This window comes from Sardina pilchardus, chromosome 9, assembly GCF_963854185.1.
Source record: "Sardina pilchardus chromosome 9, fSarPil1.1, whole genome shotgun sequence".
NCBI lineage: Eukaryota > Metazoa > Chordata > Actinopteri > Clupeiformes > Clupeidae > Sardina > Sardina pilchardus.
In genome coordinates this window covers 7,209,946-7,277,946 of record NC_085002.1, presented here as the reverse complement: position 1 = coordinate 7,277,946, position 68,001 = coordinate 7,209,946, and the positions used below count along the sequence as shown (strand labels likewise).

Below are 68,001 nucleotides of genomic sequence, written 5' to 3'. Positions count from 1 at the left end.
GAATGCATGGTGAGTCTGTATGAGGAGTAAGGCTTAGTTGACTGTAAACACTTTTATCAAAAGTGGCACAGATTTGCAATGGCGGGTTCAGAAATCGAACCCGAGCTGACCGATGGTCATTACTGCTGCTCCACCACACTCAAGGAAGAGATATGCAGTATGCAGAATTAACAGTATAGTGCAAATGAACAGAGATACATATATTCTTCTCAGTGGCATTATATATTAAGTGAAATGGCTCTGCCTCTTCCCCATTATGAAATGAAAATGGCCTGTAGTCAGTGGCCAAAATGAACTCATTTTGTTTCCCCCTGGTGTTATATCACACCAAATATGATCTATTCTGAAGCACTAGGCTATCAGAGACAATCCCTTTCAAAATGTTTTATTAAAAATGTACTTCAATAATAATGGCATAGGGATGTCTTTGTTACATAAGTTCTGACTCTTAAATTCTGATGTGTCTTTTTTCTTAACTGTCTTTAAGAAATGGTGTGTGTGTGTGTGTGTGTGTGTGTGTGTGTGTGTGTCCGTGCACATTATGTAGTCCGGAATGCGAGTGTTTATGCTTGCATGGCATGTGTGTGTGTAAGAGAGACAGAGAGAGAGAGAAAGAGAGAGAGAGAGAGAGAATTAGGGAGAGAACACCTGGTCTTTGAGCAGGCCCAGGCATCTGGCACTCAGACCCCTGGGTCAGGCATGAAGTGGAGAGGAAGAAGAGGAGGAGGAGGAGGAGGAGGAGGAGTGGAGGGCAGTGCAGAGTACATCAGCTGTCCTCCATCAGATAGGAGAGACCCTCTGCTGATTACAAGGTTATTACCCCTCTTTCTCTCTCCCCTTCTCTCCATGTGTCTTCTACTTACACTTGTCTCTCCATCTCCCTCTCTATCTCCTCTAATCTCTCTCTCTATCACCCCCTCCTTTGCTCCCCTCAGTCACTCTATCCATCCCTCCTCTCGGATGGAGGACATATATTTTTTAGTTCTCCTTTCTTTGCCACACTATCTTCACCTTTCTATCCTGGCCTCTCACCCTCTTCCAAGTTCTTATTGTGCTGTTCTTCTTTTTCCAAAGACAAGTCATCTATAATCCCTTCTTTTCTTCTCGGTCCTCCCTCTTCAGACGTCTTTGCTGACCTCTACTGGAGTAAAAGGTCAAAGCATCTCCCTTGCTCTCCATTTGTTTTTCTTACCTGTTTTCCCCCTCAGCGGCCAAGATAATTTACTCTATTTCTTCTATTTCTAATTTCAATTTCATGTCTGTGTGTCGGACGCGTCCTCACAGTTCTGTTTTAAATAGCATCTTGTTCCTCTCCGGTTCTCATATCAAGAGTTATAATCTCCGGGAGGGCAGGCCATTTAGTCTATTTAGTGTCTGTAATTAAATTGAAGCCCCATCCAGACCATCTCTCTTTTCATTCTGGGTGTGTACGTGCTTTCTTTGGTATCCTCTTTTCATGAATTAATGATCAATAAATGAGTGACTGCAGTGAACTCCTCACTGGAAGTCGACACTGTATTTCCCTCCTCTCCTTGTCTCTCTCCATCCTTATCCCCTGCAAAGCTGCCCCCCACTGATTGGTCAGAAGGTCACTTCCTGCCTCCTAGCTTTGCCGCCGCACGCTAACGCCCCGCCGTCTCTGTGCCGGGAGAAACAGGAAACAGATGGAGGCCGTGTGCCACAGGAGGCCCCGCTCCATCGCTCTCGTCGCCGCGGCAACACATCTGAGATGCATTAGCACATACTTACGCTATAATGTCAGTGCCGTCATTAACCCTTATGCTCTGCTCGGGGCAAAATGACTTTCTCTAAACGTGGAATTGGTCTAGAGATGATTTGCCTAACATGAAACTTTATGATTGGCTGAGTTTCCATGATAAAACGTGAAATAAACACATTTGCATATCTATATTCCAGATATTGTGGTCATGACATTTTGACCTGAGACTTAATGGGGGAAATAAGCAGCAGGAACTAGTAAAATAATAATAACAATGAAACAGACCATCTGTTATAAATATGGTCCAACAAGGTGATTTGGTTTGGTGTTTCCATTGCCCTTATTATAATAGAAGGGAAAGGCATATGTAAGGCTGTGTGACAAGGCTGTATGACTTCCTTCTATTCCCTTCTGTTTCTGATTTAAAACAACACACATTAAAATAATGGCTTTAAACTAATATTGATGCCACATTATAGCTTACACTGAGGAAAATGCAGTCTCTCACATTGCCGATACACGCCTGGAACACCTAAACTATGCAATGTTGTAGAGAAATCAGTTTTAGAGGAATTGTTGTTAAATGGGGACTCCAGTACTTTGAAAATGAACAAATATTTGTGTTATTTTGTGTTAGGCCTACTTCTTAACATTTAGCATGAGCATAACACAGTCAGACCAAATTATTACAATCTTTCTGCCAGCAGCAAGAATTATGTACATGCATGTTCAAGAAGGATACATTGACTCCACTGCCTAAACTAAAGCAAGAGCCATTCTGTTAACCTACCAATGTCATCATAACCTTCAAACGAGGGGAACGATGAGTACAGGGCGACAAGGACATACAGCAAGTGACTGAACCTTTTACGAAAAAGCAGTATAAATTACGGACATTTCTCCATCGTCCTATGAGACCACATACACAAGAGAGAGTTAGCAAGAAGCCTGGGATGTTGACACAGGAAGACATAAAGTTTGCAAAGTTCATTCTGACTTGACAAAATTTAAGAATTTCCCAATTTCTATATTCCAAATATATGGATCTGCCCTACATTGAAAATCCATGACCAAATGCCTGTGGATGAATTGCAGATGAAAAAAATTGGATAGAAACCAGAACATATGGGTGGTCCCCTATAGTCAGAGAACTCATACCACTGACCTTTCTCACTTCAAGCTGTATCAAGGGGTTTTAGAAACCACAACCAATGCTCCTCACAACTTATTTTCTGGAGAATTTTAATCATTAGTATATAGGCGCATGATCACAGAGTTAAGGGGTTGCCCAGCAACATTGCTCAAAAACTCTCAAATCTCACATGGTGCAAAAAAACATATGTTCACATTCATTTTGATACATTCCTTATCAAGATAACTGTGAAATCAAAATGGCTCACAAAACAGTACATCCAACATTGTGGATAAGTGGATAGAAACCACACAAAGGATGGGTTGAGGAAGCCAGTGATTCTGGGGCTGTATTGTCTGGATCTCTGTGGGGGACAGGAGAACTGGGTGAGATGTGAGGGTGAACAGGCGACTGTAAAAATCTATATAAGTGAAACCGTCTGACTGATCTTAAAGCTCTTAAAGGTAACACACTACTCTCCCAGAAATGACCTTAAGTTGACTGCGTTCAACGAGTTCAACAAGTATTTCTTTGATTTTCTTTGATTTACTTCAAAATTGTTCAAGGATTACATCTTATCCGGGTGATCTGTGATCTGTTCAACAGCAGTATTCTGATCCCCATCCTTTTTCAGGTTTGGATGATCCAAAGCCTGCCTGCCTTGCTTACTACAGATAACAACAGATAAATGAGAGGTGCATGGTTTTATTAGACAGGCAGGATATTAGTAGAAATGGGAATTGTGAACATGCTGCTAACTGGGTGTGTCAAAATCAGTCTGTAATGTATGGACAAAAGGATCTGCTGTGCTGAGTAGGCCGAAATACTAAATGCAGATCTGATTTTACATACTGTAAGAGCCTGCGGAGAGACTACACTTATACTGGCTTGCGGTTGAGGTCCATGTCCTTATAGTCAAATACAAGTTCTATTAAGCCCCCTCCCCAAATAGAGCAAAATGTATTGTAGAGAATCTACAGTCTACAGTTTTCAGAGCTAAGATTTGTTTTGGTTCAGGAGGCCAACTGTACATGATTTGGGTGCGCTGCAGTACTACATTTTTCATTAGGCTTCCATGCTGAAAATTCCAACTGTTTTGTGCTATACAATAAGAAGAATTTACTGCTTGTGAGAAATGTCTCCTTTTACATTGGATTAGGTATAACCTATAGCTTTTGCCAGTCCACAGTAAATAACTGGGTTCCTTTTGGCACAATTCCTGAAAAGAGGATGAGTGGTTTCATATTCAGTATGTGTTTGTTGTGGTGAAAACCTCTTTATTACTTGCTTCAGGGTACTGATCATCCTCCAGGAAACCATCTTTGTCAGTACACCCCAAAACGTTCCTCTTTTTGTTATTAAACGTTCAGCGTTTGACATTATTTATAAAAATGTTTTAGAAACCACATAGGGTCTGTCTTTATTGCAAACCCATTTTGGGTGATGGTTGTTTATGCCAGCAGATATTGAGACACTGCAGGTTTTGTTACTTCAATTGAGTAAATGCTTTCCAAGGGATTCCAGGGACTCCCAGGTGACTTTCGGCCTAAAACCAGCCAGAGTCCATGTCCAGGATTTTAGATCATGTTCTGGAGCCTTCCACGTTCCATCCGAGGCACTGATGTATTGTCTTTCCACTGGCATGTTTGTATTCCCTTGTCAGAAATCCAGCATTTTCGCAGGGGCCCCAGAAAAAGCAGGTAGGGGGCCAAAAAGAAACATGAACTGCATGGAAAACCTGACATGGCTTCACAGTAGCACTCATTCATTGAGGTGAAAAGAAGGGGGTGGATGGGGGCACTGGCACTGCGTACTGCTACGGCTCATGAAGCACCGAGCTAATTTCTCACACAACAGGGGGAAGCAGGACAGCGATGGCTTTGACATTGAATGCAAATTCTCTCCAAGGGCCATGTCCTACCAGGCCTGACTGTGAAACCAGGTGTTGGCTTGGTAGCTGGATGGTGTTGGGAACACGGCATGGAGATGAAGCTTAGTATCTCCAGATCTTAGTCAAAACTGAGATATTCACAGACATGGCACAAGTTAACTGTTGATGATATCGATGTGAATCTTTCTTTTTGCTTCCACTACCCTTGTTTCTTGCCTCATTCAAGGTTACATAAATTTTGAGGAAACCGCTTCTGTAGCCTGAGGTTTACGAGTAACAGACAGCAATATCATGTTTCATGGGATTCACAAAGATCTATTCCCCACCCGTTCTCTTCCCTTTTAAGAGGTGTGCCATTTTTTCTCGGTTCACCTTTGTCCTTTTCACTTGCCAGATGAAGAGGTGAAAATTTCTCACCACCCCATTGCACTGTCTGCACCGCGGTGAGCAGTCACAGCCTCTGACACATTCTGCTTTTAAAGGCTTACGCCAGGAGTCTGTTAATCCGCAGGTCCTGGAGGGGAGAGAGGTAGCAGGCAACTGCCCCTCTCCCACATATCCAAATATCTTGGGCCAAGATTACCTGTGTGGTATCTTACAACGTGTGTACCCAGTGCCCCATTTTCTGTCGCTCTGTCTACCCCTCCCTTCATCTCCTGATTCTCCATTAAAAAAGAGACTGCTCCAAGCCTGTATAGGGCAAAGCATTAGCATTTGCCTTTTATTACAGTCATCAAGATTTAGAGCGATGGATATATCAGCTCCTAGCACGCAGAATTAGTTAACAATGCATTATCTACATTTTTATGACGGCCATAACTCTCCGGTCTGCTCAGGGCCGAGGGGGGAGAGACGGCGAAGGGAGGAAAGAGCAGCCAATCGGGGGCCAGGCCGGGGAGGCCACATGACTGCTCTGAAACAGTAAAACTAACCAGTCGAGCAAAAGGAAGAAAAACGGAGAAGCAATGGAAAGAGAGCAAGAAAAAAAGACAGGGACAGAAAGACATTGCGAGCAAGTCCGTTCTTAATATAATAAATGCACTAGTAGAGCCCATCACGCTTAATAGAAGTCTCAATCGACAGTGGTTCGATGGATGGCTAGTTTCTTATGGCCATTTGTGAGGGATGCATGTGGCTGGTTCTAACCCAAGTCTTCTAGAATGTTCTGACTGCATTCAACATTAGTTTTGTCGACTGTGGGCCTTCAGATGGATGAGCACGCAGTCAAATGAGTTTTAACTCATTAATCTTGGAAATGAAAGTCTCTGTGATGTGTTTTACCATGCAGATGGGAAAAAAAGTGAGATATTGAAGTACTTAAGCTCATAAACATCATAAAAACCAAATATGCACAGAGCCAACTCAAACATGTCTCTGTTCAATTTATCCCTTCACACCTTGCTCAAACTCAGTCTCATACATTTTATTTTCAAGTTTCCCTTCAAACCACTTCCCCCCCTACAATAACAATGAGGTGGAAAAACTATAACACGATCACAACTTATGTCCATGCAATAGCGCATGCCTACCCATCTCTCCAGGCCAGTCTTGACCTCTACAATCCCATGCAAAAGCCTTTGCTGCTCCAGCTGTATGCAGTGCAGTCACGTACCCTACAGATTTATGGCTACCCTTTGCATTCCATTAGTAATTGGCAGCTTCTTTTCAAGAAAGTTCCATAGATTCTTACACTAGGCTAAAAGAAAAAACTTGTGCTGCAATGGTCTTCTCGGAAGAATTAACTCCTTGAAAACCTTGCCTTAACTAGATAAATATTTGAAAGCACAGGCAGAAATTCAAAAGGCATGGGTCATTGCTCTAGACATTTGAGGTCATCTACACTGGTAGAAGAAGGAGGATGGTAAACGCATTGACTTACAAATCATTGCTTATTGTGTGACAATTAAAGGGTCACTGCACCCTAAAATAGGTTTTTTGAGCTGTTGATTGATTGAAAATACTCATAAGTGGTGAACTGTACTATTACCAGGGTTAATATTGACAAAAATCGTGTTTCTCGACAAAAGTAACATTTCGTCTGATTTTGTATTGGAGATATTGCTCTCTCGCGCATACTACCGTTTGAAAACATGCCATGGCATGTTGGTCCAAAATACTATTGGAATGCTGACGTTGTCCTGTACTTCTAGTCCGACACTACGTCACCGGGTCGTTACAAATTAGGACTGAAACGCCCCAACACCTGCTGCCCTGATTAGCCTACCTGTGATAAGCCATGTCTGCAGCACTCATTCCCAGATTGACACGAAATCACCATGGTTGATTGGTTGCAGCAGTGCTGCACTCTCTCTCCAAATTACAAAACGTCTCGCCCATTTTCAAAGCCGTTTTCAGAAATGTGAAGTGGGTGGAGTTATGGGGTGAAGTGACTCTTTAAAAGTGGTCATTTAAAAGGGGTAGATTTGTGGATAATCTTAAATATTTCATCTTTACCTTTATACACAACATTAACACTAATGCTGGGATTAAGTATGCATTAGTCAAAAGGTTAAAAACTATGACTATGCATTAGTCAAATAATAAATAAAATGTAGACGCACACATTGCTCGGAGATGTTGAATTGAACAATTTCTCAACACCAAAAGTGAGACACCTGGTGGTAGCCTCAGGAAACACCCATTTTCAACCACAACACAGTCCTTTTATTTTTTAAAAGTTGCAATTTTATTGCAAAATGTATTAAAACATTTTTAAAATGCATAAAAGGTTTAAAAATCCAGCAGACATCATTTGGTCCATCAACAAAAAACCCTAGAACAGAAAAAAGTAAAGGTTATGAAAGGACAAAAAATCCATGGTCTAAGTCTATGGTCAAAAAGTGACATTATTACTTACCACTGAAATGGAATGGGCAGTCCACAAGTATGCAACATTCATTAACTGGTCAAGCACAGCTACCCAGTTCACTCAGCCTTGATCTAGAAAATGGGAAAGGTTAAATTTAGCACAACCTGATGCATTTAGAAAGGGACTGAAGTTAGACACAAAAAAGGAGTCTGCTCTCTATAGTACTGACCACATAACCTTTCATGCACTAAAAACCACCATACCGCAGTCACACACTGGAGTCAATGTAAAAGGTGGATTCAGTCGCACTTAGTAATAAATCAACCACCACCACACACCATATAATAATAGCAGTCGAGGTTTGTCTCAACTAGCCAGTCAAGCATCAACCATCTTAAGAGGCAAAGACTAGACTGCTACCAGACATAGCGATAAAATAAATGAATAAAAACACACCATACATAAAAGAGTGTATTTAAAAGTTCTCTTCTTACCTACCAGTCTGGGTATATAAAATACCTTGACATTTGCTAGTCTTTCAAGAGCAACCACTTGTACTCAATAAGACTTGCTCAGCCCCTGCTTCGGGCTGGCTCCGTGCGAGGATCTTGCTACTTCCCTCCCTCAGCTGGTGTCTCCCAATAGCTAGCCTCTCAGCTGGCTCCTTCCATTGGCTAGCCCTTGAGCTGGTCTCCTTCCATTGGCTAGCATCTTTGCTCGGCATCTCTCATTGGCTAGTCTCGCTGTCCTGTGTGGCAGCTTGCCTCCGACTTGCAGTTTACTGGTCTGGTAGCTAGGGTCCTAGGAGTGGGCTGTCCTGTCGTTTTTCCTTTTCTCAAGCATGATGCTCCGTGGTTGAGAAGGAACTGGCATAACCAACTAAGTTCTAGCATGCAAAAGAGCGCTTATGTGCTCAAAACAGCAGAAATCAAGCAGGAATTTAAGGTGGTTTCAAATTAGATTCAGTTGAAAAGCCCTTCCCTCCCTTTTAAGGTACTTCACCATATGCATGAAGTGAGTCATGTACATGATCTACAACTACAGTGAGCATAAAGGTGGCAGGTCAAAAGCTGGAGGTTATGCCTTTTGGGCAGCGACTCAAACACAGCCTCATTACCAACCACTAAAAACAGCAAAAGAGGAAGAACGAGGAGTGATCACGTACACATTTAAATAAAAAAGGAAAAACTGAAGCCGTTTATTTAATCTTGATTCGCGGCGGGTTACATTTAAAACACACCCTTGGGGATGCAAAATAAGTTCTCTAAACAAAATTAAACCCTACCAATGACCTATTGGAATGCCTTACACTTCACAAGACAAATAAAAAAAAAAGCAAAACACTAGAAAGCTAATAACTAGCAGGACAGCTTTTTTTTTCTTTTACAAATAAGAGGTTAAGAGACAAAAACAAGATATAAACTGGTGTTTCCTTCCATATGCGATCCTCCCTCTCCCCCTCCCCCTCCCTCGCCCAACCCACATGATTTTCCTCCCCTATTGTACACATCTCTTCGTGCAGCGGACGCGTTAGCATCCACCACACCGCTTGGCTGAGCAGATCTAGGGTTGTAAACCTGCTTCCTTGCTCCTTTCATTGCTTTCCTCCTTTCCCTGTCACCTCTCTGGCTCTCCTCTCCTAAGCACTGTAGCCTGTTGGACAATACGGAACATACATATACACACAGTTACCACTTTTGCACCTAGGTCTACCTCTCATCATTTCAGAAAATAATAGAAGCATAGGGGATCAGAGGACGCAAGCCGCAGAAGCAAACCTTCAGTTCAGCTAAGCTACAAGAGAAGTCATTAGCAAGTGAGGACTGAACTTTGAAGCAGAAAAGCATTGCCGTATGCATAATGAGGAATCTTGGAAACTGCCCAATTCATAATTTCTTCTAGCAGATCTTAGCTTGGGTGGATAGTGAAAGTTTGCTGCTGGATCCCCCCCTCCCCCATCCCTATTCAATTACAAAGATCCACATCACAGCATCATAAAATGCAGGCATGGTCAGGGATGGTCCTACCACAATAAAACAAGTTATCCATCTCAATTTGGACCAATGTAAGCATTCTCACCGTAGAGTTACTGTGAACGTTTCAGAGGGTCATGGATGAACCAAGCACTCTAATCGAGGGTGAAAGAGAGGTGGTGTTGGTTTTTAAGGGAAGTACGGGTACTAATTGCCCACTGATAGGGGCGATGCTTACCACGGTTTAGTATCGTCGGCCTCCGGAGCCTCCTCCATAGCCACCGCCAGATCCTCCACCATACCCACCTACAAAATGGCCAGCGAGTTCTCTTAAATACTAGTGGATGGCTGGGATACATTTATGCTAATGCTACACTCAACACTTTGCTCCCTTAGACTTAACGTCAGACAGAACATATTGGATACAAAATATGAACGCAAGGGACAAGCGATGGGGATATGAAGACACTAAGCTGTCAGAGTCAAGTTCACTTAAAAAGCTCCAGCATTAAAGGACATGAGGAAACTACTCTATGTGACTTCCAAGAGGAGTTCTCTGGAGATTGAGATCTTGTATATTAGCTGGGTTTCCATTCCATAGATATGTGATTTTAAGTTGATGGCAGCAGTATATTTACATTTGTTGCATCAAGCACCAAGGGGGTTTACGTAGCCCTCAAGACCTTTCTTTTTGGTCCCACAAAACTCTTCCCTGATTAGGTGACTGTCCAGTTTTAATCACAGTGGAGGGAAACATGAATTCCATGAATGTGTATCGAATGTGTGAATAAACTGAATGGAAACCCAGCTAATGGGGTGTGGAGATGTATCCGTTGGGTATCAACATTGAGTAAGATGGTTAAGCACAAGACGACTTACCACCATATGGGCCACTGTTTCTGCCCCCGCCTCCTCCGTAGTTACCACCTTTCATTGGGCCATAGTTGGAAGATGACTGGTTGTAGTTACCAAAGTCGTTATAATTGCCACCACCTCCAAAGTTTCCTGTAGAGACAAACAGGATAAGTAAACACCCGTTTAGATATAGCAACAAAGTGCTTGGGAGGTATTGAGAAGTAGCAACATTTTGATAAGGAAATCTCTTAAGCTTTACTAACCACCACCACCGCCGAAGTTGCCATTGCCTCCACTGCCGCCGCCGCCGCCTCCATTGTAGCCATCATTATAGCCGCCACCACCACCATAGCCTCCACCCTGGTTGCCATAGCCACCACTTCCTCCGCTGCCTCCTCCATAACCTCGGTTACCGCCTCCATAGCCCCCAGGACCTCCACCGCCATAGCCACCTGAAAAGAAACATTATTCAGTTTAACTTGGCACGTATAAACTATGATGCGTCATAAAGTGATGACATGATTGCTAAAGATGGCAACCTCTGGAACTTACCACCATTTCCTCCATAGCCATTGTAACCATCTCCATAGCCCCCTCTTCCACCTCCATACCCCCCACCTGTAATCAAGGTTAGAGAGCAAACAGTCTCAGGAAAAACAGCAACTTTCTTGGTGTCTCATGTTCACAGGTGTAACAGTCTAACTTCACTCATCAACTGGTGTATTACATTGATAGATTTAGCATACACTTTTAAGCCACAGTGACTTTGATTTAAATTTTATTACACAAGATTATATTGTCCTCAGAGCAACTTAATTATAATTGTATTAATAACATCATCTTTTATTGTCCATATTATTCATGTGGGTTTTTTCCTATTTTATCATCCTGTTTATGTTGTGTGACGTCTAAGCTTCTTGGACCTTGAATTTTCCATTGGATATCCATCTATACTGTATATCTATCTACCTACCTGTGTATCTATTTATCTATCTACCTACCTACCTACCTACCTACCGGGCACAACGGTGGAAGCCAGGGATTGAACCCATGACTTTTCAAGCCAGTGCATACTAGCCCAGCTCCTAAACCACTACGCCACTAACCACTTTATAAATAATATGTGGAAGGCCTTTTATTTTCTGAAGCCGCATGTTTTACATTTCTGCTCATGTTCTACCAAGAAACACACCAATATGTCTGACAACTGCCATTACTATACGCTTCTGTCCTGTCAATGGCTAAATACACAATGCAACAGGTCCCTTTCCACAGGTGTATAAAATCAAGCACCTTGATTATCAATGCAGACTACATGGTGCTTGATTAATACACCTGTGGAAAGGGACCTAATGAAACCAATGAATACTGTAAATTCCATTTAAATAGCTTTACCTCCATATCCTCCTCCACCACCACCTCTTCCAAAGTTTCCACCACCACTACCTCCTCCTCCTCCTCCTCCTCCACGGCCACCTGGACAAGGAATGGGGACTTTAGTGCAGATGTAATGCAAAGTTCAGACTACATTACCGACTACAAATAAGTCTGGTTTCTATGGCTGACACGCAAGTAAAAAATAAGACAGGCCATCCAAGCCACACGTCCCAAAGCTGAATGAATGGAAATTATAAATAAATATCACAAACTACAAGTGGATGTTTACATTCAAAGATCACCCATATTTACCAACGAAAACAGTTTTACCTCTTGGGCTCATTCCAATCCTGTTCATCTCCTCTCGTGACAGGGCTTTCCTAACCTCGCAGTTGTGGCCATTCACTGTATGGTACTTCTGGACTGTAAAAAAAATTGCAGCAAAAAGTATTAGAAGTGCATTTGACTCAACTGCTCCAATCACATTAATAGCATTAAGCTTTGTATCTTTAGAAAACCAGTCATGTTTTTGAATGATCGTGCATCATTCCCTCAGTTTGCCTTGAGATGGGAGAAATACGGATTTCAATGTTGGACTTCCTGCTTTCACTGATTTAAAAATCATCATTTTACATCATTGAAAGCAGTAAGTCCTATTCATGGATTTCATTGAAATCCGTATTTCTCCCATCTCAGGGCAAACTGAGGGAATGATGCACGGCCATTCAAAAACATGACTGGTTTTCTAAAGATACAAAGCTTAATGCTAATCGGTGAAGTGTCCCTTTAACATGTGCAGCAACTAATGCATTTCAGACAAGGCAGGAGTGTTCCATCCTTCAGGCCAGTTTTCGGAAATTTACAAATGCACAAGAACAAACGGACCAAGGCCTCTTTACTTTAAGTTTGATGAAAAGCTTTAAAGGTTAGTCATCAAGGTGTATTGCCACATGTGGGCTCATCATACCTGTTGCTAAGTTTAGTAATCAGATCAATTTAAAGAGACCATCTGGAAGGCTGAGACGCATAAAGAACAAGAACCACGCTTGCAATTTATATATTTATATATAGCCTATATATGTATAAATATACAGGCTAAAGCTGTCGGGGAAGCTCTGCAGAGAAATATGCAAGCATAAAACGAGCGAAAATGAAAAACGAAACCGAAACTTAAGATGAAATCGCCAATCCTGCATAGTTTCTCTTTAAAAGGACAAATACTTGGAACCCAAGATATCCACTCACTGACAATCCTGTCGACAGAGTCGTGGTCCTCAAACGTGACAAAGGCAAACCCTCTCCTCTTGTCACTGTTCTTCTCAGTCATGATGTTGATGGCTTCAATCTCTCCAAACTGTATGAAGTAATCCTGTAGATGGTGCTCCTCTGTGTCTTCCTTGATACCTCCGACAAATATTTTTTTGACTGCTGTGTGTGCTCCTGGTTTGCATGAGTCCTGTAAATGCAAGAGAAAAACAAATGATAAAACAAACTTTCATGAAAAATTGACTGAACGAATCCCTTTTTGAAATATCTTGTGCATCAGCACTAGTTTCTGGTCATATTGAAACTGACTGGAAACAGTGAATACCTCTCTGGAAACAGCCCTCTTGGGCTCAACTGCTCTTCCATCCACTTTGTGTGGACGGGCAGCCATGGCGTCATCAACTTCTTTTGCATTGCTGTAGGTCACGAACCCAAATCCTCTTGACCTTTTTGTCTCGGAGTCCCTCATGACCTAATATATAGTCATTTACATTATATTAAGAACCGTAACAAAAAACAGACATAACAGCCACCCTGAATACCTCCCACATTCATCTCAATAAAATCTACTCACCACGCAATCCGTGAGGGTCCCCCATTGCTCGAAATGTGCACGAAGGCTCTCGTCTGTCGTCTCAAAACTCAGCCCTCCTATGAACAGCTTGCGGAGCTGCTCAGGTTCACGAGGAGTCTATGAATGAAAGAACGTAATGTTAGCACGACACTTTATGAGAACAGTAGACTTCGATAGATAGTAGATTCCCATGCACCGTCCAGCTAGCTAGAATACTGCATTACTGTAAAGCTCCGACCATCCTATGTAAAAAAAACTATTTTTTCTCTTTATCTTCACCAGCTACCTCCACTGCTAAATGTTTTAATTTGGTTTGCATTCACCGAAAGCAACAGTCGGCCATTTTCAAGACGCCATTTTCATGCTACGAGAGAATGCAAACGAATGTGGGCCGCAAATTTACCAGCCAACTGAATTCTGATAAATTGTCCATGCCAAAGTGTTCGAGAATAAAAGCGAAACTGAAGCTCACTCGACGGCAGACAGGCTGTTAACGTTAGTTGACGTTAACTCTACCTGGCCATAAATACTGCAAAGCCGACTTCCAGGTAGCAGCTAACACTGTTAGCGGATAGGCTAGTTATCATTTGCTGGTGTAAAATGGCGCATTCGACTTAAACACGCTATAATTAACATTAACCAAACGCTACCACAATTTAAGTGATGTACTCCACCAGCCCTCAACCCCAAACTGCGTGTGCTACTGTTGCATTATTAAGTTCTACAAAAAAGTCCACTATTCACAAGCAAATGAAACAATAGGACTCCAAGGTTGCTATCCAAGCTAACATCTACGGCTAACGTTAGCTAACCAGCAAAATACACGAAGTCGGGCTGTGGCTACACATACCTAACGCTACGCATGCATGTTTACAAACAGTGCTAAAGCATAATCACCATTCTGAAAACAATGGTGAAATATTTATTCAGACCTATTAATAGACAACTAAGTAAATACCTCTTTGGACATGGTGGTACGGCTCAGCACTGTCCTCAGCTGCCTACTACAGAGTCAACGTTTGCAGACCAACCCACTTTTTGGCTACGCCAAATGCGCAGTTTGACTGGAGCAGTTGGCTCAGTGAAGTGAGTGGTATTATAATGATTGGAGAGGTTCAAAACCCGCCAAAGTGTGCTGGAAGTTGATTGGATCAAACTATTGCAAATCAATTATAATGTTGTGTACACATTTCAGTACAAACAAATATAGGCCTAGTGGAACATCCTGTGTTGGTACCACATTTTTGCACAGATTAAAGCAAAAACAAGTGAGATTTTTTCATTAACTAGACTAGTTCCTTAATAAAAACCAGTTTGATTTCAACTGTCAACCAGTGAACTTGCTACTGCAACATGTCACGTTGTATTATATGCCTTTCACATAGATGGCACCAAAGAGCTGTACTTTGCAGGATTGTGTATTTTTCACAAATTCACCTTGTGATAGCCTTCAGTGCGTCAACCACTAGATTTGTTTGTTTGTTTGTTTGTTTGTTTGCTTGTTTGTTTGTTGGACGACAGATCTAGTAGAGATTTTAGACAGTAACATTAGTAAGGGGAATCAAATAAGTCAAATGCATGCTCTTTCACCAGTCCATAGTAGTTTTTCATAGTTCTCACGACAGATGGCGACAGGGAGCTTTGCGCCATGTGTTACATAGTAGAACGCAAGAAGAAGAACGTGTTAGGTTGTTCACGTCATCAAGGAAGTAAAGATGGACTCGTTCGCCCTGGTATGGTGTCCCTTTAAATGAGAATATTTTAATGATTAGTCAGTATAATGCATGGTATTTCAATGATAAAATATGTTGTATTAAGTGTGTGCCTCAGACGTAATACTTTCAACGTTTCTTATTCTGTCGAAACGGACTTTCTACGAGGCAGAAGCCTAAGCGGAGCTTACCAAAGGGGGCTGTTATTATTATTATTATTAATATCATCATTATTAGGCTTATTATTATTATTGTAAGGAATGATGGATGATAGATTGACATTTGACCTATCGCTCCTATAATTTGATGGATCATTGTTCTGAATTTAAATGTCCAGAGATTGTCATAAGAAAAAAAATTATGCAGCAACTAACAACTCCATGCTGATATTCTGTTATGCTTCCAGGAACCCACACTGTACACAGTAAAAGCAGTACTCATTCTTGATAATGATGGTGAACGACTGTATGCAAAGGTATGCTATTTTAAGATCCTCACAATATTAAATATACATGTGGTGTACATATTTGACTATTCCCTTCATGTACAACATTTACTACCACAAGTCAGGGACGGGCAGTAGGCCTATTTGAAATATGTAGGCTAGTTCATTTTGTAGTAGGCTAATGATTAGTTCATTATAATATTTTGTAATTTGTTATTAGGTTGATGACAATTGCTTTGTATTTTGTATCAAAAACTTAATTGACATGTAGTTTAGTTTAAACATAGGCTACTTGCAAATATTTGTGGTAAAACCAAAAGTGCAAAACAATGAATGTAGCCTCTGGGCAAGCCAGCACCAGTCAGAGTTGTGATCAGAATATTGAAATTGAGGAAGATGATCCAGTGCAAGATGAGTAACGGTTGCTCACACATGCAATGTACTCCCTCTCATACCAACCTCAAGTTTCAACCTCAAGTTCCGTTAGAACTCTAATCATAAGTTTCTTGAGAACTTTAATCAATCTGTCAGTAGGCTATGCATGGAACTGGTAATTATGGTAACATTGCTCAAATAGTTGCCAAATGTATTTATCGCCTAAAGCAGGGATTCCCAAACTGGTACCACCGGTGGCATGCATGCAAGTTGCTTCTTTGGGGTACACAAGATGAAAAGGGCTATGGCGGAGAGGTGTTCAAAATGAACTTTTAAAATCTTTTGTAATTAATTAATGTATAAATAAATCATTTCGAATTAGGTCATAATGATGGAAACATAACATTAAAGGATATAATTTGTAAACTGTATAGTAGGCTATGTTATCATTTAAAAAAAAAAAGGGTGGTTTGTTAAATGCCTGGAATACGTCAGTAGAATGTGTTACTTTTTAATGTGTCAGATGGTGGGGGTACGGATGTAGAGGGTGGTATGTGGGGGGAAAAGTTTGGGAACCGCTGGCCTAAAGCAACACAATAAAAAAAACCCTCATCTTTATGCCCCTTGGAGCCAATATAACACTTATAATATAACAATTTAGCACTTACACAGTACCCACCCAGTTAGTTAAAAAACAACTGAAAGGGTCATGATCCTTCCTGATCAACATCGTTACACAGTGTAGTATCCGAGAACTCTGGATTCAGCTCAGTTGTGACTTTTTGAGTGCATCTCTGATACAGTATTTAGGCTATGAGATGGAACAGGCTGGTCAGCATAATTGATCGGTTGACTTATTTGTAGGTTTATGGCATGTCTCATAGGCAGAGAAAAGCTGTTGCTCAAACAGTGTCCACTTAATCAATAGAGTTTTATTTTAGTATTTACAAAAATACAGTATTTTATTTTGATACATGGTGTGGCTACTGTATTTTTTGGTTTGTTTTGATACACTTAAAATTACGGTATTTTATATTTTATTTTAAAATACGTTTAGATGTATTTTTGTCCATCCCTGACCCTGACAAGAGTGGGTTTTCAAGAGATCATGTAGGCCCTACTTTATCTCGTTTCTGTAGTATTATGATGACACATACCCTACAGTAAAGGAGCAGAAAGCATTTGAAAAGAACATCTTCAACAAGACTCACCGTACAGACAGTAAGTTACTGTTTAATCATTTATCTTTCAGACACTTCAGAATCTGACTATCTCTGTAGTCTCAGACCATTAACCATTTACACTCACTAGTATGCTCTATCACGTACAATGCTGCATCTGTCTCCCCAGGTGAGATTGCACTTTTAGAAGGACTGACCGTGGTCTACAAGAGTAATATAGACTTATACTTCTATGTCATTGGAAGCTCACATGAAAATGAGGTAAAAACAACCATTAACAAATCAACTGACACCCATTTGATTATTTGCTGTAATATACTTGATTTTTAAAAATATAACTTAAAAATAAATATAATATAACTTGATTTTTCCTGTTTCATCAGCTGATGCTGATGTCTGTCCTGAACTGCCTGTTTGATTCTCTCAGTCAAATGTTGAGGTAAGTCATTCTATGTATGTTCCAATCTCCAACATGTACTTCTGTATGCTAATCCCTCATTGAGGTTAATACTTCATAAAAATGTTCCCTATTATTTAACCCAACAGGAAGAATGTGGAAAGAAGAGCTTTGCTAGAGAACATGGAAGGATTGTTCCTAGCTGTCGATGAAATTGTAGATGGAGGGTAGGACCTGTTCTTTTTTTATCAACCAAGGCTTCACCTCACAGATTTAAAAAAAAAATAAAAAAAACATTTGACGTGTTAAACAATGCAATGACTTTCATTGTCACATCTAACTGAAAACATAAGAGTAAAAGTTATAAAAAGTTATAAAACTACTTCAAGGGTAATTATGGTGTTACAGCAGCTATTCATAATATAAACATATATCACACATAGAAATACAAGTAAAAAATAAATACAATTGGATATTAAAGTCTCAAGTGCAAGTGGTTGCAAACTGTGCATGGTCTCTCAGAATGTGGATTTTAATATAGTTGTGTAGGGCAGGGGGTTAGATGACTAATCAAAATGGAAGAACTATTAACTGTTGTTACATTTATGTTCATGTGTACTGTTCATGTACGCAAACTGTGCATTTATTGCTGAACTAAAAACAACAACAAAATGGTTCTGAATACGAGGGTCCACTGTATAGATGCTACTACACGTTTGTACAGTGTTGAAAATATTAAGTTATTTCCTTGAGTAAATGTTAAAGGGTTAGCATAGGAGATACAAAACATAGTTTTGAAATGATGACACTATTTCATTGTACATCTTGTCATAAATATCTTATCCATCAACAATCCAAGTTTGTCAGGTTTTCATTTTATATAATTATTTTAGTCTGCCTGGTCGTCCTTCGTCTGCCTGTCTCCTCTTTCATAGTTGTATGCTTTCTTATGGTATTGTATTGTATTCCCTGACCCTGGTTTTTCTTTTCTTGATGCTTAGAGTCATCCTAGAGAGTGACCCACAGCAGGTTGTCTATCGTGTAGCATTAAGGGTAAGCAGCGCTATCTCTCCAATGATATTTTGTTGTTGTCATATGTCTGTATCCAGAGGCGGACATTCCTAGTTCCAAAGAGTAGAAGTCATGCCATATATTCTTTCTACCACTGCACTTAACACAGGTGATATCTCTAATTATCTGATCTACCTGGCCTGGCAGCTAATTAGGATGAGCTGGTTTCCAAAATGGTTGGACCAAATACTTGGCAGGACTATTACTCTTTGGAACCAGGAATGTCTGCCTCTGTCTGTATTCTCAGGAAAATTTTGACTACAGAGCTTTCACATTCGCTTTCTTTGCAGGGTGACGATGTTCCTTTGACAGAACAGACTGTGACTCAGGTAAGAGGACCTCAGCTGCTATTATCTGTGGTTTATCTGTTACACAGACACATGTGATTCACACCAGATTTTGTTTGAGCAGTCTAATTTGGAATAATTTGGATGTAGTCGATTATGTCACTCATCAATAATTCTCCTAACTCTATAACTTTATGAATATACTGTAGTTATGTCCAGTCAGCATCGACGCATTCCCTTCAATGTGTGGAAATCTAATTTCTTTTCACCATCTTCTTTGTTTTTAAAGGTGCTTCAGTCGGCAAAGGAACAAATCAAATGGTCACTACTGCGGTAGTGTAGGAACCATAATCACTGAATACACACACACACACACACACACACACACACACACACACACACACACACACACACACACACACACACACACACACACACACACACACACACAGTGACATTCCTGTATTCATGCCTCTGTATATCTCAGAGATCATTGCACTGAATTATCCATTAGAGGACATCAGTCATCCTCTATATACTTGGTTATGTTTGTGAACTGTTTCCAGTAAGAAGGTATTCCTAAGTAGCTCCTTCTGTTGTAAGCAATACTCCATAATTACTATTTTGTCATATTTGACAACAACCCTGATACATAGTTCTCTGTTCTTCCCATTTCTCAGTGTATAGAGATATGTGTTTTCTGCCCTGCTATTGCCAGTGGGTAACTGTGAAAAGTGGAACTGAAGTGTAACCCTTCAGTATGTCTGTGTGTTATGAACTCCAAGAACCGTATACAAATCATTGTGCATTGTGTGTCACTTGGCCTTGTTTATACCTTGATGAAAAATAAACTGTTAATAAATGTGAAAGAATTCTCAATAATTTCTCATGTTTGTGGAGGTTGGTCTGCCAGTAGATGATGGAACCAACAGTGCCATCTACTGGTTGTAAGAGGGAGATTTTCATCAGACCTCCTTTAGTCTCAAAGCTATAAGAGGGTATGATCTGCAAGTGTGGGATATTGTCTAACGCATAAACAACACTTTACTCGTGTAATACACACCTCCATTTATTTTATGGAATTATACATTATGGAATATACACTTTGCTGTGCCACAATTTTGCAATATATTGTAATATATTTCTAACAAAATAATACTCCATGAGAACATCTGAGTGTCTGCAATATTGTAGTGTGCATATAGTGCCCAATATTGCATATGTGTATATGGGAGTGAGGGTTAGGACAGGGCCCTGTTTTGCCAGAGGACCCCCATAGAACATCATGGACAGCATTGTTATCATTGGAGTGTCCAATGTTACATTCTGTCACAGGGTCCAAATATTTAGAAGTAATGCTGCATAGGCCTGCTCTATGTGTTTAGATATTTTTACAATGGCTGTACATATTATTACAAGTGACAAACACCAAATATTTACACAATCATGTCTCAGTAATAAATAGTAAAACAAGTAGCCTAGTTAACATTGATTATTTTGGTATTCTACTAAAAGAGGATTATTGAGATAAATTACTTTTTTAAAAAGTTTGCCATAGCCAAGGAAACTTAGTTTGACTTTCAGTTATGTTACGTCCTGGATAGCAACCAACAAACAAAATAAATCACAGAATTAGGCAATTCAACTACCAAGTAACAACTTTCATTTTTCAATACGTCATCATTGCCACGTGCAGTCTCACCACACACCACTGCATCCCAAAATGTACACTGGCATTTAGCAATCATCTAGAAGCAGCCAGCGTAAGCACCGTCTCCAAGGTAACAACACAGTGACTGGGGCACACTCGTCCCATGCTTAACCGGATGATTGAGGGCGCACGTAAAACCTGAAATCTGAGACTGCCTGGGAAGGGACAAGTGTGTGCAGTTCCTCTAAGCATCTGCCTGTCCATCGCATGCCTGGTTTTGTAGCGTCTGGGACTGGGGGTGCAAGATAAGGCAATCGCATCTCTGTCTAAATTTAGACAGCAAGGCTGCGTGTGTGTTTACCAGTCGGAATTTATCACTGAAGTGCCAGGTTTGGGGACGTGCTTCTTCACCTGCTCCTAGGGAAATGCTGGGTCCTGCTGACTCCTGCATTCATTTTAACTCCCTCTGATAAATAGTCCATTAAATGTAGCCTATATACAGAGCCTCAAACTCTCTATTGAAATTATGGTTATGGTTATGATTTTTAGCAGACGCTTTTGTCCAAAGCGACATACAAATAACAATAGTTAAATTTAACAGTTAACGATTTAAAAAGTTGGTAAGACTACACCAAAGAGAACAGCAATAATAAACAACAATTTCAAGTCAATCAATAGGCTAGTGAAAATAAATAAATGCTATTATATATAAACCGTAACGCATAAGAAATGCTTAATAAACTGAGCGCATGTTGAACAGATATGCCTTGAAAGGCACTGGAGAGCACTGGGCAACTCATTTCACCAACAAGGATCCACTATGAAAAATAGTCTTGAATTTGACCTAGCATTTATGGCTGGTCGACACAACAGACCGCAGTGGGTCGTTGGGGATATACATCTTGATCACTAAATTAAGATAGCAGGGACCAGATCCAGTCAGTGCCCTATAGGCCAAAGTGAGAGATTTAAATTTAATCCTGGCCACTATGGGGAGCCAGTGGAGAATAACTAGGGTTACTTGTGTCCTCTGAAGTTTATTTGTGAGAATGATGTATATTTGTGTATTATTATAGGAATAATTCAGAGGGATTGAAGGGACTGAAAGCATTGAAGCAGTAGAGACCTGTTTGAATTTTACACTGAGCGCTAAACAAAAACAGGGAGGGTACATTTGTGTTTGTGTGTGTGTGTGTGTGTGTGTGTGTGTGTGTGTGTGTGTGTGTGTGTGTTCTATTCTGTTCTGTTCAGCCATTTGTGTCTTGACTCGGAAGCTGTGCAAACCTTTCTACCCTGATAAAGACTAAACATCCAGTTCCCTGCCTCTGAAAGACACACACAAACACAACCACACTGTGTTTGAGCTTGAAGAGACAAGCCCTTTGTGCGTAACTTATCAGGTTTGCGAAACGTGTTGCTGCATGCATTGTGCAGCCGTGTTTGTATTTATTCGTCGTCACCGGGCACTGCGCCAATCTCAGTATACCGTCGTCGGCAACAACTCAGAATTTTCAGTTTTATTCTTTATGGCCGTCGCGAGGGCCGTTTGTGGCTTAGCACGCGCTCGCACTGCCCTGCGAGTGGCTCCAGCGGGAAGCAGGCCAAGAACAACTCACGCTCCCCCCTCGCTTCCTCCCCATTACAGCATAATGACCATAACTCAGTTTCGCAGCTCGCCTCCAAAGCCTGTACCATGATAACAGTCAGTGTAACTGTATCCATGCACTAGCACTGCTTCTGCAGGTCCATGCTTTGCAAAAAAAAGAGAAAAAACTAAATATGGTTCCCTTATTTCTGGTATGCGTTGGTTAAAAAAAGAGTAAGGGAGGGTTCATCCAACAGGGTTATGTTGTAGAGGGGACACTGGGGCCGGGACACTGCAGAAGTCACATAGGCATGAGAGTAAGCTGCCATTCGGGTGAAAATGAACATCATTTCAGGCATTTTGGGCAGTTATCAATTAGCACAAATATAGCGACTCATGTGTCAAACTAATTGCCACAAAGAGCATGAAGTTCACAGAGAATGATACTTAGGGACTGGCTAACTCATTGCACAAGCCCGGAGAGTGACTTTGGGAAAACATAATTTGAGCCAATGACCTAAACAGCTGCACTGTGCCTCTTGCCATGCACCTTTTCCTGGCCCAACTGCAACAGTAAAACCAGGAAGTGTCGGGTGGTGCCAGCAGCCAAATATTAATCAGGACTAATGCTGGTTCTGCCACAGTGCCATTGACCTATTTCATGTAAATTCATTTTTAAACAGTTTTCAGTGTAGAGAAATGTAATTAGTGGATAGTAATTTAAAGGAGAATAAAGGATAATTGTGCTGATATTTTATAAGAACTTCCTTCTGTGTCTTCCTTTCCTTTCATTTCCCTCTCAATTCCATAATCCAGTGCTAGGTCCCCTCCAGCCCGCCACCCTCCTCTGATGAGCGTCTGCTATGTTGGCCCTCTGTGAACACTAAAGACGTCACAGTCAAGAATCATTTCTTTTGTGACTTCTCCTTGGTGAAAAGATTTACATAATGCTCTTTGTTCTAGCGATAGTTTTGAGATCCTCAAAATGCATCTAAAGAATTGACCTTGTTTGCAACTGATTAATTTTCCTGGTTGTGGTTTGTAGGCTATATGATAATGGTTATGGTTATTGTTCTGTTCATTTGGTTTAGTCTGTTCATAATCATTTTTGTCATTTTATTTAGGTGAAATGATGATTTTACTATAAACTGTTAATATAATGTTTATTGTCACCGCCATCATACAAATAATACGTCTGCTTGGAACCATGAACAATCATTTTCATTCACAGTGCAGTGATTAGATTTTGTGGTATGCACAGATATTGCCTCGGGCCTGGTTTTTGCTCAGGTGATGTCCATGTAACATTCACTCCTGCTCTTTGTATGATCCATATACCAACGTGAGTTGATGTGTGTGGTGTCCTCTGTCTTATCTCTTTTGTCATGTTCCAACTCGAGCGCTGGCATAGATCTTAAATCAGTGCGCACAAGAATGAAGCAAAAACTCTTCTCACCCTTAAAAGCAGTGGCATGACAGGCATGCATAGCTCTCATTTGCAGGCCTCATTTTTTCCTTTTTCCCTTACCCCTTTTCACCCCCACCCCCTCTTTCTCCTCCCCCTCCCCCAGTGGATTCCCTAGCAGCAATGCAGCGGACATTAACAGACCCCCCCCTCCAACCTGACAGATTTACGGCTGCCGCCATACCATTGGCCGCCAACCTGACAGCGGTGATTTAATGCTGGGCTCCCATTGGCGGAGCCCTGACAAGGGAATTTATGGACGTACTGTGATTCGCCGCTGGCTCTCTTTGAGGTGAATTACGACCCTGGCGCTGATAGGACACAGAAGCAGTGTGGGGTTGCGGTCGTAAAACCACTGTCCCGCGAGGGGAGGGGAGGGGGGGAGGGGAGGGCGTGGGGGTAAACCTAGGTCTTGACGTCAGCAAGGAAAGATTGGAGAGAGATTGCAAAGGGGAGAGAGGGAGCGGGACACAGAACAGAAGATCTAGAAATTAGAAGTGAAGCGATAAAGACGGGGTAATGCAGAGTAAATCAAAAATCATACATCACATAAAATAAATAATAACACATCAAAAATGGAAGGAAGCTTGGGGACTGTATAGGAAAAAGCTGGTATAGGAATCTGTGTCATTCAGGAGATGGGAAGAAAAGAGAGAGTGAAAGGAAAGAGGGAATGTGAAAAAGATGTAGAGAGACTGAAAGGGAGAATGAGATAGATAGAGGATGATGCAGAGGATAGATGAGCAGAGGGACGAGGAGCCGCCCTGGGAGGACTGGACGCGCACACGTGATTTAGTGCTGCAGTATTCTCCAGGCCAGCAGAAGTCCTCCTGTGTGAAGCTTTTGTGAAGACGCTTCGCCTCTCGTTTGGAAACGCATGCATCATAGTCGCCTCATTCAGCTTTCAAAAGAGCCACGACGAGCCATTGTGTCCAGTGCAAATACCCTGCAGTTTCACAGAAGATGGACGAAAACATAACGTCTGCACTGCACACAGCCAAAACCGTAACACTGCAATAGGGAACAAGATGGAGGCTGTTCACTGTGCCATTACCAAAAATATGTTGTAGCGTATTCATTAAATATGGATAATGGTGTTGAGGTTACGTACGAAATAAATAATATGGTCATGACGTCTTAAAACATAAAAGCCTTTTTGCTTGGCCACAATTGGGGGCAGAATTACTGAATGCCTTACACACCCTCGGCGTCATTACATCATTCGTATCATTGTGACCCATATGGGTTGAGTAAATTGCTTAGATTTGAAGAGACAGGCTAATATATCCTTATGTCAGAAGTCCATTTTAATGCAGGAAACTAAGTTCTCGGGCTGGCTTTTCTTCCATTTCCAACCTCTGAGTTATGTGTTGTACTATTGAATAAAAGGGTCTGCTTGTGAGTTTGTGTGTGCATCATACCAGTCTAGTGATTGGACTGATAAGCCTGTGCATGAACATAGACTTCCTTGCGTCCATTTTACAGCATGTGCATTTCTATGTGCATTTCTGTCCTATGCTCCTGAACAGTAACACAACACTTGCACTTTTGAGGTGAGTAAATAATAATCGCATGGAATCAAACAATGAAGAAAAATAGAGGGGCCTGAAACGCCTTCTTCTTGTTCCTGTAGCACTATTATGAAATAGAAATTCAAATGAGGTGTGTGGACAAAGGCCCGCGACGGCAGCACATGCTTTATGGCTGTGATGGTATATACCAGGTTTTATGACTTCATACAAAATTAAATTCCCTCCCCTCTGGTGTGGGTGGTGAGCTATGGTGCAAGTTACTCGGGAAGCCTGGGGAGCAGGAGGGCCTCCTCTTCACTCTCGCTTTTTTGAGCCGCTCCCTCCTTCCTCCCCCTTTTCTCTCTCTTTCACACACACACACACACACACACACACACACTCTCTCTCTCTCTCACACACTCTCTCTCTCTCTCTCTCTCTCTCTCTCTCTCTGAGTCATAATCAGATCTTTTGCTTTATTCTATCCCTCCTGATACTGGGCAACGTTCCAAGGTGCTTTCTTCTCACGTGGATATTTGGAATTTTTAACCTTTATTAGGCTTTCCCTGTAGCATGCTGAGTCATCCTTTCGAATAGGACATGAAAGACAAGGCTGCGCCCACAAAGTAATCCACAACGCATGGTTGCTTAATGCAAGTGATCACTTTCAAAAGTGCTAAATATAGTCCTTAGGAGTACACAAGATGAATATAGCATTCACAAGAATGTCAGCGAGAGGCGATGAGTCAGAGAGAGGAGGTGGAAGGAGGAGAGAATGAGAGAGACGAATGCATAGTGCATAGCGCCAATGCCCCTTTAATACCTTCAATGACCCATGAGAACGAGGCACGCAGCACTGCAGACTCACCTGTCAAATTCAATCTGGCCTCCTAATCCTTCATTTTCGAGATGAAATACTTGGCGGCTGCAGCACACTGCAGCTGGATATCGGCCTGTTCTCCTCTCTCGAACAATGTCATCTTGTGGTCACAAGCTGTGTGTGTCACCGATTCAAGACCAAAACGTCCATACCTGTGTCAAAACACTGTGGATAATCTGAAAGGCTGTTACAGCAGAATGCACACAGCACAGATAGGAATCCTATCACGGTATTCCTTTCCATTTAATCATTAGAACATCCAGTATGTCAGCACTCAAACAAATTTATCTCTCAAATTTCTGTTGACTGACATTTACTAACAAGGCTTCATTATTGCGTGGATCCACACATACACACACACTCACTCAGGCACAAACAGACAGACACACACACACACACACATCAAATAATCTCTGATGTCTGATTGCTTCCTCAGGTCAATTACACTGTCGTCACCCACTGTCAATCACAAGCCCATTTGTGCTTGTCTGTCGGTCTATTATGGCCTTAGCAGGACATACCTTGTTGATTGTAATATTTACAGTCCTTACCCTCTCTCCAGTTATCATTCAAATGATTTAGTATAGTACCTGTTGACCTATCTGTGCTTTTCGTTTAGCAAATAGTCATTACAATACTACAATTGCAAGTCATTATAATACTACAATGCATGTAATTTCTCTCTTAAAACACACACACACACACACACACACACACATCAATGCAATTTCTCTCTAAACACACACACACAAAGAACACATCAATGCAACACTTGAGATACAGTAAAGATACAGTTAATGTTCATTACTCCATTTTGTAGCACGGCTATCATCAGCCCCTCTCCCAAAATGGCTCCAACCACCCCTCACCCTCCCCCCTCCATCTCTCCAACCCCCCAACCCCCCTCCACTCTTCTTTAGACCCCTATTCTGATGCACCGGAGGCCATCCATAATTTATGAGCTGTGTTTGCAGCCATTATTACGATGGTACTTTTATCTTTACTGTATGCCTTTTAATTTATATCTTTTCATTACACTCCGCCACCAGCACTGAATAGCCCATACATCCCTTGTGAGGGGAGCGTTAGCAAGTTAATGGCAAATAGTAAACAACTAAATGTGGGGTTCATGGGCATTGCAAATCTTGTCAACTTGTAAGCGCATGCCATGATTGCTGATGTGTCTGTATGAAATCCATGACCTGGATTACCTTGGCGAATACAAACTGTTTGTGAAACGACACTGATTGAACTTTTGACTCAATTCAGAGAGAGTGAGTGTGTATGTGTGTTTCTTTGTGATATACAGTACCGGTGGCTATAATAAGTTCACCTGTTTATTTTACCATAGCAAGGCCCATTGAGATTGATTGTAAGAGATTGTAATGAAACAGCTGGTTTAGAAGTACACTTCTAACAGAAATGTAACATGCTGCTACTCTGTATTGGAGGTCAAAATGTCTTTAGCTTTATATGTAGCAATCACATTAATGTTAATACAAATAATGTGCACTACAGTTCCCATTCCGTTCTGGGAGTGTGCTTCCAAACCTCTGTGGAAGCATTCAAAGAGCAGTGTATGATAGGGGACGTGTGTGTGTGTGTGTGTGTGTGTGTGTGTGTGTGTGCACTGAGATCAGGAGATGCAGAGCTACAGTCAGACAGACCCCGAGCACATCTGCTTCATTAACTACCGTCATTAATTAACACGGACGGCCGAGCTGCCAGACGCCTGACGGATTGCTGCATTAACACATCCGCTGATAAATTTATTAATTAAACATTAAACAAGCTGGAGACCTCTGACCTCGTAGAGAGGGACAGCCTTGGAGATAAGGGGTGCTTTTAAGGGAATTATGGGTGATTTACAGTGGCGTGGGGGGATTTCGGTGGAATCTCGGATCAAGCGGGCATCGGGAGACAGGGGGACTTCATCCACAGATGAGCAGGAATGTGTTTAAAAACATGAAACATTAGCCTTTTTTTGTGGAAAATATCTTTTTTTATCTCCCTCTAGCCTCATTTCCGAACACAGGCCAAGGGCCATCAGAGTCACAAGTGCATCTCACAATAACCTCATGGTACCCTCAAATGTGTCTCACCTAGGGAAACCAGCCAGACATATGGACACCGCTACATATCCACATACTGAGCACTCCTACCCCCCTCTGTCCAGAACAACTCCTACTTCACTTAGGATGACTCTGTGTTAAGTGCTCGAGGCCTCGGGAGAGCAGTAAATCAGACATCAATGGCATATTCAGAGAGAGGGGGCAGAAACAGAGAGCGGGAAAGAGACAAAGAAAGACCAAGACATGGCATTAAGCCCTAGGGTGCAGAGTTTAAAACCACTGCTTGTGCTATATGAAGCCTAGCGATGAAGCCACTTATCTACAATCATCCAATAAGGAAATACAGTATTTGACATTTATCAAAGAATATATATAGTGTTTATGCTATAATATGGTAGACAATTGCCAGAATAACTTCACTTTTAGCGGACTATGTTCTAAACAGAGGCATACCGTATACATTATTTGCTTTAACTGTAGCCACGATTCCAGGACCCAGTGCTGGAGCCTATTCATCTGAGCAAGATTTACTCCCCTGCTCCTAAATGAAGCACTGAATTATAAATCATGATCAATTTCAGCTTCACCACAAAAATAATGTCCTTATCTGTACAACCTGATGGTATCAATCGAGATTGAGCGAAAGGTAGCAACTCGACAATCTATTTCTGTGTTGTGCTTAATTAAAATGAAACATTCCCCCACTGTCAACTTGCCCTAATTAAAGAAAGCATCCCTCAGAGAGGATCACCATAAACCCTAATTTGCTGCTGAAGGTGACAACAGTGACCGAGAACAATAGCGCCGAAGCTCCTGGGAGTCATCTGTGCCTTCTCCCCGCAGAGGCCACAGATGCTAGCTCTGCTGAATGGACACACCTGACTTGCTCTCGTCCTGTCCTCCCTTCCCTTCCTCCGTCCTAATCATTTTAAGTCTCCTGCCTCCCCCATCAGTACTCAGGCTTTCCCGATGAAGCTCAAATATGTGTGTGTGTGTGTGTGTTATTAGTCGTAATGGCTCGCGGAGGTCTATGGACTGGAGAGGACACTTAGGAGGCAAGGTCACTGCCTTTTTCCCCCTGGTTTGGAATGAGATTTTGGAGGTTTGGTTTGTGGACGGGAACAACGGTGTGAGAATGCCACTCTGGTGGAACGGAACGTTCAGTCAGAACGCCCATTTAACAAGGTCGACAGCGTCGGGCTGGCAGGGACTCGTGATGCCTCTAGCTTTCTCAGATGGCAGGCTGAAAAACATCAGAGCTGTGACAGGAACACTGTCTGCTGCCAATGGCAATCACAGTATCTGTAAAAATCTAAAGCTAAATCAAACCACTACTGTAAAGCAATTGTGACTACTTGCTCTAGAAACAGAACAAGGGATTTTGTTGAATTAAACTGGATTTGTTTAAATCCCAAACAGCACCCTCTTCTGGGGAAATGAAGGGGATGTTCCCATGATACGTCCTCCATTTTAGGGGCCTGTTCTATCTAGATCTTTTTTCCTGCCAAGAAACAAATTGAGAAATAAGAAATTGTATTGTATAAAAAAGGTAGAAATCTGCATGGTTTGTGTAGAATACGAGAGTGTCTGCAGAGTAATGACAAACAATAAATATTTACTTTTACAAAGTATTTTTTATTTCTGCATAATGGAAGCCCCTCTCCTCACTCCATACAATGAAAACTAATTGGATCACAAGGGTACATATTAGTTTGCCCATTTTTTCTTTACAATAATTATCATGATATCACATTATTTTTTATTAGAAAAGATGTCTTTGCAAATATTTTTTCACCTACACAAAATAAAAAACAAAACAATATAAGCTCTTAAAACTGATGACTGTAACTGCATGCAAGCCTATGAGAATAACAAAAAGACTAGTCTGTGTTTTCTACCATAGACGCGGTCTCTTGACTAATGTCGCTATCAATATAGTTCACTAAAATCAAATTTGGGGTGGGTTGGGGTGAGGGGGAAGGAGAGTTAATACAAGAGGGAAAAAATATATACTTTTTTTTTTCTCCGAGGTACAAAGACCCTTATGAATCATCCAAATGACTGGATAAGTTCTGCCCACCACGTGTGTCGAGTTGAAGAGAGGCTCTGTCTAAATTCTAAACTCTAATTCTGTTTAAAATAACAAAAACAAAAAAATCTGTATTTTTTTTATTTCTTTATCACTCCAGTGTATTTAAAGTCATATTAGAAATAAAAAAAAAAGGTCCTTGAAACACAAACAGAATCATGTTACTACAGTATGCAACTAAAAGAGGAGGAGCTTAAGTTCATTTTTTGTCAAATTCAAATAATCATAATTAAAATATATATATAAAAAGTGGATTAAATACAGATTTGGCAACCCTGCCTTCCCTTGTTGCACTTGTGGATTACATGACGGGGTTGTCAGATCAGCTATAAATCAGCATGCAGGACCCAGAGGTAACAGTTGGCCCATAGTCGGTCTGTGGGTTGCCCAACAGTTCCATTGTGCCCTTCAAAATGCCAAGGCGCGGTACAGCAGAGGCTGCTAAGCATTGACATGTTTCATCAAAAGTCTGTGACAGGGTATAGAGCAAACTCCTAGACACACAAACCCACCACAAGCACTGAGGGCAAGGACTACGATGGAATCTTGTCTTGGGGGTGAGCACGCGTTAAGGCCGACTTCCCCAAAGAGAAAACACAATTTCAATGCTAGCGTTACTCCAACACCATCACTACTTAATAGGCAAATATGAAAAAGTTATGACCTCAAGGATGCCAAGTTACATCATTTCCACATACAGGACCCCATAGGTCTTAGATGCTCAAAGTAAAAGCGACTAGGGCTGCCCATCACACTGCCTGTCAAAAATGAAAAAATCCTTGTTACTATCCTTCTTAAGTCCTTTTTTCCAACAAATATCCATGACAGATAATATTGATACATTTATGGATGATAATATTAATTACAAAAACAACAGCAGCATAGCTACTCTATGATCCATGTGGTAACTGAAGCAATCAGGTGCCAGAAGGGTAGGCGAGGTTTCGTTACAACGGCGGCTTTGGAAAAAACGTTTGTCTGTTTGTAAAAGGCAGTGACTATCTCAAATATGATTTTAAGTGAAACGATAATTACACCATTAAATTCAAAGTAAAAATAACATACATTAAAAACAAACAAAACAAAATATATTGAAAAACATTAGCACATCCTAAGGCCACAAGATTGAATATGTCTTGTTATAGGCTGAGCACATTGATCTGTATACATGGTTAAGTGGTGGGACTTAGGAAAAGACGTCTTGTGCTGTCTCAAATGTCTGTAAAAAGCACGACGGGGCTGCGGTCACCCCAAAAATGACAGCACAGGCTCACGTATGTGTTTCTCTGAAGTAGCGACAGGACTTCCAGATGTTGCTAATATTGTGCCATCGCCGACATACGCAGGCAAGCGTTTTTGTTTTTTTTTTGTTTCGCTTTTGTAAAGTTCTCTTGCCCGTGAGTTGGCATCCTGGGGCGTTTTTCAGGGAGGTGGGAAAGTGGCCGGCTTTGTGGGAGCCGCACGCGGCGCGTGTGCGCCGTTTCCGTTTCCGTCGCCAGCGCATCAGTGGTGCTGCAGACGAAAAAATGGCGGCAACTAACCGCAATCAGGACCGTCTCTACCACTACTCCCACTGGCCCCCCTTTTCACAAACATCACACAAAATATACAAGGGACGTGTGATCAGTCTTGGGTTCACACTATCAAGCTCCATCACTGGAACTACGGTCGTCAAAAACTATTTACGGAACTAGAAAGTTGTACCATTCGTGGATATCCTTTTGAACTACAATGGGCATGACGACATCAATGCCTTTTTTTTCTCCTAGATAGGTTCTCTGTGTAAATCCAGGTATATATGTATGCATCCCTCTTCTTTGCCACGGTGTAACAACAAATAGAGTCCCTCCTGAAATCCCTCTCAACTGCTCTAGTTCCCTTCCTTTAAAAAGTACCACCATAAATCATGACAGCAATTTCAAAATATTAAATGAAAGTAACATGACCTTTTAAAGGAACAAGAACCATGATTAAGTACAAAATAACCATACAACAGTTGAAGGAAGGAAACTAACCATACGTTTGAAATCCCCCCCTTCCCCAAAAACATCAACGACGACAACAACAAGGTAAAAGGAAAAAAAAAATCCCCTCTTTGTTAAATCCCCCCCTCTTGACTGAAAGCTGAATTATCAGTCTTGGCCACAGAGTGGTGCCACTGAGCTCAATGCTGGGTGGCAACGGGTGAGTGTTGCCAGGACAGCAGGGTCTCCAAGGAGCCGATGGCGGTGCGAGGGGGGGGAAGAGGGGGGAAGGGAATGTCAAACGGCGAGACGGCCCGGGGGCGGGTGCAGGGGGCTCCAGGCCGAGGTGGGGGAGGAGGCTCCTGCGGGTAGGGGCGGGGCTCGCAGCAGGGCTGCGTCTCTACCTTAGCAACGCCCCGCCCTGGCAGAGCCGCCTGTGCCTCAGCAAGCGGTCCGTCGCGAGAAGTTCTGCAGAAGAGAGGGGGCGGGAGGGGAGGAGGAAGGGAGGCAGAGAGATCGGGGAGGGGGGAGGGGGGAGGGGGAGGGGAGGGATAGAGAGAGCGAGAGAAACAGGGAGAGAGAGGAGAGGGAGGCAAAAGAAAATGCTTTCAGTAAGAGTATGTGATTAGACTCTCATAGCAAGAGTGGGTGCTTAGGGAGAGAGAGAGAACGAGAGAGAACGAGAGAGAACGAGAGAGAGAGAGAGAGAGAGAGAGAGAGAGAGAATGATGGGGCGAGATCTGAGATGTGTTGAGGTGGTGCCGGTGTCATGGAGTGCTGGTGTGTGTGGGAGAAAGAGAAAGAGCAGCTGGGAAAGATACAGTTTAACTCTGCACTGCCTCAACCAGCAGCAACATTCGTCCATTTCTAAAGCACAAAGAACACAGACATCTGTATGTGATTGTGAGTGTGTTCTGTTCTGCTCTGCTCTGCTCTGCTCTGCTTCTCTCTCCGAGTACAACCACACATCCACGTCTCTCCCATCATTTGTGCTGTTTTATTACAGCGAGGTCCACCTTTACTGGGTCATTTGGAGCAGGCCTCTGCCCTGCATGTCCCTCTCTGTTACAAACAGGCCTGCGAGCCCGTCCGTTCAATTACATTTTAACTGCCGGCCAGCAAAACCTCAAAAGGCAGCTGCAGATACAAGCAAACGTGTCAGAATATTGCTGTTACTGTGCAGGCAATTCTGTTTCTGAGGCACGTGGGCAGAAGAGGACTCCTGATGAGAGAGGAGGAGGATGCGGAGGAGTGCTTGCTGTGATGGCTGCTATGTAAGAGAAACAGCCGGCCTGGCTCAGAGAAACAGCAGCAGCAGAGGCGGTGGCGGCAGCAGCAGCAGCAGCAGCAGCGAGGCTGTTTGTCTGGCTCTGCACCAGATGACGTGGGCGGAGGAGATTCAGAAGGGCTTGGCACGATGTGCACTGGGAACAGGCAATGGGGTGGTGCGCTTCGCTCTCTCCCTCTCTTTATCTGTATATGTGTGTGTGTCTGTGTGTGTGTGTGTGTGTGTGTGTGTGTGTGTGTGTGTGTGTGTGTGTGTGTGTGTGTGTGTGTGTGTGTGTGTGTGTGTGTCACTGCCTTAAAGAGGCAGATGAAATGAGGTTTTCTGCATGCATGTGCATCTGCCTGGACTGTGGGCTATAATTTGAAGGCAGTTGCTTGGCTCTAACATGCAAGTAATGGCAGCGCTGTTCCTGATTCCTGCTGGCAACCGAAAACGCGCTCTCTCTCTCTCTTGTGCTCATTCCAAGCCCCTCGAGAGTACATTCAGGCAAGGAAGAGAGTGTGTGTGTATATATATATATATATATATAAAAAAACTCCTGTATTCTGAGCAAAAAAACAATCCCTGACAACTTTAGACAATTACTTGGTTTTCAGAATGGAAGCTCACAACATAGACGTGTTGGCATGTGTGTGTCTGATACATTTGAATAATCATTCACTATCTGTAGGTTGATGCCTCTTGTACAACCTGGTAGTGTGTGCATTTCTGTGCATGTGTATTTGGTGTCTATGTTAGCGTGCATGCTATGTGTGTGTGCACACCTGCTGGCAGCGTTCACACTGATATGGCTTCTCTCCGCTGTGCACACGCTTGTGCCGTTCCAGGTGGTAGCGCTGGATGAAACGCATGTCACACATGTCACAGGCAAATGGCTTCTCGCCTGAAGAGTGCAAGAAAACAGGTCAGTGCAGTTCCATGGCTCGAGCGCTCCGCCACGTCCCCCCTCGCCCAACACACACACACACACACACACACACACACACACACACACACACACACACACACACACACACGCACACAATAATTTATAGCCATGCATCAGCCTGTCAGCGACCATCAAAGTATACCATCTTATCAACTAATCACTGAAGTCCTCTGAACGGGTGTAAAATGTAAAAAGACCAATTTAGCTCCTATGACAAAGGTTAAAAACGGTTTCAAATCTAACATGGAGTACGGTGTGTACATATTAGGACATCCTCAGTTGTCAGAAATCAGATGAAAATGCATCAGGTCAAGTGAACCGAATTACAGTCATGTCTCAGACACCAGGTCTCGTCATGCTCATCCTCATCTGATGTCTGATTCTTGACCCTTATTTTTTAATCTGATGGTGCAATCCCATAAACATGAGAGACGTTCTCTAGACCTGACCTTTTCATCGGATGTCTGAGACATAATTGTGTAATTCAATAAACTAGACAGAGGTTTTTTCCTGTGATGTCTCACACCTGAATCTGATAGCTGAGGATGTCCTAATATGCGCACTATACTGGAAATACGATCAGATTACTTATACAACATTCTTGGTCAACGAGCTTGATTTTTCACTATGACTACGATTATATATATATAAAAAAATGCAAATGCAAAACATTTGCAAAATGCAAAAGGAGATTATGAACAATTCATTAAATGTTCTCAGTATTCCTCCTGTGTGCATTTTTGTGCCTTAAGCATTTCATTACTCTTTCATCTCATAAAAACAACTAATCACATTTCATATAAAATGAAAATAATTACAGTTCTAAGGTTAACTGGTCTACAAAAGCGGACATGATCGCGAATGGCCAACAACATTCTGTTCAGCAATCCGTTTGTCTAACTTGAATGGCCTAGACTAAGTCTGATAACTAAGGTATCAAATTGGGCATTAGAAATTCAACACCACAACATAAATATGTATTGTTGTATACTTTGATGTGTACTGCGGTAGGCTGCAAAGCTGACAACACATATCAAGATCAAACAAGACCAGATGCCAAGACAAACCAGTTAGTACGACAACTATTCAATAGAGCTGTTCAGATGTCATCCGATAATTTCATAACAAGTCAACCCTAAGGGCATCTAACACTAGGCCTAAACGAATTAATTTTTTTAAAGAACATACAAAATGTTGCGTAACACGTTTTTAAGACCAGCATAAAAATCAACAGACTGTAACCTTCAAACAACTTTCAACATGGTTGTTGTCTTACCCATCTATAGTTCTCATGTTGAAATGCTAACAGACCATTGACCTTTACTGAAACTCAAAAGGTGATTCATGATGATTCACTGAACAGCTCTATGATTCATGTAAAATTAGACAGCGGCAATACAGCGCCAATACTTCTTTATTCATTGACACCTTAATGGATATTAGGGCATAAACATGTTTTGTCTGAGAAAAACAAAATGGTGAAAAATAAAGTATTGAAATAAAAAAGTAGTAGTTCTCCAAAGGTGTCCCCTTTCTCTACCCACGTCAGTTTATCAGAACAAGACTTGTGTTCTTGCATGCATGCTCTAATCTTTGCATACGACAATGAGTCATCACAGAAGGGAACCCCTTGGAGAAGTAGTCGTTTTGAAAGATGACTAAAACAATTCACCTGAAGTCACACCCTGTCTGATGACATATCCCAAACTCGAGTTTGTTAGAGCTTTTTTATTTTTTACATATAGAGATTTTGTTTTGCTTTGATCTTTTTGGCTCCAAATTTCAATAAACATTGCATGGTGGATTTGAGAGACTCAACAACACCCACTGTATTTGGACTAAGATGTGGCACAGTCTAGACCTTCTTCATAAAGCCGACACATACCCGAGTGAGTGAGGCTGTGTCTCTCCAGGTGGTAACGTTGGAAAAACCGCATGTCACACATGGAACAAGCATACGGCTTCACCCCTAAACGCAGAGTACCAATTTTAGTGATTGTCTAAACAAGGGGCAAAGGTATTCTCCTAGTTTCTTCATAAGATAGCACACCCAATTAAAATAGTTGTTGCGTAGACTATTTTGCCTTCTGTTTACATGTACTTCTACGGTTTTGCAATGGGGTGAAATCAAATTGAATGTCAGGGGTTAGAAATAAGGGCCTAGCCAAATTAGAGGTTAGTACGTTTGAGAAATGTACAGACCATAATAAGGTTTCAGTTGTTGCGTGTTAAGAGGTTTTCCCTGTCATTACATAAGAGTGAGTATCTTTACAAATATTCAAAGCCCTTTCACAAGGATGTTGCCTAAGGCAATGGATCAATGCCAGTATAAAGTGCCCATAAACAACTACTGAAAAGATGTCTTGGCATCCCTCACTTGATACAGGTAAAGGGGAGATGAAAGCAAGGAGACTGCTGATAAATGAGAGAAAGACGAGTCAAGATCCAACGCATGTTGCGCAGACACCATGGTACTCCTTTCAGCTCAGTTAACTACACTGAGCCCAATCTCCAGCAGATCTGTGCACTACAATCCTCCAATAATCAAACAAGAAGGACCCAATGGCTATTATACTCAAAACATCTTTGGCGATAGATCCACTCCCTGCGGGCATGCATGCTTATTGACTGAGGTTTGATTTTTTTTTTTTTTTAATCACCGGCGCATGTGTGGCAGGAGTGGGTGGACACATACCCGTGTGTGTGAGGCTGTGTCGTTGCAGGTGGTAACGTTGGAAAAACCTCATGTCGCATATGGAGCAAGCATACGGCTTCACCCCTAAACGCACAGAGGACCAATATAAACATGCATCTCTCTCGGACTTTCCCTAACAAATATATGACGTACAGAAAAAAAAAAAATTCTGCAACTGCCTTATGAAACCAACTATACCTGAAAGGATGCTATGGTGTCTTCCAGTTATGATCACCTTGCACATGGTTTCGTAAGAGATCACAGACATTATGCATAATCCTCTAAAAACTTCTTGATTACCTACTCATTTTGTGTAGGTCTTTGCAAACCATGTCCATGTCCTTTGCAATGTTACTGGGAATTACTGGGAAGCCTAGACTCTCCAAATAAAGGAAGGAGTTCAGGTCTTTCACATTTTAACACATGGCGTCCAGCATCCAGGATATCACCAAAGCAAAAAATAAATAAATATGAAATAAATAAATAATGTGATGATTATGTTAATGATTTTGTTTTATTATAAGGTTTTGCTTCAAGAGTGGTCTCCAGTTGATTTTTGGACGGGCTGTAGATTTGGACGTGGTGTGCAAGGGCCAATGGGAGACATTTTGTGAACGAGTGCTCATACCCGTGTGGGTGAGGCTGTGTCTCTGGAGATGGTAACGTTGGAAAAACCTCATATCGCACATGGCACAAGCGTAGGGCTTCACCCCTAAACGCACAAAGCACCAGTGTAAGTAGATATAACATATTTTGCTTAATCCCTCATTCATTCAATCATTGCTATAATATATTTATATTTATTTTTTGTCAAAGACAAAGAAAAAAAGCTATCCCTAGCCAATCAACTGTTTGTTTCATTCAAATCAATAAATTTCTGATTTTAGTTGTTTTGTGCCACATTTAGTCCATATCGGGGTAGAAATCTTTGTTTGCTATTGTTGTTGAAGAATGTTATTTATCTTTGGTTTTTAAAGCTAACAGATCGATACAAGAAAAAAGAAGTGACTCCACACCTACCACAGAATTGTCTGAAAATCATATTGCTGTGCTTGTCCTAGGATGAACCGATTTGATAAAACTAAGTGGGCTACGATTTAACACACCATATCAATATGGAATTGCCCGAGTTCCCAATTAAGCAAATCTAGCAGTAGAAATCATGCTTAGCTAGCTAGCGATATATTTTACTACGAAGTTTAACCTAAAGAAATTTAGGATTTAGCTTAACTCTTAACTCAAACTCGAATTTGATGCAGTCCTGGATGTTTCCTCAGTACATTTTTTGAACTTGTGACTTGTGAAAATAAAAATGAAAAGCACAGAGGGTGGTGTCCTACCCGTATGGGTGAGGCTGTGTCTCTGCAGTTGATAACGTTGGAAATACCTCATGTCACACATGGTACAAGCGTAGGGCTTCACCCCTAAACGCACAGAGTACCAGGGTAAGCAGTGTAACATCTTGCCAAGCCTATCTTGTTAATCCTCAGTCCCTCAGCTATATATACCGTCATCTGCATAGTATGCCTTTAACTAATGCCTTAGACCTGACAACTGAATTTCCCCTTTCGGTGGCACCAATTTCCTGTCTAAAATTATACATATCTACAGTCTACAGAGCAGAGAACTAGATAACTATTTCACACACTGCACTACCCATTTTTTGTTGGTAAAAAATGCAACGAAACTCTAACCACATCAGTGGCAACATAATAATAATTGGAATAAATTTAAAGAACATAAATAATTTCTCTGTCGGATGGTGCCATGAAGGATCTCGCCCCAAGAACTAAGAGTTAGCATCAAGAACAGGGTGTTTGACTTCTGAGAATTGTTTGTAGGGATAGAACCAGGTTTAATTTTCTTTAGACAGGACAGCACTTTCCTAAAACGTTGCTGTGCTACAATCATTGTTAGGTGATTGTTTGAAATGATAGACAAACACATTTTTTTTTAAATTTATGATGATTGTAGCACAACAATGCTTATGAGGAACACAGCCAATAATAAATTAGAATTAACGTTTCACCAAATCATGATTGATAGAGCTCAATTTCTTAAGTTAAGGCCCAAACGCTAGATTTGGCCATGTTTTCTGTTGTTATACTAATATTATAATAAACAATGATCAAAGCTAAATAGTGAGAGTTGTCAGTCAGAATGGTACAGAGTAGAAAAGAAAACTCCTACCCGTGTGAGAGAGGCTGTGTTTCTGCAGCTGGTAACGTTGGAAAAACCGCTTGTCACACATGGAACAAGCGTATGGCTTCACCCCTAAACGCACAGAGCACCAATGTAAGCAAACATCTTCCTGATTCTCTTGGTCAAATTAAATCAGATCATTTAAAATTAAAATAGCTTTCATGTTTGCCATGTTAAGTAGGGATTGCTGGTTGGTTGGCAATTTAGATATGCATTGGTTTAAATCTAAATGTAAAAACAAACAAAAAAAAGGTTATTACACTTGGAAAGCGGAAATAATTCAGGCTACAGTGAAACTATACAATTAAATCTACTGACATTGGCTCCTCAGGGTCACTTAGCCTGTTCTGTCCTGACTGTGGATATTTATTGTCATTTCAGTGGCATTTCCTCTCTATCAAACTGGTGAAAACTAGAGAGCGTACATTTGTCATTTCCCTTATTAAGCATCTATTGACTATTGTGTTGATAACTGTACATACTTCAATGGCAATCACTTCTCTCTGGTAAAGAAGGCTGCCAAATAGCTGCCGAATTGTATGAAAAATTAGGAAGAGGTCATAGAAAAATGCACAGCAATCAACATCTGAATTTTTCCAGTGCTCGTTGCATTAGCCCGACAACTACAGTAACAGTTAACATCTCTAAGAGCGTTGTTTGAGGATTTTTTGTGGAATGTCCAAAAAACAACAAACAGTACAACAAATAAACAAAGAAAAAACAAAGAGCAACTGGGTTAGCAGTAGGTTGTGGCAAGTTGTCTAACAAAGCCTAATAAAAGGTCAATTGATAAAGCTAAGCATTTTTGATGTTTTAAAATCCTATGACTAAATTAGTGCAAGGCCAACGACCTAAGAAACAGAGAAGACCTCATAGCACAGGGAGAGAACTCATACCCGTATGGGTGAGGCTGTGTCTCTGGAGGTGATGGCGTTGGAAAAACCTCATGTCACACATGGTACAAGCGTAGGGCTTCACCCCTAAACGCACAGAGCACTAGTGTAAGAAAACATCTTACCATCTTCCCTAAGTATTCTGTAGCTTCAGCTCTAATGATTCTGCATCATGTCTCGCCAACTTCTCTAACCCTTCCATCTCAAAGCCTTGGTTATACAAGTGCTCTGCCACTAAATAGCTATTCATTTTCCTCTACCTGATTTCCCCCCTTTGTGCCACAGTTTAGGATTCAGTACTTGTAAGGCAATGTGACTGAACCTATAAAGGTGATCTGGTGATATGACCTTCCCAGCCGAGATTGTCTAAAGCTGTAGAGACGAAAAAGGTAATCTATCAAATATGAGTTCAAGACTAAAGACTAATAAGTGCTGCACTGTTCTGTCAAATTAGCAATCTTAAATAAAACATATATTGGCACATCATGTTTATATTTTATTTTTTGATAGACTACAACTTATTGTTTCCTTTTCACTTTTGATTATTTGGGATGTTGGGCTAAATGCAGTATTATTGAGTTATAAACCATTTTCACCAGTGTAAACACCATGACATATCAATCCACATATCCATTAACTTAAATGAGAGATTTTACATCAGTTTACCCATGAATTACATCTATGGAAGAGTTCTAAATATATCTATGTATCCTGTCTACTATCTGTCAACATGGTCATGCAAACTCGAGTTTGTTGCTTTCATCCTTGAAATTTGAAATATTTTCTTGCAAGAAGGTTTCAATGAGTGTGCTCATACCCGTATGGGTGAGACTGTGTCTCTGCAGATGGTAACGTTGGAAAAACCTCATATCACACATGGTACAAGCGTAGGGCTTCACCCCTAAACGCAAAAAAACACCAATATATTAGCCTTTGTTCTCGATTTTACCCTGATAGTTAAAGTTACATTCTGACTCCTACACAAGGGGCTAAAAATCTATGGTTTCTAACAATGACTAGTCTTTAAATGTATGATATATGGAAATCGTGAACTAGGCTGAAAACAAAACAAGATTATGTACAAAACAAAGAAACTGTTTAGGGACTATCCAGAAAATGGCAGTGTCTTAACTTTATAATGCAATGGAAGACAGGGTTTGGTGATATTTCCCTAAGTAAAGCTTTGTAAATATTGCAGGCCAGTTCTGAAAAGTGGCTCTGCATGAACACATTCCTCTCAATTCAATACTAAGATATGTGAAAAGCAAGAATTTGATAATCTGAACTACCTGACCAACATACAAACCAATTTCTTCACAGGCATGCTCAAATTACAATGGTCAATGACATTGAAAGTGAAGACAGGATTGTTTAGGGAGAAGGCGATAACAGTTTCAACAGCAGCGTCTGCTTAGCCAATCTTTCATTAGGGGGGTTAAAGTGAGAAGACACATACCAGTATGAGTGAGGCTGTGTCTCTGCAGATGGTAACGGTGAAAAAACCTCATGTCACACATGGTACAAGCGTACGGCTTCACCCCTAAACGCACAGAGTACCAATATGTCAGCTGTACACGTCTTCAACATCCCCTAAGATTAACAATTTTTGGAGCCCCAACACTTGTTAGTGCCACATAAAATAAGCATTTACCCCAATCATTTTACATGGAATGTCTTATAAAATGGCCTTGTCAAATTCCTTATATCGCTGGGTTAAAAACAGGCTGAAGTTCTAGGCAAGGACTAAAAGGCAAAATTGAATGGTGGACTGGCAAAAACTAGAAAGGCAGAAAGCTATTCTAAACATGTACTCCTAGACCTCAAATATTTGTTTACTGGTACAACTGTGTGCCCTGTTCAATTAAGTAAGTGTCTAAATCCTGTTTGAGCTGAAATCAAAACAAAAGTTCTCAGACATTCTTCAAAGAGCCTCAAATTGATTTGGTCTAGTAGACAAACACGTAATTATGTGAAGAAAAACAACAACGCAAGTACACATGGCTATCAACCGACTTAAACAATGACATAGCAATTTGTGCTATAAAACTTATCCTTTAGCCAGATGTGCATTCCCTCTCTCTAATGTGTGCTTTTTACATGTTCAATAATTACTACACTTTCTGATATCCTAAGACTAGGAGGGAAACTTCCACCAAAGTCCTCTTCCTCACACTGGTGACGCTCACCGTTTAGCGATTTTACAGAAACCTACTTGATTCTGTGCATGCACAAAACTATGGTGAAATCACTTTAAAAAAAAAAGAAAACAAAAAATAGTGCTACACTACAAAACGTATCAGTGAAAGACCAGTCTGTGTAACGAGGGTGAAAAAAAAGTTCAGCAACTTCTGCTGAATATTTCAATTGAGAGGGTTAAAATGAGTGTGCTCGTACCCGTATGGGTGAGGCTGTGTCTCTGGAGATGGTAACGTTGGAAAAACCTCATATCACACATGGTACAAGCGTAGGGCTTCACCCCTAAACGCAGAGCACCAAATTAATAAATGGTATTAGCTTTACTGATTTTGTCAGTGTTGTCAAAGCCACTCTGCCTTCTTGCAATACTTTGTTGTAAGTTATAAAATCCAAACTCGAGTTTGCTGCAGTCATACAATTATGCTATATGTTGACAGAAAGTTGAATGTACTAGCTAACTAGAAAACACATGAACGAGGGAAAAGTCAACCAAAATCAAGCATACTGTGGGATGACCTTGGTATAGAAAGTTGCAGACAACTGCTTAATTCTGTGCATGCACATAAATTCTATGAAAAATATGAAAACGTGGCAGTTAAACACTAAATTTAGTATTACAACACAAAATTGATCTGTGAAGATCAGACTATGCAACGGTGGCTGGACAAGTCCAGCAACCAATACAGGATGTTTTGAATGAGAAAGTTAAGATGAGTGTGCTCGTACCCGTATGGGTGAGGCTGTGTCTCTGCAGTTGATAACGTTGGAAAAATCGCCTATCACACATGGTACAAGCGTAGGGCTTCACCCCTAAACGCACAAAGCACCAAAATAATAAGATATTTAACTTTACGGATTCATCATGTTGTCAATGCTTATGTGCTTCAATACTTCAAGTTGCCGAATCCAAGATTAAACTTACAGCAGTTATGGAATTAGACTATATAATGACTCAACAAGTTGATTGAACCAACTAGGCAGCCTCAATAATGAGGGACATGTCAACTAAAGTCTTCTTCTGGATACACTAAGACAGACATTGTTTACAAAAATTAAGAGAGCCTGCTGGATTCTGTGCATGCACAGAAATTCTATGGGAGGAGAAAACGTGGGGGAAAAGAAATCAACATTAAAGAACGAAATTTAGTGATGAATATTTAAGAGCTCTGTGAACATAAAACTTAAACAAGAAAAACCCAGCAACTTGTGCAGGATGTTTCGAATGAGAAGATTAAGAGGAGTGTGCTCGTACCCGTGTGGGTGAGGCTGTGTCTCTGCAGTTGGAAACGTCCGAAAAACCGCCTATCACATATGGTACAAGCGTAGGGCTTCACCCCTAAACGCACAAAGCACCAAATTAATGAATGATATTAGTTTTACTGATATATTTATCAGTGTTGTCAATGCCACAGTGTGCCTCATAATATTCTGCTTTAGGCTACCAAGTCCAAACTCTGGATTGATACAATCATACTACAGGTATTTAATACAATAGATTTACAGATAATATATTGAACCAATCTGTGAAGATCAGGTTGTATAACAGTGGTAAGAAATGTCCAGCAACTTATGCAGAATGTTTCGAGAGGGAGAGTTAAGATGAGTGTAATCGTACCCGTGTGGGTGAGGCTGTGTCTCTGCAGTTGGTAACGTCTGAAAAATCGCCTATCACACATGGTACAAGCGTAGGGCTTCACCCCTAAACGCACAAAGCACCAAATTAATGAATGATATTAGCTTTACTGATTTGTCAGTCTCCTCAATGCCACAGTGTGCCTTTTTTTTTATTTATCATATTCTGTTTTTGAGTCACCAAATCCAAACTCGAGTTTGATGCAGTCATACTGCGGATTGACTCAACAAGCTACCAAAGCAACTTCATCAATGGCTGTAAACTGTAAATCAAAATCTTCTTTGGCGTAGATGACCTACTACAAAGTATTTCTGAATGCCTGCTTGATTCTGTGCATGCACAAAAGTGCTATGGGAAAAACACCGGAGACAACAAAAAAGAAAAAGAAAAAAATCAGTGCTTAACAATAACAAATGATCAAATATTAAACTGTACTGTGAGGGTCAGACAGTGTAACAGTGGCAAGGAAAGTCCAGCAACTTATGCAGGATGCTTCGAGTGAGAAAGTTAATATGAGTGCAATCGTACCCGTGTGGGTGAGGCTGTGTCTCTGGAGATGGTAACGTTGGAAAAACCTCATATCACACATGGTACAAGCGTAGGGCTTCACCCCTAAACGCACAAAGCACCAAAATAATGAATTATATTAACTTTACTAATGTCAGTTTTGTTAATGCCACAGTGTGCCTTGTTGTTTGTTACATTCTGTTTTGAGTTACCAAATCCAAACTCGAGTTTGCAGCAGTCATACTTTTACACTACATGTTGACTTGGCTAGCTACCTAAACATCTTTATTAATAAGGGAAATAATCAAAAGCGTCTCTGGTGTACAATGAGATGCCCTTGGTGTGCACAAAAAAAAGGCTACTTGATTCTGTGCAAGCACACAAATGCTATGAAAAGAACATTTTGTGGAGACAAATACCATGTCAGTATTCTAAAAACTATCTCATATTAAGCTGGTCTGTGAAATTCAGACAGTGTAACAGTGGCAAGAAAAGTCCAGCAACTTGTGCAAGATGTTTCGAGTGGGAGGGTTATGGGTGAGTGTAATCGTACCCGTGTGGGTGAGGCTGTGTCTCTGCAGTTGGTAACGTCCAAAAAACCGCCTATCACACATGGTACAAGCGTAGGGCTTCACCCCTAAACGCACAAAGCACCAAATTAATGAATTATACTAGCTTAACTGATTTGTCAGTGTAGTCAATGCCACAGTGTGTCTTCTGATAACATTTTCTCTTAAGTTGCCAAATCCAAATTTGATTGAGGGAGTCATACTAAGAGTTGACTTAACTAGTTAACTAAGCAACTTCATTATCAACTTCAACGTTAAGCAAAGTCTTCCTCGGCAAACAACAAGATGGTCTGGTACACAGAATTTAAGATACCCTGTCTTACTCTGAACATGCACAAAAATGCTATAGAAAAGACAGGAGACAAAAAATATGTGATATACACAATTTAGAGATGAAGGTAAACTGGTCTGTGAAGATCAGACTTTAACAGTGATGACCAACGTCTATGAACTTATACAGAATGTTACGAGTGGGAGGGTTAAGATGAGTGTAATCGTACCCGTGTGGGTGATGCTGTGTCTCTGCAGTTGGTAACGTCGGAAAAATCGCCTATCACACATGGTACAAGCGTAGGGCTTCACCCCTAAACGCACAGAGCACCAAATTAATAAATTAAATTAAATTTTCTGATATGTCAGTGTCGTTAATGCCACAGTGTGCGTACTTAAAATATTCTGTTTTGAACTACCAAAAGCCAAACTCGAGTTTGATGCAGTCATACTACGGGTTAACTCAAGCTATCTAAGCAATTTCATGAATGAAGTTTCAATCGAAATAATCTTCGACGTTTGGTCAGATGACCTTGTACCAAAAATTCAAGAAAGCCTCCTTAATTCTGTGCATGCACAAAAAATGCTATGAAAGACAGCTGGGACATAAAAAAAAAAAAATCAGTTTAAAAATAAATTTAGAAATGAAATATTAAACTGGTTTGTGAAGATCAGGCTGTGCAAGAGTGGTAAGCAGAGGTTCAGCATCTAGTTCAGGATGTCTCGAATGAGAAGGTTAAGATGAGTGTGCTCGTACCCGTGTGGGTGAGGCTGTGTCTCTGGAGATGGTAACGTTGGAAAAACCTCATATCGCACATGGTACAAGCGTAGGGCTTCACCCCTAAACGCACAAAGCACCAAAATAATGAATTATATTAACTTTACTAATGTCAGTTTTGTTAATGCCACAGTGTGCCTTGTTGTTTGTTACATTCTGTTTTGAGTTACCAAATCCAAACTCGAGTTTGCAGCAGTCATACTTTTACACTACATGTTGACTTGGCTAGCTACCTAAACATCTTTGTTAATAAGGGAAATAATCAAAAGCGTCTCTGGTGTACAATGAGATGCCTTGGTGTGCACAAAAGAAAGGCTACTTGATTCTGTGCAAGCACACAAATGCTATGAAAAGAACATTTTGTGGAGACAAATACCATGTCAGTATTCTAAAAACTATCTCATATTAAGCTGGTCTGTGAAATTCAGACAGTGTAACAGTGGCAAGAAAAGTCCAGCAACTTGTGCAAGATGTTTCGAGTGGGAGGGTTATGGGTGAGTGCAATCGTACCCGTGTGGGTGAGGCTGTGTCTCTGCAGTTGGTAACGTCCATAAAACCGCCTATCACACATGGTACAAGCGTAGGGCTTCACCCCTAAACGCACAAAGCACCAAATTAATGAATTATACTAGCTTAACTGATTAGTCAGTGTAGTCAATGCCACAGTGTGTCTTCTGAAAACATTTACTCTTAAGTTGCCAAATCCAAATTTGATTGAGGCAGTCATACTAAGAGTTGACTTAACTAGTTAACTAAGCAACTTGATAATCAACTTCAACGTTAAGCAAAGTCTTCCTCGGCAAACAACAAATTCTGTGTACCAGACCATCTTAAGATACCCTGTCTTACTCTGAACATGCACAAAAATGCTATAGAAAAAACAGGAGACAAAAAATATGTGTTATACACAATTTAGAGATGAAGGTAAACTGGTCTGTGAAGATCAGACTTTAACAGTGATGACCAACGTCTATGAACTTATACAGAATGTTACGAGTGGGAGGGTTAAGATGAGTGTAATCGTACCCGTGTGGGTGAGGCTGTGTCTCTGCAGTTGGTAACGTCGGAAAAATCGCCTATCACACATGGTACAAGCGTAGGGCTTCACCCCTAAACGCACAGAGCACCAAATTAATAAATTAAATTAAATTTGCTGATATGTCAGTGTCGCTAATGCCACAGTGTGCGTACTTATAATATTCCGTTTTGAACTACCAAAAGCCAAACTCGAGTTTGATGCAGTCATACTACGGGTTAACTCAAGCTATCTAAGCAATTTCATGAATGAAGTTTCAATCGAAATAATCTTCGACGTTTGGTCAGATGACCTTGTACCAAAAATTCAAGAAAGCCTACTTAATTCTGTGCATGCACAAAAAATGCTATGAAAGACAGCTGGGACATAAAAAAAAAAATCAGTTTAAAAATAAATTTAGAAATGAAATATTAAACTGGTTTGTGAAGATCAGGCTGTGCAAGAGTGGTAGCAGAGGTCCAGCATCTTGTGCAGGATGTCTCGAATGAGAAGGTTAAGATGAGTGTGCTCGTACCCGTGTGGGTGAGGCTGTGTCTCTGGAGATGGTAACGTTGGAAAAACCTCATTTCGCACATGGTACAAGCGTAGGGCTTCACCCCTAAACGCACAAAGCACCAAAATAATGAATGATATTAGCTTTACTGATTCGTCAGTGATGTCAAAGCCATAATGTGTGTTTTTTTTTTTTTACTTAAATAATCCATTTTGAATAACCAAATCCAAACTCGAGTTTGCTGCAGTCATACAATTTAAGCTAAGTGTTGACCGTCAAGGCAGTGTTGCCACTTCGTCACAATGCCCAATAAAAGAAAAAAACATGACAAAGAACCAGGTTATGGCTCTCTGTGGGGAAAACTCCCAAAAGAAACTTTGTGGGGAAAACTCCCCAAAAGAATTTGTGGGGAAAACTCCCAAAAAATTCAAATCAGGGAAAAATTACTGGCAACTGCTTGCCAAAATGGCTTCCTACAGATCTAGATGCAGCACCGCCTTATTTCACTGCAACTTCACACCATTTTTGGTGCAAATCGAGAAAAAAAGTCCGAAGTGGGCAACAGAGCTCTGGTGTGGCGTTTGAGTGGGCTGTTTGTTTGCAGCAATGCGTGGGGTAAGACTGACGGACTCGTACCCGTATGAGTGAGGCTGTGTCTCTGCAGGTGGTAACGTTGGAAAAACCGCCTGTCACACATGGAACAAGCGTAGGGCTTCACCCCTAAATGCACAGAGCATCAACACATTAGCTAGCAGCATGGGTCAGCAAAAAAGAAAAAAAAAACAAAAAAAACAAATACAGTATTTAAAAATGCACTGCGATTAAACACCCACATCTACGGAAAGGGTGCATTTTTGCAGTTTCCAATGGCGGCTTAAAGAATCACATGCCATGGGATGAGTTTTGTGAGTGAGGAAGCAGAAGCAAGAGACACTCGAAGTGAAGTTATACTCTGCAAGATGTTGGCTTGCGATGAGATTTTAGACCAGCCTGAATTCTGGTGGCAGCCAAAGAAAATTCCTATATTTCGCTGCAAGTTAAGGGGTTTGGTAATGGGCTATTTTAGTGCACATACAAGTGAGCAGCAAGTGCGAGTTGATGCCATGCTGGATATGTCTAACCTGGCAATTAGCTAACCACAAAGCTTCAGGATTAGAGGAGAAAGCACAGAAAAGCAGCAATTTGCCAGAACTGTCATTCCGCAGAAGCAAAAAAAAAAAAAAAGAATGGAAGTAGGAAGGAAGGACAAAATGTCACTTGACTACATTCAATCAGCGGGTGACTGAACGAACACAAAAAGTACAAAATGCGGGGGAGGAAGATATGGAAGGGCTTGATAGAAGCATAGCATCTGTGCAGCCGGTTGCATCAGTGCAAGGGGGTAAGGCAAGAGGGCTCCATACCCGTATGGATGAGGCTGTGTCTCTGAAGGTGGTAACGTTGGAAAAAACGCATGTCGCACATGGTGCAAGCATACGGTTTCACCCCTAAACGCACAGAGCAAAAAATATTAGCTACAGGGTCTTTTCCAACTGATCAGTTATTTCTGATAATTTTTTGCTTTAACTTTAACTGGCCATTTGCTATAAAGCAGTGATTGCTTCTATGGAGCTAAATGGCACAACTGTATAGCTTAATCACTACTGTACATCTACTACCAGTCTAGTCTAGACAGTCTAGGGACTATCTAGTCCCTTGCAAATGCTAAAATTCAAAGTTTTATTTCAGAACATATTAGGCTGAAAGACACCTGGCCTTTTCATCCAACAGGGATTTTCCCCTCTGTGTAGACACTCACTGTTTTTGGTCTTGTTGCAGCTAAGTCATTACAGCTGGGTACTATCTACTATCAAAACTGAAATAAGTGATCTATACTGATTCAAAATAAAATAAACAATAATAAAATAAAAACACATCATCCAAAAGTCCCCTTACTTAATATTTCACAATAATACTGCTGAATAATCAGAATAAGAGCACTTTTTCAAATATCAAGCACTGCTTTAATGCCATTCAGCATAAAGGACTGCTGATAAAGAAAACAGCCAACATTTTCTGTTGTCAGTGTTTGTGGCTAAACAGCTAGGGTCCAGTAAAACCCTTACTAAATAATGCTCTTCATAAGAGCCATTGTAAGGGAGGACACATACCCGTATGTTTGAGGTTGTGTCTCTCCAAGTGGTAACGTTGGAAAAACCGCATGTCACACATGGAACAAGCGTAGGGCTTCACCCCTAAACGCACAGAGTACCAGTTTTAGTGAGCGTCTACACAGAGAAGAAACAAGTATAGTATGCAGAGTAAAAGCCGAATGTCGGTTCACTTGCAGGCTGAGGTTAAATGCACTACAGCAGTATGTGTGGAGTCAGAGGTCAGTCAAAAGTTAATGTGAGTATGGTAATGGCGCAAATGGACCAAAGTTATATTCCGCAAGACTGCACAGAAGTGTTGTTAAAAACGTGTCGGGGAAAAAGTGTAAAAAAAAATAAAAGAAAAAAGTGGTTTAGCTAGTCTAAGAGTAGGATTACAGATGTGGCATATCTCTTAGTTATCATCAACTAAGAGATAAATTAGGTCTTCCTTTAACAAACTAAAAGAAAAGCTAAATTATGGGCCAATTGAAAGATTTAAGGTCCTTGAGGAAACAAATAATGTTAAAAAAGCAAGTCATCTTACAGAGTATAACTTTCTACAAAATGTATTATTTCGATTTTCATAAGCAATTTACAGCCATGTTTGTGATCTCCAAAAACTAGTTTACCATCATAAAAATGCCAAATTGCCTATTTGATTTGCTCTGAAGACTTTAGGTCATACTATTTCTGTCCAGCATATCCCATTTTTGTTTGAACAATAATATAAATGTATTTTGCATTTTTGTTTTTCACAAATTTTGTTTGTTTTTACATAGGCAAATTACTGCCAATATTAAACGTCAACATTATCTTGAAATTCAGAATTTCTACAATCATTACATTACTGAACTAAGCAGTGTTCAAAGAATCTGTGGCTAAGTGAAGCATCTTTGAATGTTGTGATCGTAAATAGCACAACTGGTGAGCGGAGGCGTACCCGTGTGAGTGAGACTGTGTCTCTCCAGGTGGTAACGCTGGATGAACCTCATGTCACATATGGCACAAGCAAACGGCTTCTCTCCTAAGACGAGAAGAACCCAATTTAGTTCAAATTCTTAAATAAGAGCAGAAGCAGCAGAAGCTAATTGTGTGAAAGTGTACGAGTGTTTTGTGTCTGTGTTTTTCTGAATGTGTGTGGTTTAAGAGTGTCATACATGGTCTGTACATATAACAACTATGTACAGACGTACCAGTGTGGATGAGAATGTGTCTCTTCAGGTGGTAGCCACTCCTGAAGGCTCCATAACAGTGGTCACAGATGAAGTTCTTCTGCACTTTGGACAGTGGACAATTCCCATTCTCATCCACAACCACCACCTGAATACACATGGACATAACAGAACCATGAGCCAAATACACAAGACAAAAATAATACTGATAACAAGCATTCAAACATCAATACAAAAAAGGTATTTTTACAGCCCCGGTTTTGTGGTAGCGTAGCTTGCATATTTTGTAATATTTACACAACAATAAAATTCAAGTAAGAATTAAATAATATTTAGTTTCCTGTGGCACACTCTGTAAATCACTCCACCTTCACTACAACAGCGAGTCTATGAAGTTATTGCAGCAAACAAAAGCATGCAAAATTGGGCATGCCCTTAGAAATAAGGGAAAAAAGCATTGTATTCCAATAGCCAACTTAAATTAATAGAGCCTTCTGTGTTCTTTCAATTAATGCCAGCATTGGCCCCTCAACAACTTTAGACGATTAAATAGTCATAGATTTACAGAGCCTTGGTTGTTTATATGAATATTTAAAGGCATAATGTAAAATATGGATATAGTGAATCCCTGGCCTCAGCAGGGTGCCAGTATTATAATCGGCTACTGTGCTAAGAATGCATTTACACGGCCTGTGGGACGACATTAGGTCAAATCATGGCACCTGAAATGCTGAATTTATTAAACTAAGATAATTAACACTGCTTTGTTTCTACTTACATTCTAGACACATAAATGTTGCTAAACTTAAATACCCATTCACTTAAATACTCATACTAATAACTACATTGTAATGTACTATTATATATATTTAGCTGCATGGCAAAGGGAAATCATATTATTGTGATGGGTGGGGGGGGGGGGGGGGAGCGTTTGTGTGTTTTCACAAAAGATAGAAAATATAGGCTATATCAAAGATGGGTTAAGTTCTAAAATGTGTCGTCTTTAAAAAAGAAGAAAAAAAGACACACAATTGCAGAGCATAAGAAAAACATTTGGTTAACTTAAAGACTTGGCTCCGCCAGCACTGCATGCGGGTGCTCCTCCTCGAACACACAATAACAGTTATTGTGCTTCCGTCCCTCCCCTCCCTTTCCTTTTCAAAGAGCCCCACCCCCTCCCCCCTCCCCCACTGCTCCCGAACTACCACCTCCCCCCACTCACAGGGACACACAGAGTCTGGAAAGAAGGCACGGTGGGGCACGCGCATGCATACACTCACACACACAAACACACACCTTAAAAAAAACACACCCAAACAGGCACTTAAATGTCCAAATACTCTCACTCACACACACCAACTACAGATTCTTACACTAGAGACGCACACACACAACCACAAAGAATGTTATTCTCTCTGCTGGTCAAATAGAGAAAAACACTGACCTTCCCTCCCCTCCCCTCCTGCTCCCTCACTTTACAGGGTGTTCCCGACTTCCTGTTCTTCTTTTTCAGCTGCATGTCCTCATTGGCTCTCATTTCCTTCTCATCCAACAGACGGGGAGCAGAGAACTCTCCCTCTTTCCGGAGGAGCTGTGAGGCATTCGAGAACACACACACACACACACACACACACTTATGGATTGTCTGCTGCCCACTAGCAGTTGTACACTTGAGACCTATTTTCTAGTTGAAGGTTCGGTCTCTCGATGTACAAAATAGTGAAGTTAGAATAGAACAAGAACATGACTGCAGCATAAATAAAGACCATTCTCTCTCACTGAGAACAAACAGCTTCTTTTCTAAAACTATGGCCCCCACCATCACATGAAAGTAAGTGTACAAAATATAGTCCTGCTTTACTTAGTGCATTTTGTTACTGAATGTTAATAAGAATTCACTTTAAAATCTAGTTAGGTTAGGATTCTGATTTCTAGTTAAGCGAGACATACTACCTTGATCTCCAAATCCCTAACAAATCATTTTAATGGAGACCACTATATTTCAAAAGCACTGAAATTAACATTTTTGAGATGCCTAGACAAAGACGGCAACTTCTGCTGTCTCTCCATGTGAGCAACCTCGTCAGACTTTAAACATTAAAGCCCAGAGTTTTCCTAACCAGTGGTGGACAGTTCATTCCAGATGGCAGAACCATGGGACCCTGAGGTCCACGGTCCTGAAGGTCCCTCTGTCCCGGACCGGGATGGCCAGGGGCAGGTCCCAATGGTGCCATCATCTTCTTGGGACCGGCCATGGAACTAGCCTGCATAAGAGCCATGCTGGAGAGAACTGCTTCACAGCCAAGCAACCCGGCCTAGGAGTCACACAGGGGGTAGAATTCAGCCAAGACAACCCTGACTATCAATTGAGCCATTGAGATGAGGATACTAGAGATTTACTCAATGAAATGTGCAGATTTTTAGGTGGTTGAAAGTAATTAACATTAAGAAGATAATAGGGATTTTTAGTAAAAAAAATATTGGTTCAAAATGCATTAAGTGTAGCAAATATTTCGCTAATGCACATAGCAAAAGTATGATGTATAATAATGAAAGTATTTTGGTGCGTCACTGTAATTCATTTACATAGTTTGTGGACAGTTGAGGACAGACCCATTTCATATGGTCACGGACTGAGCTGCTAGGCAGATGAGACATCGCAGTGGGAACCGGGTGCGAGAGGGTGGGGAAAGGGGTGGGGACAAGGTGGTTGAAGGAGCCGTCACTCAGGATGGACTGTTTGTCAAATGGCCACACCCACTTCAATCATCTGGTACCAAAATCCTGTAAAATCCTGAGTGTTAGTGATGGCAGAGACAAGTAAGGGATACCACTGGTGTTAACAGTACTGGTTGGATTTTCACTTTTTAGTTTACATCCAAAAATGATGGTATACTTCCCCCAAATTAAACCCAATTCTCACTGCATTTTTAAAAGGCAATTATATAATTTTGATCTCTTAATGATCAAAATTATTTACAGAAAATGGGCCCATGTCATACTCAGAAACAAGAACAGCCACTGGCAGAGTGTAGCAGCCTTATCTCAATGACCTCGGGTTATTATTTGATAAGCAAGAAAACATTTCATCTTCAACTACAAAGATAAATATTACGTTAACAATTCGTTAAAGTTACTAGGCCGTCATACCTGTAAAAATGATAAAATTGCTTTTTCACCATGAAGGAAATTAACATTGAATTCGCCGAATTTTCATTTCACGTAACGTTAGGCTAATGTTAGTCCATGGAAAAATCACCAAGGTCTAATTCATGCAAAAGGCCTTCTGTTCACATTACGATAACTACACCCAAAGGCTTTGCCTTTGTATTCGTTTTCATAAATCCATAAATTGCCTGAAATGTGAATGCATACATGCTACCTCTCGTAATTCAACATAACTTCGAAGTATTACACAGTAAATTCCTTGTTTTTCTTCGGATGTGTATAGACCGTAATTTTCCTATTGGGAAGGGCAGACAGCTAACATTAGCTAGCCCAAGTTGGCTAGCTATCATAGCTAACTTGCTGACAGGCCATTAGCCGACTAGCTCGTAGATAATTTCGCTTGATTAAAAAAATACCGATAACACACTAGTAAAAACACCAAGAATACAAAGAAAAACTAACGTTTGAGAAATTACCAACCTTAGACGTGCCTATGTATTTACACTTATATCCTAATCGATCCAGAGTTGTCTACCATTACTCCGTCATTGTGAAGGAAACCTGCATTCAATGAAGAGGAGTATCAGCTAGCGAGCGTTAGCATTTTCAACGTCAAAAGGCTAACGTTTCCACGTAGGGGAGCTTGTTAGCTAGATGTACAAGAAATGCTAACTAGCTAGCCACCCTTGCTCCCACGCATAAATCACACATCCATATCGGCTCCAAATTACAATCTATTTTAGTGTCAGATCATACAGCATTTTTTTAAATAACATAAACTAAGGAAGGTCACCACAAATCCACGATCAATGGTAAAAAATGACCGTGTAACCATTATCGCTGTGCAACTGAAATAACGTAGATCTCTCGATAAAGACGCTCGCTGCGTACACCCCCTCCCCTTGTCTACGAGTCGTGGGGGATCGGGTCTTTTCTAAAATGCAGTTCGCACCAATTTAATCAGAATGCGATTGCATCTTTCATGTTTCAAACATCATGCAATATAAGAAGTACAGAACATGACTCGATGGTCTTACCTTTGTTGTAAAACCGTTGTATTTTTTACGCCGTCGCCCGAGATCCAGCCTTTCTCAGTTTACAAACACAGGAAACGCCACCGGAAGTGCTCCCCGGGGAGGGCGCTGCCACGTGATTTGAGTAGAGCGAGCCATGTACGACTGCCATGTTGGTGAATGTGGAAATTCGACACCGTATAGGCTACTCCATTTTGGTTGGGACATAGACTTGTAAGTTATGATACTAATCAAGGAACATTATGCGTTTACTCTAATAATTGTGTGCGGATTACGAGTTTACAACATCAGAACAATGCATATATTGTATGCATATATTGCCACCACTGAAAGAGAAGTAGCTTAATGTTTTAAATTATTTTCAAATGGGATATTGGCATGCCAAATCGGAGGTAATGATGCAATTAAGTTAGGATTAATATTGTTCCAAATTAATGTTGCTGGTACCTTCACAAAAATTAAGGTAGCCATCCCATCAGGTAGCAACCTTCCAGCTCCTGCTTTTTAAAAGTGTGAGGCAAAACAAAACCAGTCGAAGTCTTAAGGCTAGGCCTATTCTAAAATTGGTCAAATCAGTTTTTAGAATAATTTCAATGTTTTTCTTTAATAAATGTAGTATTTTATTGAGATGTCGCTAGGTAAATGTCACAGGTAAGTGCCATTTCTGCAGAGTTGTTATAGAGCTCCTAGAGATAGGCCTAATTATGTCCACCCTGTAGGCTATCCATAGGCTAGGCCTAGGCCTACTGTAAATATCATTCATTGAGTCATTGAATAGTAAGATGTCATTTTTCTAAAACAAGATAATTGAGCTTGCTATAATAACTAATAGGTTAAAACATTTGATGTAGGCTAAACACCTGTTTTTCTTTTTAACTCGTAGGCTACAGTTCACACAAAAACTCTTTTAAATGGGGAAACACTGATATTTGGATGCACTTTTTATTTGCATGTTATAGGCCTACCCCCCCTATAGGGATATATGCCTAGACTAGATATGATTGATTCATTGGAAAAATATCTTGATGATCGATCAGTGTATTTTGCACATAGAGGTGTGTGCCCAAAATGTCCACCTTGTCATGTGAACGCACCCAGTCTGGAGGGCCTGATTTCCAACAGAGTGGACGATTTTGGAAATGTATCACCGATGGTCAGTTGGACATTTACATTTAGTTAACATTTTTACTTACAGCAAACTGTCACTGGGTCACTAGACTTCTTTGAGAAAAGAAATCGTTGTCCTGATGTTAGAGAGGATGATCTATTTTAAAGAGTCCAATTTCCCAACAGATTTGATATTCTTGGCCACATTCCAAATCAAGAGTCCTATCACCAACCTTATAAATGGTGAACAAAGGAAAGGACTCTGATGAAGACGTTTGTAACGCCAAAACGTTAGTCAATGTTTTGCACCTTAAAGAAGACATCTGCGTTGCACCGGGATTCTAGCCTAGAAATCTAGACGCCCGGCAGCAAATGTAATTTGGCTGGCGGGGCAGTCTAGGCATGAGCTGAGAAACTGAGAAAACGGACGGCTCAATCACAGTGTGTATACTATTCTATTCTATACCAAGTAGGCCTATATTGACCTAGTTTAGGTAGGTTATCAACACAAGGTTGAGAGATGCAAGGAAGCAGATCATTAATGCTAGCCTTCTGTCTATGGACATCAAAACTGTAGAGGAAGGATTGTGGTAGGTGAAATTTCACAAGGAATCTATGATGATTGATCAAATTTCTGGAAAAGCTGCAGCATTTCGACAAATTGCAAGGTTGCACATTCATGGGGATTGGTTGAATTTGCGTTGATGGTTGCAAGCGGAACATCGCAAATTTCTGGAGGGACTGGATAATGCCAAGGGTCAGCATGCATTTCAACTCAGCCTCCCCTTTTGGCCAAAGTGGAAATGGAATGTGACGTGGTGTCATCAGGGTGTAGGCCTCGATTCAATTTTCATTGGGACACAACTAGCAGGCCAATGTCCCCATCATTGAGCACGTCCGTGAACAGCATCCACTCTAATTACTAGGCCCATTATTTTAGCAACACTACGTCCCATTACATTAAGTTATCCGAGTATGGCCCTTTTAGAACCCCGTTATATCACCCAGTATTTGTGTTGCAGTCCCTTGAACTGACGTGTGGTCAGGAACTTGTCTACACATTGCACTTCGTCGTCTGGGCTGGTGACAAATGGTTTTGGCCCGGTCATGACCAATCGTGGCCACTGTGCTAACCTATTGAATGCATGTGTCCATGTCAGTAATGTCGCACCACTGTCTATTTTAAATTCCACAAGACTGCCATTTACAGGTAACTCCGCAAGCCACTTGTTTTCTGAATCAGACTAGTCAATGACGTCGGCAACAATCCGGGTGTGCCTTTTAAATAAGGGTCATTCCACCTCAATTCAACAGGTGCCTTCTGCTCAACCTTCTCAGATTTGCTTCAAAATTGTACCTAGTGTAACCATTTGAAATAACATACTAGCTTGACACAATACATCCAGAGAAAAAGGTACCACCCTTCTGATTTTTTGGCACATTTGTGCGCTCATTTAAATCTGCAGTGACAAAAATCAGAAGGGGGGTACCATGTTCAATTCTTTTTTTTTTTTTCTCTGGATGTATTAGGTATATCAAGCTAATATTCTGGCTAAGTTAGTTTAAATGGTTACTCATGTGGTAAAAGTTTGAAGCAAATCTGATGGTCAAGCAGAACGTCTCTCTAAAATCCGTGGAATTGAGGTGGAATGACCCATAAACTAGCTTGTGATTGGACCCAAGTCCAAGTTTCCAGCCTGAGCTGCAGGGCGAGATCCAAATGGGTGGCAGATCAGGCCTACCTTTCTCTGCCACTACCTATTGTTTGCACTCTTTTCCCCATGGAACTGGAACTGGCATCTCCCTTGTTTTACAGCATTCACTGCACAGTCCATGCACAAACTCACGCTGTGTGTTATTTCATCTGTTCACTTTGGTGAGCTAGTGAGCTATCTGACTGATTTTCTCAAGCGACAGTTCTGGCCCAGACTGAATCTTTTGGGAAATCACAGTGTCTAAAATGGCAATCACAATACTATCCCCAAAATATTCATCTTTATTTCTCTCGACATCGCAGTACTGCCAGCTAATACAAACGTCTGGGGAAGGCTTCAACAGACTCCCCAGGTTTCTGCACTCGCCTGTGCAATTCAAACTGCAAGATCCCAAATGATAGGCTAATGGTCCCGAATTTTAAGATGTTTCAGAATGGCACAGAGGTACAACGTCACATCACATTGTTGCAAATTTTATACGATGATGCATCATTCCACAAAATGGTTCGTCTTCCCTCAGAAAGTTATTCAATACACTTAACAATACACATCAATCAAAACAGCTTTTAGGTATAATACATGGGAAACATCGAAGTAACCAACTTAAACATCAAATTACTTTTAGAAAACTGACATACTGTGTGGAGTGTTTTGTACAGTGAACCTACCAGATCACAAACATGCTACTCTGATCTGCTGCAGGACTACATGCAGCAGATCTGCAGTACACCATATGACCAAGGGTGGCTCCCTTTTACATTTAAACAAGGCTGTTTTATTTTGGCAAAAATCATAACAATACAGTACATTTTAACTCTGTTACATCGGCTCGTGTCATTTTGTTTTGCAAAAATGTCACACATGCATCCATGCCTAAATTCTGCTTACTGCACATAGGCTAATATATTATGATATACTATTCAGTATTCATCATTGAATGCTTAGTTGAAATGATATTTTCCCCTATCACCCCATTTTTAAAGCAGGCATACCTGCGGGCATGTAATTGAGCTATGGGTGTTGAACTGGCACTGGCATGTTTGAACTGGCACTGCACTAGTTCACAAACTCTTGTCTAAACTGAGCACATTTCTGGAATCGACCACCCTTTTGGCAAAAACATAAACAGTTTTCACACAATCTGCAGAGAGACTCTTTTTTGTAGTTCAAATACATTGAACTACAAAAGATGTTAAAGTGAAGGTGTTCACTTCCTCATAATGTAATTTGCCGTAGGCTACATCTATCTTTTTGCCGTCCAGCATGGCGTCGTGTCACATAGCCTAATTGGTCTAATTTCAGGTGTGCACCTGAAAGTTCCAAGTGTGCACCTGAACTAAGACCAATTAGGCTAAAACTTTTCAGGTACCCACCTAAAACTTACAGGTGCACACTTGAAAGATAAGTTTCCTCAGGTGACAGGTCCCTTTAGGGGCTCCGTACTAAACACTGTGTTTTCCCATTTTTGGATTTTCTGAGTGTAATGATTGCTCATAGTGTTTACATATTGACTTTTTGACTAGCGATGATCTGTTTTGAGACGATTGTTCAGTGTGGCAGAGGTTGTCAGATGTTTTGATTTACATGCCTTGATTATTACGCCAGATGAGAGTGTAGTTCCATGTCAAATCATGCCTAGAAAAATGGCAAGTTTCATTTTCAGTTGGTCTTATTGCACTTTCTAACTTGAGAAGAGACACGTTTTAAATGGGAAAATTACCGGAAATCTTAGTCACTTTTAAACATGATGCTAGCAGGCGAGATGCTGGTCTAATCCGTTTCAATGATCTATGCTAGGCTGAAGCTAAAAGTTGTATCGTCAGAATGGCTGGATGAACGGGAAAAAGGTAAATATCAATTGTTTTCCTTGAGGGGAGGTGGAAAATGAGCTCATTTCCAAAAATGGCGGAATATCCCTTTAATTCTGAGCATCAGTCCGGATCATTCTTACAAAAGAATAACGCAAAGAATGTAGAATCTAGTTTTTGCCAATTGTGCATTAAAACCTTAATAAATGATTTATTAATCATGCATGCAAGGATGGGGTCCTCTCCATGCAGCAGCTCTAACTTGAACGTTAGTCTACATTGAAGCATAATCTGGAACAACTCATGAGCATGCAGAAGAGACAGAGAGATAGAGGGTGGTTCCAGCTATAGCTTGTCATTGTTGGCATCTCCTATTTAATATAAGAAACGTCAAGACAAAGGAAATGATAAAGGCAACAAAGACCAGGGGAGGCTAGAGGAGGTGGCACATTTATCAGGTTCCCAGTGCCTCACCATTTATAAGGAAGAGGAATGCCGGGCCTGACCAGCCAGACCCACATCAAGATGTGTCTGGGAACTCATCGTAAGCAGGGCTCAATCGGAGGGGTGGGATAAACGGTTGTCTTTCAAATTCGATCTCCGCAATAGGATAACGCTACACCAGGGGTGTCCAAACTACGGCCCGCGGGCCATCTGCGGCCCGCCACGCACTACGGCCCGCCGAGCATGTATTAGTTTATTATAGATATGGCCCGCCACCCTATCATTGGCTGTTCGCTATTTCTTTCCAGCAACAACGTTGCGGTTAACATTACTGCAAACTGCTTTACACTCTTCTTAGAGAACGTTTACAATGTCGTTATCAAAACAGCATGTTACATAGAGATGATACTCTTTGAAATCTTTTTTGTTATGTTACATAGGGATGGGCACAAATACATCAAAATGTATTTCCAAATAAAATACCAAATACCCGCCTAAAAAATGTATCAAAATAAACTGCAAAATACAGCAGCCAAAAAATGTATCAAAATAAAATACTGTATTTTTGTATTTTCAAAATACTATAAAATACTTCTTTCTAAAAGCCTTTTTCATTTATCCATTCACTTGTACACTATCTGGAAAACGGGCCGTAAATAAATAGCTTGCCATTAAGAGTCCACCGGCCCACATGCACTGGCCCACCGGCCATTTGCCCGGTTGTACAAATTGCCAGTCCGAGCCTGAATGCCACGGAACTGCCAGGTCCACACTAGCAGGGGTGTCCAAACTTTTTGGCTCAAGGGCCACATTGGGTCTTGGAATTTGACCAGTGGGCCATACCATCTTTTGTATTTCTTCATCTGAAGAGGAGGAGAAGAAGGATTGCCAGCGATTGCGGCCGGGCAAAAGTATAGTGTGGAGAAACCAGGTCCGCAGAGCAGCTCGCCAGCACCTGGGCTACCTTGTTGAGTTTATTATATGGTGTCAAAACCGCAAGGATGTTTTTCCCCCACTGTATTTTAGCAGCAGCTGCCGCCAAATTCGCCAAATTCTACCCTCCTGCTTGAATCAGACCGTCATTCGCACACATTTTTTCATACCTTGTCGAGTTTCTATGGCGTCAAAGCCACAAGGATGTTTTTGACATTAGGCTATGTTGGCAGCAATTGCTCAATTCTATCCTCCTGCTTAATAAAGTACACCACCTCACAACCATAACCACATAACCACAACCACATTAACAGCACTGTTAATAAATAAATAAATCTTTCTCTTTCTGTGTACTTCTTAGCATTTTATTGGGCTACTACTGTAGCTACCTATAGTGCTGCTGCGACACCATCGTATTGGGCTAATGTGGCTACCAGCACTGCGGCGAAACCCAAGCTAGAAGAAAACCAAAAACTCTCCTCTTAAACTCTTCAAATTAATTTTAAAAGTAGTCAATTTGATTGTTGACAACCTTTATTACACGCTACGACACCAAAAACGACCAAATTGTGTGATTTGATGTGCGTTTTAAACGGCCTCAAAAATGGTTACAGTTAACCCCAAAGTACCATGATTTCTAAACAAAGTTTGGGAGGAGTCCATAGGGTTGATTGACAGGCATCACTCCGGTCGTAGGCAGTGATGCCAGTAACGCGTCTGTATTTTGACCACTTTTTTCGGTAACGAGTAATCTAACGCGCTACTATTTCCAAACCAGTAGTCGGATTAAAGTTACTCATCCAAGTCTTCGTGCGTTACTATGTTTGTCATTTTCATGTTGCTCTCTTCTTGTCGTGTAGGATATATGCTCACGTTTTCAGCATGAGGACAACTCATGTGTAGGGATGGGAATTGATAAGATTTTTCCGATTCCGATTCCATTTTCGATTCTGCGAAACGATCCGGTTCTTTATCGATTCTCTTATCGATTCTCTCATTTGGAGAAAATAACAAAACGATCAATTGGCATCAACTTTAGTTCAGTTCAGAAGTGAAAAGAGAGGCTAGGGGTAGATAAGACATGTAGGCCTACTGCCAGCCTCTGAACCAGTCCGCCCCTTGTCACAGTCATCTTCTAAATGAAATGCATGAGAAGGCAACTTTCATTTAATGTTAACTGTTAAATAGCTAGGTTTTACAACAAGGCAAATGGCACTAACATGAACGGTGAAACAGAAGAAAAAACATTTTAAAAGTGTTTGTTTAAAAGTAGGTACTATGCTAAACCAAAAGTCTATGCTTAACTATAAGGTATATCCTCAAATTATGGCCAGATTATTTTATTTGCTTAGGCTGCACACAAGCAGAGGGCTTTATTTGGGGCACACTTGCACTCGAGACAGGCGAGGCCGTCTGCGTGTTTTATTGTGAGACATGTATGCCTACCGGTAGGCTATCAAAATCAAAAGATTTTCAATTTGGTTTGGGATATACAGTAATTAATTTTTGGACAGTTTGCTTATATTGCTAAATGTTAGGATTGATTACCACTGAAAGCTGGGGGGTATTTGATGGATCACGATTACCTTTCATGTAGTTGAAAAGAGTGTCGGTCTTTCCACCTGCTGTTTATTACGAGACAGAGCGCCGCTTCATTCATTCATTGAATGTAGGCTACGCTGTGCTGGAAACCTTATTCAGTAGCCAAGTAACCTAGCCTAAATTCAGTTATTGTTTTAGGGATGATTTAGCCTAGGCTAAATAATTAAATTCGTATAGTCTGGAATGCCTTCAATTGTATTTAAATGTCGTATAGCCTCCTGCTTCAGCCAGAACGGGGCGGCAAGCGAGTGTGTTGTGTTGGAAACCCATGGTGTACAACGACTTCTAATAATATCAAACCAACTAATCAACAATGTAAAATATTAAGAAGAGCTCTTATTTATTTGAGTTAAATATAATCTCGGGTCATAATTTGAGGATTTATGGTAAGCAACGTTTGCAATATTATTTTGGCCGCCGACACACGTTGCATAAAGACCGCAAGTTTATCTGCTTTGCGTTCACAGGCTTAGCCTATAGCCTACACATTCCAACAAATAGGATAGATAAAGGCACATGATAGAAACAATACAATATTTTCTTGTTCTGTTGCTTCTTGATCGTCCTTGCACATAGGCCTATACTGTAGCTTCGTGCCCTTCGTGCATTTATATGTCTTAAAAGTTAGAGTAATCTCTACTATTCAATCTAAAAAGTCACCAGGAAACACGTCTGGAAACCGGGCTTTTTAGATTGAAAAGTAGGCCTGTTTGCTGGTTTCTAACGTGTACAAAATATAAGCATGAGTCCCAAAGCTTTTTTGTTACTGCCAGCAGAGAATGTCGAGCTACGACGAATGTGTTTGAGCATACGGCAGCTGGTTACCTTGCTAACGTCGTTCATAATTTAAAACCATTAGCAGCTAACGTTATCCCGGAATGGTGAACAATGTGAAATCAGCCTCCCTCCCAGAAAGAAATGAGGTTTAAACACATCCGATGGCCTACGTTTTCATAAAGACTCCCGAGTCCAACAGCTAAGCTTTCATAACGTTCACAAAAAAACTAGAATCTAGATTCCCTGTAACTTTAACGCTATCGTTAGCTAACAAGCTAACGCAAGCCAACTTTTGTTGTTCACATGCAAACGCTTAAAGTTAGCGTTAAACCAAATTAAACTTTACTCATTTTAAACTCAGTTCTGAGTTTAGCTTTAATTCAAAAGGTAACAAAGCCCAAGTTGGACAGGATTTAGGCCCGTCTAAAGTGGGCTAAATTAGCTTGCGCAAGCTAGACGTAGCTGGTGTGTAAATATGAGCTATAGCTGCCGACCAGCAAATCTTCGGATAATATCAGCAAATAAAGCTAGATAAGTAGGTAACTTGTGTTATGGAAGTACTTTTCAGTGGATAGACTAGGTAACTGCATAAATAAAGCATATAGGTGCATACTTACAGTGAGCCTTCAGACGCCGCTGTTTCGTCTTCCACTTCATCAACGAGAAATTTGAAAACTGAAGAAGCCGTTAGGACTGGAAAGGGCGCGTTCGATGTGCGTATCCGCACGGAGTCCGCCGCAGACCCGCTGCACGAAGGCGCGCTGGCGGAGGCGGGTCGTATGGAAAGCCAAAGCTGCCAGAAAACGGGGATATTTCCCCACGTTAGCTCAAGTATATCCGTGAAATACGCCCGAATTCTCAGTCTTTACGCCGCTTTTATCGCCGCTCTAAGAGGCACCGCCGTTAAAAGCGCCGTAATGCGCCGAAAATGCGCCGTTTTTAACGCCGTAGTGATGTTTTAAAGACCCCCGCGTATTTTACGCGCGTCGTGCGCATCATAAACACCGCGCGTAAAATACGGGCGATTTTAATTATGATAATGATATCCATCCTTCTTTTCTGGCAGCCAATGATTTTGAAGTGTTTGCGCCCAATGGCTGATCAAGACAGGTAGACCAAAACAGTTCAGTACAGATCACCAATGTGGCAAAGATGGCTCTAACTTAACTGCATTTGGCTGATATTTTAGGGGGAGAGAGGACAAGCACCCATAAATGAACCTCATTGTTATTTTGAATCCCTATTTCATGCTTCGTTCATCTAAATACTTGGATTTTTATTTTATTTTTTTTAACGTTTTTAATTTCCCTTACGGTCTTATAACAGTTGGTCTATTGTGTACTTGTAGATCAGATAGTGTAGTGGTTAGAGACTATACCTAGTATGCAGTGTTGCCTTTTGTGAAATGCAGGTTCGAATCCAGCGAAAGTTAACGACTTTTCTTCTCTTTCCCACATCCACCACGTTGCTACGTTGGTGTGCATTTGTTTGGATAGAAAGCAACTGACTTTGTGTTAACAAACAGAAGTTCGGTTTTGCTGTTGCTGTCATCGTTTTGATGTAATTAATAAATCTTACACTGGCTATCAATGTATGTGTGTACTGGTTGTGTTGTGTGGCACTGGCGCTCTCTACAGCCCGGTAATTTCAAAGTAAAAAAGTATTTAGATGAACGAAGCATGAAATAGGGATTCAAAATAACAATGAGGTTCATTTATGGGTGCTTGTCCTCTCTCCCCCTAAAATATCAGCCAATGTGAAGCTGCAATGCAGTTAGCTAGCGCAATTTGTTTCTTCACCCATCTGCAATTACGCTTTGAAATTACCGGGCTGTAGAGAGCGCCAGTGCCACACAACACAACCAGTACACACATACATTGATAGCCAGTGTAAGATTTATTAATTACATCAAAACGATGACAGCAACAGCAAAACCGAACTTCTGTTTGTTAACACAAAGTCAGTTGCTTTCTATCCAAACAAATGCACACCAACGTAGCAACGTGGTGGATGTGGGAAAGAGAAGAAAAGTCGTTAACTTTCGCTGGATTCGAACCTGCATTTCACAAAAGGCAACACTGCATACTAGACGTAGTCTCTAACCACTACACTATCTGATCTACAAGTACACAATAGACCAACTGTTATAAGACCGTAAGGGAAATTAAAAACGTTAAAAAAAATAAAATAAAAATCCAAGTATTTAGATGAACGAAGCATGAAATAGGGATTCAAAATAACAATGAGGTTCATTTATGGGTGCTTGTCCTCTCTCCCCCTAAAATATCAGCCAAATGCAGTTAAGTTAGAGCCATCTTTGCCACATTGGTGATCTGTACTGAACTGTTTTGGTCTACCTGTCTTGATCAGCCATTGGGCGCAAACACTTCAAAATCATTGGCTGCCAGAAAAGAAGGATGGATATCATTATCATAATTAAAATCGCCCGTATTTTACGCGCGGTGTTTATGATGCGCACGACGCGCGTAAAATACGCGCGGGTCTTTAAAACATCACTACGGCGTTAAAAACGGCGCATTTTCGGCGCATTACGGCGCTTTTAACGGCGGTGCCTCTTAGAGCGGCGATAAAAGCGGCGTAAAGACTGAGAATTCGGGCGTATTTCACGGATATACTTGAGCTAACGTGGGGAAATATCCCCGTTTTCTGGCAGCTTTGGCTTTCCATAGGGTCGTGTCCCGTGCGCGTAGCCAAAACGGAGGTGACTGTCACGCGGATGTGGCGGCTTGAGGGCGGGTCCGTTTTGGAATCCTCTGCTGTGTGGGTAGCCTCCGCAAAGAGAGAGGAGGACTTAATAACTATGGAAAGCCAAAGCTGCCAGAAAACGGGGATATTTCCCCACGTTAGCTCAAGTATATCCGTGAAATACGCCCGAATTCTCAGTCTTTACGCCGCTTTTATCGCCGCTCTAACAGGCACCGCCGTTAAAAGCGCCGTAATGCGCCGAAAATGCGCCGTTTTTAACGCCGTAGTGATGTTCTAAAGACCCGCGCGTATTTTACGCGCGTCGTGCGCATCATAAACACCGCGCGTAAAATACGGGCGATTTTAATTATGATAATGATATCCATCCTTCTTTTCTGGCAGCCAATGATTTTGAAGTGTTTGCGCCCAATGGCTGATCAAGACAGGTAGACCAAAACAGTTCAGTACAGATCACCAATGTGGCAAAGATCCCAGCTGGCATCCTGACGTCAATTTGACATCAAGAAGTAGTCAAGATTTTGACCAACATGTATGACGTGCATAAATATGCATAATTTCATTATATTTTGTAATGATTTCCTTGTGGTTGTAAAGAGGCCCAACAAAGGTATCAATCTAACATGTTTTTTCTGGTCCCTACATCTCAGGTCTATATTATTGACATTAAATCAACGTTGATTTGATGTCAGGAAATAAGACGTCAAATTGATGTGAAATTTATGTCAAAACAACGTCTGTTAAAATGTCTGAAAAGGTATATTATTAGCCTACTCATTCCCAGATAGCAAACATTCTGGCTGTAGTTTGGCATACATGTGGTGTTTTTGGCTATGTTTTGGCCTAAAAGTAAGCAAGATAAAGCTTTCGTCTTACCTTTGGCATGATTATGGTTTGCCATAAAAGATAAAAAGGCGCCAGTGGATAGATAACTATACGGGTCAGTTATGGCATATGTCTGGGTAGCCATAATACTGGGTGAAGAGCGGGACTACGTTTTGGCATCCTTGTGGATAGCCAAAAGACGGAGTAACGGTTTCTTCATTTTTTTCGCTGATGAAGTGCTCAGTAGAAGACGAAATGGCGGTGTCTGAAGGCTCACTGTAAGTATGCTTCTATATGCTTTATTTATGCAGTTATATCCAGTGAAAACGTACTGCCATAACACAAGTTACCTTATCTAGCTTTATTTATTTGCTGATATAATCCGTAATTTGGCCATCTGATGATAGTTCACATTTACACACCACCTAACGTCTAGCTTGCGCAAGCTAATTTAGCTCACTTTAGACAGGGCTAAATCTGGTCCAACTTGGACTTTGTTAACTTTTTAATCAAAGCTAAAAGTTAAAACTGAGTTAAAATTGAGCGAAGCTTGATTTGGTTGAACGCTAACTTTATGCCTGTGAACAAGTTGGTTTGCGTGAGCTAGCGTTAGCTTGTTGGCTAACGATAACGTTAAACTGTCATGAAAACTAGTTTTTTGTTAACGTCAATGAAAGCTTAGATGTTGGACTGGGGAGTCTTTAAGAAGACTTAGAGACTTAGATGTGTTTACATCTCATTTCGTTTTTGGAGGGAGGCTGATTTCACATTGATTACCTGTCCGGGATAA

General features: G+C 41.0%; 3 protein-coding genes and 1 long non-coding RNA gene across 50 annotated transcripts in view; 2 read left to right on the top strand and 2 right to left on the bottom strand.

The window, feature by feature from the left end:
- Positions 1 to 7,405: 7,405 nt before the first annotated feature.
- hnrnpa1a (heterogeneous nuclear ribonucleoprotein A1a) lies at positions 7,406 to 14,686 on the bottom strand. 6 transcript variants are annotated; one of them, XR_009940250.1, is made up of 13 exons: positions 14,556 to 14,686; positions 13,598 to 13,714; positions 13,349 to 13,495; positions 13,003 to 13,213; positions 12,088 to 12,180; positions 11,776 to 11,856; positions 10,933 to 10,998; positions 10,644 to 10,832; positions 10,405 to 10,530; positions 9,764 to 9,831; positions 9,632 to 9,680; positions 7,601 to 7,683; positions 7,406 to 7,516 (listed from the first exon to the last, which is right to left on the bottom strand). XR_009940250.1 is itself a non-coding variant. In XM_062545542.1 (11 exons), the coding sequence occupies exons 1-10, from the start codon at positions 14,565 to 14,567 to the stop codon at positions 9,770 to 9,772; spliced, it is 1,104 nt and encodes a 367-aa protein (XP_062401526.1). In that variant the 5' UTR covers positions 14,568 to 14,686; the 3' UTR covers positions 8,737 to 9,205; positions 9,764 to 9,769. The 6 variants fall into 6 exon arrangements, 2 of the variants coding, with proteins under 2 accessions (XP_062401526.1, XP_062401527.1); XR_009940248.1 differs by lacking the exon at positions 9,632 to 9,680; XR_009940249.1 differs by lacking the exons at positions 7,406 to 7,516; positions 7,601 to 7,683 and adding an exon at positions 8,737 to 9,205.
- A 609-nt stretch (positions 14,687 to 15,295) lies between these two features.
- On the top strand, positions 15,296 to 19,941 carry LOC134092061 (coatomer subunit zeta-1-like). The gene is made up of 9 exons (XM_062544863.1): positions 15,296 to 15,330; positions 15,716 to 15,784; positions 17,269 to 17,350; positions 17,480 to 17,571; positions 17,694 to 17,749; positions 17,857 to 17,934; positions 18,709 to 18,760; positions 19,069 to 19,107; positions 19,355 to 19,941. Exons 1-9 carry the CDS (start codon positions 15,313 to 15,315, stop codon positions 19,400 to 19,402), a joined length of 534 nt encoding a protein of 177 aa, XP_062400847.1. The 5' UTR covers positions 15,296 to 15,312; the 3' UTR covers positions 19,403 to 19,941.
- Positions 19,942 to 29,843: 9,902 nt separating this feature from the next.
- Positions 29,844 to 55,408, bottom strand: znf740a (zinc finger protein 740a). Of its 41 annotated transcripts, XM_062545498.1 has the most exons (31): positions 55,280 to 55,385; positions 54,723 to 54,803; positions 53,661 to 53,858; positions 53,195 to 53,389; positions 52,519 to 52,665; positions 51,096 to 51,222; positions 50,843 to 50,926; positions 49,921 to 50,004; positions 49,174 to 49,257; positions 48,407 to 48,490; positions 47,792 to 47,875; positions 47,268 to 47,351; positions 46,752 to 46,835; positions 46,221 to 46,304; positions 45,694 to 45,777; positions 45,178 to 45,261; positions 44,646 to 44,729; positions 44,100 to 44,183; positions 43,737 to 43,820; positions 43,211 to 43,294; positions 42,683 to 42,766; positions 41,745 to 41,828; positions 41,106 to 41,189; positions 40,292 to 40,375; positions 39,384 to 39,467; positions 38,534 to 38,617; positions 37,822 to 37,905; positions 37,194 to 37,277; positions 36,384 to 36,467; positions 34,335 to 34,453; positions 29,844 to 32,750 (listed from the first exon to the last, which is right to left on the bottom strand). In XM_062545498.1, the coding sequence occupies exons 3-31, from the start codon at positions 53,730 to 53,732 to the stop codon at positions 32,724 to 32,726; spliced, it is 2,619 nt and encodes an 872-aa protein (XP_062401482.1). In that variant the 5' UTR covers positions 53,733 to 53,858; positions 54,723 to 54,803; positions 55,280 to 55,385; the 3' UTR covers positions 29,844 to 32,723. The 41 variants fall into 41 exon arrangements, with proteins under 41 accessions (XP_062401482.1, XP_062401481.1, XP_062401484.1 ...); XM_062545497.1 differs by lacking the exon at positions 54,723 to 54,803 and having other exon boundaries at positions 55,280 to 55,408; XM_062545500.1 differs by lacking the exon at positions 54,723 to 54,803 and having other exon boundaries at positions 53,688 to 53,858; positions 55,280 to 55,408.
- An 11,767-nt stretch (positions 55,409 to 67,175) lies between these two features.
- LOC134092211 (uncharacterized) overlaps positions 67,176 to 68,001 on the top strand; it is a 2,784-nt gene continuing 1,958 nt past the window's right edge. The window contains exon 1 of one of the 2 annotated variants that reach the window (XR_009940175.1): positions 67,176 to 67,489. This is a non-coding gene — a long non-coding RNA (uncharacterized LOC134092211). The remainder of the gene's footprint in view (positions 67,490 to 68,001) is intronic. The other variant, XR_009940176.1, reaches the window with a different exon arrangement.

What these genes read in the sequence shown, in the direction of transcription:
- hnrnpa1a (XM_062545542.1), bottom strand. An exon ending in TGGTGGAGGAGGATATGGAG is followed by an intron (nt 10,999 to 11,775) that starts GTAAAGCTATTT and finishes CCTTGATTACAG; the next exon opens with GTGGGGGGTATGGAGGTGGA. An exon ending in TGGCTATGGAGGAAATGGTG is followed by an intron (nt 10,833 to 10,932) that starts GTAAGTTCCAGA and finishes GTTTCTTTTCAG; the next exon opens with GTGGCTATGGCGGTGGAGGT.
- LOC134092061 (XM_062544863.1), top strand. An exon ending in GTGAACGACTGTATGCAAAG is followed by an intron (nt 15,785 to 17,268) that starts GTATGCTATTTT and finishes TCGTTTCTGTAG; the next exon opens with TATTATGATGACACATACCC. An exon ending in TCTCTCAGTCAAATGTTGAG is followed by an intron (nt 17,750 to 17,856) that starts GTAAGTCATTCT and finishes TTAACCCAACAG; the next exon opens with GAAGAATGTGGAAAGAAGAG.
- znf740a (XM_062545497.1), bottom strand. Translation starts at nt 53,732, where the DNA reads ATGTCTCATCTGCCTAGCAGCTCAGTCCGTGACCATATGAAATGGGTC. An exon ending in ACACAGCCTCACCCACACGG is followed by an intron (nt 45,778 to 46,220) that starts GTACGAGCACAC and finishes CTGTGCGTTTAG; the next exon opens with GGGTGAAGCCCTACGCTTGT. An exon ending in ACACAGCCTCACCCACACGG is followed by an intron (nt 43,821 to 44,099) that starts GTACGATTACAC and finishes TTGTGCGTTTAG; the next exon opens with GGGTGAAGCCCTACGCTTGT.